At 35.3% G+C, this 72,089-nt stretch overlaps 2 protein-coding genes and 1 long non-coding RNA gene across 6 annotated transcripts; 1 reads left to right on the top strand and 2 right to left on the bottom strand.

The window, feature by feature from the left end:
- Positions 1-1,666: 1,666 nt before the first annotated feature.
- On the bottom strand, positions 1,667-2,971 carry LOC133834023 (uncharacterized). The gene is made up of 3 exons (XR_009893275.1): positions 2,882-2,971; positions 2,306-2,342; positions 1,667-1,848 (listed from the first exon to the last, which is right to left on the bottom strand). It is a non-coding gene; the product is annotated as an uncharacterized LOC133834023 (long non-coding RNA).
- A 35,743-nt stretch (positions 2,972-38,714) lies between these two features.
- On the top strand, positions 38,715-40,326 carry LOC133778280 (uncharacterized). Of its 3 annotated transcripts, none has more exons than XR_009869075.1 (5): positions 38,716-39,089; positions 39,161-39,239; positions 39,402-39,470; positions 39,743-39,910; positions 40,029-40,326. XR_009869075.1 is itself a non-coding variant. In XM_062218158.1 (4 exons), the coding sequence occupies exons 1-4, from the start codon at positions 38,773-38,775 to the stop codon at positions 39,848-39,850; spliced, it is 573 nt and encodes a 190-aa protein (XP_062074142.1). In that variant the 5' UTR covers positions 38,715-38,772; the 3' UTR covers positions 39,851-39,914. The 3 variants fall into 3 exon arrangements, 1 of the variants encoding a protein (XP_062074142.1); XR_009869076.1 differs by having other exon boundaries at positions 39,032-39,089; positions 39,161-39,234; XM_062218158.1 differs by lacking the exon at positions 40,029-40,326 and having other exon boundaries at positions 38,715-39,089; positions 39,743-39,914.
- A 699-nt stretch (positions 40,327-41,025) lies between these two features.
- On the bottom strand, positions 41,026-41,646 carry LOC133834022 (protein LITTLE ZIPPER 1-like). Of its 2 annotated transcripts, none has more exons than XM_062263552.1 (2): positions 41,427-41,646; positions 41,026-41,331 (listed from the first exon to the last, which is right to left on the bottom strand). In XM_062263552.1, the coding sequence occupies exons 1-2, from the start codon at positions 41,525-41,527 to the stop codon at positions 41,127-41,129; spliced, it is 306 nt and encodes a 101-aa protein (XP_062119536.1). In that variant the 5' UTR covers positions 41,528-41,646; the 3' UTR covers positions 41,026-41,126. The 2 variants fall into 2 exon arrangements, with proteins under 2 accessions (XP_062119536.1, XP_062119537.1); XM_062263553.1 differs by having other exon boundaries at positions 41,026-41,328.
- Positions 41,647-72,089: the final 30,443 nt, after the last annotated feature.

The following is a 72,089-nucleotide window of genomic DNA, read 5'->3' as shown; positions in this document are numbered from 1 at the left end:
GGTTTAACCCTAGTTCCTCTTTCAATCCTCGGCCGTGGTGGTCGAGCAGCCGCATATGTACACATCGTCACCTAAGCTCTCCAACTCAAGGATGGTCCAGCTTTCTTTTGCCTTTACCTGCACCACAAAGCACCCGTGAGCCGAAGCCCAGCAAGAAAACTCAATATGCTCATGATCAATAATATCGTGTCAACAAATCATAAAGTGCATGCCTAGCAATAACAGCCTTAATCACGCATGCAAATAAGTTCACGTAATAATGGGTATCCAGGATAAGGAATCCTGCCCTCCTGAGTGGATGACTATCAAGTCAATCATAATAAGATAAGTGATTTAACACTGGTGGTTCCGATAACCATGCTGGGCTTATAGCCCTAAATAGAAGAGTGACAATTGTAAAAGTCACTAAGGTGGGTTCCGTTCCCTTTACAAATAAGTGATCACGTCACTAGCTTAAACAAAATAAGTGATTGATAAGCAAGTCACCAAGCAAACCAATCAAGTGACCATAGAGCACTACTGTGGGTACCGCTCCCTTTGCCATGTGACGATAGGGTCACCTGGGATTTACAGATAAATGATCATTTCACTAGCTTAAACAAGGTAGGTATTTGATGAAATAGTCACCAACATAACCTACAGAGTGACCATAGAGTCACAACCGTGGGTACCGCTCCCTTAGCCATGTGACAAAACAGTCACCTAGGCCTTTGGCCCTGGCCCTGAGTAACTAGTCATAGACTAGACAAGCGCTTATAATTTTTATCGAACTTAAGGTCGCTCCAGCATTAATTCTCCATATGAGTCATTCAATGTCGATGTTCATCAAACTTAGGGTTGGTCCATCATTAATACTCCATATGAGTCATTCAATGCCGATATCGATTAGATCTAATCTTTTACCGGCTCTGTGTTCATGACGCTTTTGTCGTTTCTGACTCTTAGGTCAGTAACACGCAACCAATGTCGATTCTGACTAGTTAGTTAGTGCCACACACAAGTAAGCAACGCTACCAGGCATATATCATATGTTAAATATCCGAATATAGGGCATTCAACATGCTTACTTAACAGTTGCTAGCATAATTATGATCATGCACAAACACAAAGACTCAAGCTCTGATCAATCTCATATTTAACATTCATGGCATGCCCTACCACATGTTTCTCGTGCATCACATTTAAACACCTGACATGCCTCAATAATAACCATGCAAGTCATATATACAGTGTGACACCCCACGTCACTATGGCTGCTTTCTGGAATGACGACTGGCCCTACAAACCAACACGAGTCTTTTCAGCATGCTTTGTCCTCACTCACATGCTTCCTAGGAAAACTTCCCAGGAGGTCACCCATCCCTAGATTACCTGTAACGACCTCCTTTCTTAACATACATATATAGTGTAAAACAAATTTTAACCTAAATACGACAATACTGAAATTCTGAATTTACAAAAACTTTATTAAACAATACATAAATAATGTTTATAACCTCAAACCACACAATACTCACAACTAAATAAAAACTTTATCTTACATACAAATCTTAATACTTTTATAAATCATTTTCGTGGCGTTACTACACCTTAACGTAGAAATGAAAATGTATCCAACTGATAAATTGAAAAACTTTATGTAAATTACAAAGTTCATGAAATACTTTTAAAGCTTTAAGTAAATGATAAAGTTCACAAAATACTTTTAATGAAATATAATAAAACCAAGTTTCTTGTTTATTTATAAAATAGCATAGCAGAACTCCACTCCCTTCAGGTCAGCCCCATATGTACAGTCATGTTGGCTCCACGTATACTCATCAACGATTTATATTTGGGGCCTCTTACCTGCAATACAAAACATTAACTGATGAGCTAAGGCTCAGTAGGTAGAATAACTACCTCATATGCATTAAAATAAACGTGCAACATGCTATGTATTCTCTTTCTTTCTTTCACTTTCCTTTCTTTTGGGCCCTAGAGGATGCTGCTGCCGGCATTACATAGGGAATCACATTCCCACCTGAACATAAACATGATAATAGGGAATTTCCCTCATAAACATTCATCATATAGGGACGTACATCTCCCTCCTTACATTTTTGGGACTTAGGTCTCCCAAGCAGCACCTCTACTTTAACGTTTTCAATAACTTGTATGTGAACATTAAGCGTGCTTATGCATAATAAATATAACATTCTTGAAAATAACTTATGCATAAGAACATGGCAAGATAACATATAAAGCATATAAATACACATAAGACACATAAAAGACTTGTATTGTAGATGAGGATTCTACTTACCTTGCGTCTTGATAAAACAACCGAAATTGTTAGCTTCCTGGTAAAAACACAAACTATTAACTTACATAAAATCTACATGATGTAATTTTAGTTTATAATTGTTGTTATTCTATTTTTCTTTTCTTCTTATTTTATTGTTTATTTTATGTCCAGGCATATGGTCATACTATAATTGTCCATGGCAAGATCCTGGTCTAAAAGTCGTGGTCGTGGTCATACGGAAATGTCCAGGTCATAGTATCAGTCCATAATAATAGGGAATAAAGTCATATAATAAAAATCCAAATAGTCCAAAGTGTGACCATAGCCTATATAAGTTTAGTATTATAAAGATACATAACAAAAATAGTTTATATTTCAATTTTGGCATTTGTAAAATATGACGACATGGTAAAATAATCCATATATAAATTTTAGCATTTTAATGGCATAGTAAAGTAATCTATATAAATTTTTGGTATTATAACGGCATAGTAAAATAATCTACATATAACTTTTGGCATTATAACAGCATAAAATAATCTATACATATATAATAACTAAATAACTGAAAAGAAAGGCTCGGGAAGAGCTTACCTAAAAGGTTTTCGTAGGCTAGCGTTACGGACAGAACTTCGCCTAGATCTCCGAGGTTTAGAACTTTAGAAGGATGTTAAGAATATTTTTTGGTAGAGTAAGAGAAAGGAAATGAGGTTTTTGTGATTTCAAGATGAGTTTTGGAAGGGCTATTTATAGGAAAAACTTGAGATACTATTCTAATAAAATATTAAAAATAATAAGCATAGTGGAATAATAACATATTCAAAATATCAAGCATAGTAATTTGCTTAAGTCATCAATGTGTCACTACTGCATCAATATGTGGAACCCATGGGGTGGACCCCGCTGTGGGACCCATGTGGACCCTACTGTGGGACCCTTGCGGACCCCACTGTGGGACCCACTATGAATAGTACCCGGTGAATAGTAAAAAATGAAAATTTCCCAATCTTCTTATATTACTTAGTCCAGCATTTTTGACTCACAAACTTTTCTGAAAAAGTTTCTCTAACACCCATAAATTAATTATTCCCACCTGTTGGTTACTTCAACAACTTAGAATTGTTAAAATCCCATAATAGAAAACAACTACACCCCCAACGGTCATGAACACTATTCACCAACGGTCATAAACGGCTAGTTTTTGCCCTATAAATACTTGTTCCTTCAACCATTTATTTGCACAACTTCTTCATCTCTTAACCTTCTAGATAAAATTCATCATCAAAACATGAATTTCTCTTTATTTTTCATAACTTTAGTGATTGTTTGCTTGTATTTAGCATCATTCTATGGGTATTATACTAATGAAATGCCCATGAATGTTATAGTTGCATATTCATTAGTTATTCTTCCACTTTACTTAATAGCTCTAGCCTTCGGTTAGCATTGTAATGCACTTAAAAGTATGAATAAAAACATCTTCTCTTATCTTTCATAATTGTTATAATTTGTAAAAAGAAATGGGAGTTACATTACCCCAGGTCAAGCACGCTTAACTTTGGAGTTCTCAAGTGATGGGCTACCGAAAAGAAGATGCATCTTGTTGATATAGGTAGTACCCATCAATCCATTTAAGCCCTCTTCAACTGTGTAGTCCCATACCTACACAGTCTTAGAATCATCACACTTGACCTTCCCCAGGCAGTATGGGATTGCACAGCTTACCCGGTCTTTCCCCTTACGGATCACGGGATTCTGACTGTCACAATAGTTGTAACGACCCAAATTCGCTAATAAGGCTTAAGGGCCTTGATTAGTGTGCCGGGAGGGCATAAATGAGATTTGAGTGAATAGTACTATTTGAATGTGATATTATGTGATTAATAGTGCTTAAATGACATTATATGATAATTGGTGATATTATGTGATAATATGAAATAGACATGTTGTATATGTGAGAACCACATTATTATGTGGATAACTCTGCATCCGGCGACTCAAGGCGATCCTAAGGCTAGATTGCGGGAAAAGTCACAACGAGGCATTATAATTGACTTTGGACAAGTCAAGGAGTATTTTAGGTATCGGGTAGTGATTCAGACTATCGGGTGATGAAAATAAATAAATGGAGATATATTTGAGGTTAGGATGTCTAGGCGGGATTATTGGGGGATTTCACCGTTTTGCCCTTGGGGACGTTTTCGGCACCCCGAGCTTTGGGATTAGTTTAATCATCTAAGGATATACTTGGAAGACTTAGAAAATACTAGACAGAAAGTGTAAACCGACCCTATCTCTCCGTCTCTCTCTTTTCTCTCTTAGCAAAGGAAAAACTCTGAATTTTCAAGAGAATCAAGTTGAATACTTGGGAATTGAAGGGAATAATCTGGAGGATTAGCTCAGGAACTGATCAAGGTCTGAGTTAGAGCCAAGGTAAGCTTTGAATTTTTGTTTCTGAGGTTAGGAATTTGGAGAAATGGCTGAGTTTTAAATATTTGTGGTTTTGGCATTTAAGGTGGAAATTGAGGCATGAAACTTTGAAGATAGGTCAGAGGACTCTTGGAGAAACGATTCTGCAGCTGAGGTAAGGTTTAATTTAAAGTTTGATGGTTGAATTTGAGAGTTTTCATGGCTGGTTTTGAGTTTTGTGGGTTTGAAATCTCAGAAATTGGAATTGGGATTTTGGTGAGTGTTAGGCTGGATTTTTGGTGGAGTTGTGTTGTTTAAATCATTCTAATGTTGTTATTATTAATTGGTTTTGAGTTGGGGGCTTTGGGATGGCTTAAGGCGAGGTTTAGAGATTGAAAATGGTGGATTTTTCTGGGCTCGAAGGGTCGGGCCGCGGCATGGTTCTTGGTGAGCCGTGGCCCTTCGAGGTTGTTGCATGCTGAGGAAGAAGGGCGGGCCGCGGCATGGTCCAAGCAATGTCGCGACCCTTACCTGTTTTTATGCCTTAGATGGTTCTGTTTGGGGGCCATGTCGCGGCATGGATGGCCTATGCTGGGGCGCTTAAGGGATTTTGGGATTTTGAGATTTTAGGCTTGGGAATTTAACCTAGGGTGCTCGGGATTGAATCTTTTACCATATTTGGTGAAGTTCAATGTTCCGGGGACTAGAACTTGGTTTGGAAACTCATTTAAGGTTGTTAATGGTATCTTTCATCATGGTTGTGACTAGGTGCTAAGTTAGGGCTCGGGGATCGGATCGCGCTCAAGGAGTATCGCCCGTAACTGATTCATCTAGAAACTAAAAGTAAGAAAACTACACCCGGTTGAATATTTGAACAGGACTGAGGGCTCCCTGATATATATGATTGAAAGAATGGTATTATGCCATGTAAATTGTAACCAACGGCCTAACCGTGCCACGGTTAACTTGTGCAATTGGCACAGCTCGGACACTGGTATCCGAGGACAGCTTATTATGCATTGAGCTCGGTTTAAGCGGGCCGGAGTCAGTAGGTTAAACAGAGGGTGCGACCTAAGGTATCGACCCTAGTATTTGTGTTAATTGATTGTTATACTTGGCTATGAATGTGATTAATGAGATTGCTGAATAATCTGAGTATAGATGAGGTTACTTGTACCTTGAAGTGTGCTTATATGCTGTGGATTGAATATCTGAACATGCTTATTGGAATGTCTGTTTGAAAATGTGGTTTATACTGTGTATGTTGTTTTCTTGCTGGGCCTTGGCTCATGGGTGTTGCGTGGTGCAGGTAAAGGCAAGGGAAAGATCGATCAACCTTGATTGGAGAGCTCTGCAGGGTGAATGTACATGTTAGGCCGCTCAACCGCCACGGTTAAGGAGATTACAGAGACGAGAGGACCAGAACCTTGTGTTTTGCCTTAGTATGGCTAACGTTTACTATTAACTGTTGAATTTTGTAAACCAACTTTTAAACATTGTTCTGTTTGGGGATCCCTTTTGTAAATTGTTTATATTTTATAAAATGCATCTTTTGTGGCCAAAATGTCTTTTAGCCCTAGAACACTTTAACTAATGACACATTTTGATTAAACGACTTGATTAGCAAGTCTCACACCTTTATAAACACACAGTGTAGCGGTCTTGACTATCTAGGGCGTTACATACAGGGTGCAGTTTTCTTACCTTTGGTCCAAGCACAGGTTACCAATAAACAAGCCACAAGCACGATCCTGATTCCAAGCCCCTAGTGATATCCAAATAATAATAAAGCACCACACACATATCACATATATGCCAAATATGCCCGAAATGGCCAAAATATGAAAATCACCCAATTAATCATAAATTGGCTCACATGCATATTTAATACACCTAAACATGCATATCATCATTTAATAACATAATAAATAAATTATGGCCCTCCCGGACTCCTAATCAAGATCCTAAACCTTATTAGGAAATTTGAGGCATTACATAAAAACCTCTCAATTTCTACATCCAAATAGGAATCCTAATCTATTAATCAATGACATTTTCTTGCAAAACCCAAAAAATTTGCCTAATTTTCAAATACCTTATATCTAAACAAGTTTAGTATCGTTCTTTTAGCCTAAATCGAACCCTATTTAAACTCAGACATGGCCAGAACACGGAACGATACTGAACAAAAAATGTTTTTCAAAATGTTTTTCGAAGTAAAAAGCCCATTGGAAAATAAAGAAGTGAAAGAATCAAGTTGGATGATGAAATACATATAGTTTATACGTTTGTTCGATGAGAATGATTGATGCATCCACAGGCAGGAGATTGAGAGCTTAAGGGTCACAGCACGCTCAAGTCAGAGAGCAAAGCTATCTCTGCTGAAGAACATAGGTCGCAGCGTGCAATACGCTATGCCACGCTGCCTAGGCAAACTTTTAAGGCCCCCAGGCCTCAATATTCAAGTGGGTCACGGTGCCTGATGAACAGGGTCGTGGCTTGAGCCTCAAAACCCAGAAACCAACCATTTTTCCTATGTTTTCCTTGAGCATAAATCCATAATTCATACTCCAAACACGAGCCAAACTTACAATTAAGCCTAGAATCCTCATTCACATAGCCTAAACACCTCAACAATTAAAAAACAATTGCATATCCTCACCAAACACTCAAAACCAAACCAAAATCCAACTCCCATGCAAGCTTAAAGTTTATAACAGAATTAAGCAAAAACAATAATTGAAATCCTTACCTCTGTGATATCTCCAATCCCTGAGTTGATTCCCAAACATAGCAAACCTTTAATCCTTCACTTCCTTAGCCTAGGATCCTAAAAAATTCATTAGCCTCTAAGTGTCAAAGAGAGGGAGAGAAAACCAAGTGAGAGAGAGTGTTGAGAACTTAGGGAGAGTTCTAATTTGTTTTTGCTTTGGTTTCCAGAGTTGTGTAGGCTAAGTATAATCCCAAAATACCTAAAATGCCCTCAAGTTTATCCTAATCCTTTAGTGCCATTAATGGAAATCCCGTCAATAGCCACATCCCGCTAAATCCTCGAGTGTTCCTAAAAATCTCCATTTAATCCCGACATGCCCAAATAATCGCTAAATTACTACCCGCTACCTGGTAAATCCCGAACATCAACAATGTTCCCAAAATACCCCTAGGCTCCTCCCAAGCCGGGTATTCGACCCCATTGTGACTATTTAGCTAATCCGCTCCCTAGGACCATCTCGGATCGTACTGTACAAATATATCACCACACTCTTGTGGTATCAAGCACAACATACAAACATGTTGCATTTATGCCCTCAATGGGCTAAAATTACAAATATTCCCCTAATAACCAAATTGGGCCCGCATGCATATTTAATTCACCTAACACATGCATTTCTAATCATATAATCATTAAATTCACATATTAACACAATTAAATCAATGATTGCCCTCCCGGCATGCTAATTAAGGCCCTAAGCCTTATTAGCAAATTTGGGGACTCTACAACTATCCACTCTTTACAGAAATTCCGTCCTCAAAATTTACCTGAATAGCTCGGGATATCGATCTCGCATATCAGAATCAAGCTCCCAAGTTGCCTCTTACAATTTGTTGTTCCTCCACAACACTTTCACTAAGGTGAAGGTCTTATTCCGTAAGACTTTATCCTTTCGGTCTAAAATCTAAACTGGCTTCTCCTGTTAAGATAAATCTTGATCCAGCTCTAATCTCTCATAACTCAGTACGTGTGTAGAATCTAATACATACTTCCGAAGCATGGCTACATGAAGTACATTGTGAACCCCTGATAGAGCTGGAGGCATCGCCAATCAATAGGCTACCTAACCCGTTCTAGAATCTCAAAGGGGCCAACAAACCCAGGGCTCAACTTGCCCCTCACTCTAAACTGTTTCACCCCTCTCAAGGGAGAATCTCTGAGGAACACGTTGTAATGCCCCAAAATCCCTAATGAGGTTTAATGGTCGGTTTAGTAGGCTGGGAAGGCCATAATTGATTTATTATGCCATTAAATGATTATGTGCATGGTTATGTGAATTTTATTATTATATGATGATAAATGCAAGCATGTTGGTCAACATTTCATTATAAGGGTATTTTGGTAATTTGGCTCGTTGAGGGCATAATTGTATATTTTCATGCAAGTTGGTGAATTATTGATGAGGCCACATTATAATGTGGATTTGTTTGAGCTATTCAACATGAGACGGTCTTTGAATACTAGTAAGCGGTTTGGTCATAACGGGGTTAATTTCGGGGCTCGGTGTGAGTCTCGGGGTAATTTGATGATTACTAAATTATCGGTAATTAAAGGGTAATGGGATATGGTTTATTAGCATTTGAGAATATTGGGAATAACAGGAATTGGAGGGCGTTAATTATGATTAATGGGATTAGACGGGAAAGGATGATTTTGCCCTGGGTGGCAGTTAAGGAAATGAATTAGGTATGGGGGCATTTTGGAATTTTGACCTTAGGGATATATGTTAATCAAGTGGATGGCTGTAGAAACCTTAGAAGCAAAATAGAGCACTACTGTTCCTCTGCCACGATCATTTTCACCTTCTCCTTCCCTTTGAATTTTTGAAGCTCCATTTGAGGATTCAAGCTGAGGAATCAAGCCTTAAGGGTTTAGGATTGTATTCAGCCATTGAAGAGGGTTTACTCTTGAGTTTGAGGTAAGATTCAGCAATGAAATTTCTGGTTTTGACTCTATTTTGAAGCTAATTTTGAGCTAGAACTTTTTATTATAGAATTGAATAATTGTTGTGGCTTTTAGTGGTTCAAAGCTTGGGTTTTATTGTTGGAATGTTGATTGTGTTGTGGTAATGCTTGGTTTGGATTTGGAGATGTTTGAGTAAGTTTTTGGAAGGATTAAAAGAGGGGAAAAAATGAGGTTTTGATGGGAGAAAACAAGGTTTTTTGGCTGATGAGCAGGTAGGGCCGCGATGCTTGGGAGGCATGCCGCGGCATAGGATGCACGAGTTTGAGGCTGGCGCCTCTGTTTGGGAGGCGGGTCGCAGCATGGTGGAGTAGGGTCGTGACTCTTAAGAGCATTTTTGACCAGAAATGTGTTTTGGTCATGGGAACTCAAACCTTAGGCCTCAGGATTGTTCATACTACTTGGTTTAGTAGGATTCGACGTGCCGGAGGCTAGGTCTTGGTCTGGGAAACTTTTATTATTCATTTTATTGATGCAATCCCATATTTGGTTATGACTAGGTGACCGCTAAGAGACTTAAGGACTGATCATTCTCAAGGGTCGTTCTTTTGTTATTCCACGCTCGAAACAGAGGTAAGAAAACTGTAACGCCCTACTTCCTCAGAGTCGTTACTAAGTGAGTCTTAAACGTGCAATTAACTCACTAATCGAGGTTTTAGACATATAATAGTCATATAATTTGAAAATGTAGTCATTCATTGGAATTATAAAGCGTTGTGCATTTGGGATCCCAAAATTACTGTCTTAGAAAATATTTACAATTCAAAATACATTTAAAGTCGACTAAACAACAAAATTTGGTTTAATACATAACATCTCCCAAAAATATCCCTGGCCATGGCATCCAAGCAGGCCGAACATGTACACGTCGCTTCACACTCTCCGTACTCATGGTTGGTCGACCATTCTGTTGCCCTTACCTGCAACATAAAGCACCCGTGAGTTGAAGCCCAGCAAGAAAACTCAACACAAACAGTCAACATATGCATAACTATCAATCAACATATAGCAAGGCAGCCAACAGGCTAAACACATAGCGGCCATGCCATCCCAGGCGCTTTACCAGGCCCTGGGTTTGCGGTCTACACCGTGAGGATGACTCAAGCATTTGAGAAGGGTCTCACCCTAGTGACTTGCACTCTGCATGCTCAATGTCGCTCACGGCCCTTGCCGTACTCAGCCTTGCACTCCACGTGCTTAATGCCATTCCCGGCCCCTTGCTGTACTCGGCTTCCTACCGTTCTCGGCCTTCACCGTTCCCGGCCTTCGCCGTTTATTCACAAATATGCAACACATAGCATATATTCAATAAATACTTAAACAAATACAAACATAAACAATAGGGCTATGCCCTGCAACACAATCACATAGGGTCGTGCCCTACAATACAAACTATAGGGCCATGCCCTGCTCTACGGGTACAACAGTTTTCTTACCTGTGTCCTAAGCTTCCCGAGCACCGATATCCTGAGCACAATTCCTGTAACGACCCAAAATTACTAATAAGGCTTAAGGGCCTTGATTAGCGTGTCGGGAGGGCATAATTGGAGGTTTTGAGAATTAATGGTAAGAAAGCATGTTTATGGGTTTTGGATAAGCATGCAGGCCCTGTTTGGCTGGTAAGGGCATAATTGTAATTTTAGCCTGTTAAGGCATAAACATAATTATTTGTGATAAACTATTGAGACCACATTATTATGTGGATATATGTGTTTCCAGCTTTCGGCACGAGGCGATCCTAGGGAGAAAGTAACGGGAAAGTCACAACAGGACCCAATACTTGACTTAGGGCAAGTCAAGGGGAATCTCGGGTATTAGGTGGCTATTTGGATTATTGGGTTATGGAAATAAATGATTGGAGATATATTTGAGGTTAGGAAGCCTAGGTGGGAGTACCGGGGAATTTTACCATTTTTCCGTCGGGGACGTTTTTGGCACCCCGAGCTTTGAGATAACTTAACTGAAGTAAATAAGGTAAAACAAAACAAAGGAAGGCAGGGGAAACAGCTAGAACTGACCCTCCTCTCTCTTCTCTTTTCTCTCAAGGAGTTTCTTCAAGCTTACCATGGAACCAAGGGATTTTTGGGCTGGGTTCATAAAAAGTGGAGCTCTAGAATTGGAGATTAGCTCAGAAATTGATGGTGGATTCAAGCAGAGTTTGAGGTAAGATTTGGATTAAGGTTTTAATGTTTAAGTTCTGAGTTCTAAGTGTTTTTGGGTCTTTGATGTTGAGAGTTGAATTGAAGCTTTGGGTGAGGATTTGAACTGAATTCCTGTTAGGTTCTATTGCTAGGAACTTGGGGATTAGCTCTACAACTTCTAGGTGGACTTGCTCTTCAGCAAAGGTAAGCTTTTCATAATAGTTTAGCATTAGAATTCTGGGATTTCTGGTTGTTCTAAGAGGTTTTGAGTTTTTGGGATTCAAGTATTGAAGTGTGATTTTGATGAGTCCTTAGGCTAGTTTTTCTGTGGGTTTTACTACTAGAAGTATACCTGAACTGCTGTGATAACTGGAATATGTTATTGGGATGATTTTGGGTTAGTTTGGTTGAGATTGGGCGGATTAAAGTGGTGTTTTTCTGGGTTCGAAGGGGGTCGGGTCGCGGCATAGTTCTTGGTGAGTCGCGGCCTTTTAGAACAGATGGTGCTGAGGAAGGAGGGCGGGCCACGGCATGGGGTGTGTAGGGCCGCAGCCCGTGTCAGTTTCTGGGCGAGGATGAGCCTCTGTTTGGGGCCATGCTGCGGCATGAGGGGCTTGAGCCGCAGCCCTTAAGGGTGTTTTTGGCCTTTTGGAGTTTTTAAGCATGGGAATCTAACCTAGGGTGCTTAGGATCGATTCCACTACCGTGTTTGGTGGAATTCGATGTCCCGGAGGCTAGAACCCTATCCGGAAACCTTTAATCATTTATTATTGATGGAATCCTTTATCATGGTTGTGACTAGGTTTACGCTTGGGCTCGGGGCAGGATCGTGCTCGGGGATCGTCTTTCTTCATCTAAGCACTTGGAATTAAAGGTAAGAAAACTGCACCCAGTTGTGGATTTATAATGGGACTAAGGATTCCCTACTTTGCAAACTTTATAGAGGATGGTATTATGCCATGTAAATAGTAAACGAGCGGCCTAAGAGCGCCGGAGTTTACATTGGCGCACAAGGTGCGGCTCAGCCACTAGTAGCTGAGGACTGCTTATTAATCAATGAGCTCGGTTAAGCTGGCCAGAGTTAGTGGGTATATCACTGGGCTTGGCCTAAGCGAGCCATAGACAGTGGATTAAATAGAGGGTGCAGCCTACGGGCGTTAACCCTAACTGTTGCTTGACATGTATACTATTGTTTATTGTTGTGTATGATATGCTGAATATTTGGAATTAGGTCATTGATTATTGACTGATGTCTTGGATTGAATGAATGCTATGGCTTGCTGGGTAATTGATTAATGTCTGGTAAACCATTTGGTTTTGATCCGTGACTTACTTAGTTGTTGAAATTGATTGTGCTATGATATTATGTTTTCTTGCTGGGCCTTGGCTCACAGGTGCTACGTGGTGCAGGTAAAGGCAAGGGTAAGATGAGTTGACCATGAGTTGGAGAGCTCTGGGGGTGAGGTGTACATTGTCAGCTGCTCGGCCGCCACAGTTGAGGGTTTGTACAGGGACGGGAACCTAAAACATGTATTTTTCCATTAGAATGGCTTGATTATTTATATGATTTGGAAATTCTGTAATTACGTTATTTAAACCTTGATTTGGGATCCAATGTACCAAACATGTATTTTGATGAAAATTATTTGTTTATAAGCAAAATCTTTTAAACTTAACCTGTTTGTGTCGTTAGATTCACATTTTTGTTTAAATGACTTGATTAGCAAGTCTTGCACTATTTCAAACACACAATGTAACGGTCTTGGTTATCCAAGGCGTTACAATTCCCTCATCCGAGCCTCGCTGAAAACCTAGTCACAATGTATCAACAACATCCATCCATCAAGCTCTAATCCATTAAATAACTTTGGGTTATAATTCTAGTCTCTAGGACCTTGAATTCTATCAATCCGGGTGATAAAATCCATCCCAAGCCTTAAATTTTGGGTTCCCAAGCCAAAAACCTTCTTGGGGTCCAAAAACCCCCTAAGAGTCGCAGCCCCATGGCCTCGTGTCGCGGCCTACCTCAACCAGAGGCTCAGCCTCCCCAAATCCCAGACACGCACTGCGGCCTAGCCAAAGGGGCACCGCGGCCCGCCCTTCATCTTGGCCTCCCATCTATTCTAGAGGGTCGTGACTCACCAAGAACAATGTCGCGGCCCGACCCCTTCGAACCCAAAAAATCCCCCATTTTTAGCAGCCAAATCATATCCCATTTAACCCAAAACCATCCCAATAACATAGTTCAATCAGCACAACAATTCTATTATGTTCCCAACAACAATACCCAACAGAAACTAATCCCAAAACTCACCCAAATAACCAAGTGTAATTCACAATTTAGCTCACATGCATAAACTTATATTTCTAACCAAAGCTTAGCAGAATTCAATTGATCATCAGGTTTTACTGCTTACCTTTGAACCTATTTAAGTCTCTGAATTAATCCCCTGAGTTCCAAGCTACTAGCCTCCCAAACTCAAGCATTGAGTTCCTTCCTTGACCCTAAAGAAGACCAGCTCTTCTTCTCATTCTTTTCCTAGCCTCTGGTTCCTCTAGAGCTTCCAACAAAAAATTCAAGTATATGCCTAAGTGAGTAACGTGAAGGACTTCTCCTCAGCCAAGTATATCCACCCTTAAGGCCAAATTACCCTTTTGCCCATTCCTCTAATGAAATTCCTATACTAACCTCAAGGGCAATTCTGTCATTTATCGTGTCCCACTAATCCCTCGAGTGTTCCTATAAATCCCTGTTTAACCCCCAACATGTCCAAATGATTACTAAATTCCTACCTGTTACCCTATAAATTCCAAACACACATTATATACCCAAAATACCCCTAGGCTTCTCCCGAGCCGGGTATTTGACACCGTTGTGACTTTCTAGCTAAACTGCTCCCTAGGAATGTCTCAGATCGTGCATCACAAATATATCACCACTCACATGTGGTAAAGATCACAATATTCACAAATATTTCATTTATGCCCTCAACGAGCTAAAATTACAAACATGCCCCTAATAAGCAAATGGGGCCCACATGCATATTTAATTCACCTAAACATGCATTTCTAATAACATACTCATTAAATTCACATATTAATATAATAAATCACTTATTTCCCTCCAGGCACGCTAATCAAGGCCCTAAGCCTTATTAGCAAATTTTGGACGCTAGAAAAACTGCACCCAGTATGTAACATGCATGGTTATTAATGAAGCATGTTGAGTGCTCTATATGTGGACATTGATTGCGTATCAAATGCTTCGTAAATCTTGCTTACTTGTGAATGGCACTGACTCATTAGTCAGAATCGACAATGGTGTCAGTATTAACTGTGAAGCTGTGACTCATTAGTCAAGTTCGGCAATAGTACTGAGCACTGGTCGTATGGTATTGATTTATGAGTCAAGAACGGTATTAGCGTGTTTAACGCAAGCCGAAAAGATTAGATCTAATCGACATAAGCATTATCGTAACGCCCTACTTCCTTAGATCCATTACTAAGAGAGTTATAAATGTGCAATTAACTCGCTAATCGAGGTTTTATGTTAAAAGTGTAACTAAACTGTAATAAAGATCATATAACTTGAAAATGTGTCCATTCATTGAAAATTACAAGGCGTTAAACATTTGGGATCCCAAAATACTGTTTAGAAATATTTACAACTCAGAAATATGATTAAAGTCGACTAAATGAAAAAACTAGGTTTAATACAAACATCTCCCAAAAATACTCCTGGTCGTGGCAGCCAGGCAGGCTAAACATGTACACGTCGCTTCACGCTCTCCATACTCATAGTTGGTCGATTTTCCCCTTGCCCTTACCTGCACCATAGAGAACCCGTGAGCCGAAGCCTAGCAAGAAAACTCCACACAAGCAAATAACATATGCATATCTATCATTCAACACATAACAAAACTGCCAACAGGCTAAACACATAACGGCCATGCCATCCCAGGCGCTTTACCAGGCCCTGGCTTCGCGGTCTACACCGTGAGGATATCCCAGGTATCCAATAAGGTCTCACCCTAGCAACTCGCACTCCGCATGCTTAACGCTGCTCCCGGCCCCTTGCCGTACTCGGCCTTCGCCGTTCCCGGCCCTTGCCGTTCTCGGCCTTCGTCATTCCCGGCCCTTGGCGTTCATTCACAAATATGAACACATAGCATAATTAAACAAATACTTAAACACGTATAAACATAATCATATAGGGCTGTGCCCTGCAACACAAACTATAGGGCCTCACCCTACTCTACGGGTACAACAGTTTTCTTACATGTGTCCCGAGTTTTCCAAGCATCGATATCCCGAGCACAGTCCCCTAGTCCAAGCCTCACTGAGAACCTAGTCACAACGCATCAACAACATCCATCCATAAAGTTCTAGTCCATTAAATAACTTTGGGTTACAATTCTAGTCTCCGGGACCTTGAATTCTATCAATTCGGGAGATAAAATCCATCCCGAGCCTTAAATTTTGGATTCTTGAGCCTAAAACCTCCTTGGGGTCCAAAAACTCACTAAGCATCATGGCCCCAAGGTTCCATGCCGCGGCCCGCCTCAACCAGAAGCCAACCCCCCACCCTTCTTCCTGGCCTCCCAAGTGTTCTAGAGGGTCGCGGCTCAGCAAGAACAATGCTGCAGCCAGACCCTTCGAACCCAGAAAAATCCTCCATTTTCACAACTAAAACCAATCCAATTTACCCCAAAATCATTCCAACAACCCAACTTAATCACCACAGTAGCTCTACTATAGTCTCAGCAACAAAACCTAACAAGAAGCTAGCTTAAAACTTCATTAAATCCAAAACTCAATCTTCTACCTCAAAGACTTAATAAAACTAAAACCCAGCCAATAACTTACAGAATTTAATGGTTAGAATCATAGTTTAAAGCTTACCTTAGCCTCTGCTTGAAACCACAAATTGAAACTGAGCTAATCCCCAAGTTTAGAGCTCCAATTCCTAGCTTAATCTTCAATTTTTCCCCTTGGTATGGCTTAGAGAAAAAGAAAGAAAGAAAATAGGTTTGGATCAGTTTCCTAGTTTCTAAACATATCCTTAGTTTTGTTTACTTAACTTAGGTCTCTAAGGTTACCTCAAAGGCTTGGGGTACCAAAAACGTCCCCGAGCGAAAAATGCTAAATTTCCCCAATATTCCCTCCTAAACACTCAAACTTCGAATATATCTCCAAATATTTATTTTCATAGCCCGATAACCCAATAAAATGTCTAATGCTCGAAATACCCCTCGACTTGCCCCGAGTCGGGTGTTCGACCTCGTTGTGACTTTCTAGCTAAATCGCTCCCTAGGACTGTCTCGGATCGTGCAACACAGATATATCACAATATTTACAATAATCACAAATATTGCATTTATGCCCTCAACGGGCTAAAATTACAAGCATGCCCCTAACAACCAAACGGGCCCCACATGCATCTTTAATTCACTTAAACATGCATTTCTAATCACATACTCAAAAAATTCACATATTAACATAACAAATCACTTATTGCCCTCTAGGCACGCTAATCAAGGCCCTAAGCCCTATTAGCAAATTTGGGACGCTTTAACTATCCCCTCCTTACAGATATTTCAGCCTCGAAATTACCTGAACAACTCAGGATACCACTTCCACATATCTGATTCAAGTTCCCATGTCGCCTCCTCAGCCTTGTTGTTTCTCCACAACACTTTCACCAAGGCAATAGTCTTATTCCGTAAGACTTTATTCTTCCGGTCGAGAATCTGAACCGGCTTCTCCTCATATGATAAATTATGGTCTAGATCCAAGTTCTCATAACGCAGTACATGTGTAGAATCTGATACATACTTCCGGAGCATGGACACGTGAAAAACATCATGAACCCATGATAGAGCTGGAAGCATCGCCAATCTATAAGCTACCTTTCCAACCCGTTCCAGAATCTCAAAGGGGCCAACAAACCTAAGGCTCAGCTTGCCCTAAACACCAAACCATTTCACTCCTCTCAAAGGTGAAACCCTAAGGAACACATGGTCACCAACCTGAAACTCTATGCTCCTGCGTCTCAAGTCCAAGTAACTCTTTTGGCGACTATGGGAGGCGAGAATTTGAGCTCTAATCTTTTCAATCACTTCATTGGTCCTCTGAGCCATCTCAGGACCCAAGTATCTCCTCTCACCCGACTCATCCCAATGGATAGGTGATCTGCACTTCCTCCCATATAGCATCTCGTATGGAGCCACTCCAATAGTTGCCTGATAACTGTTATTGTATGAAAACTCAATCAAAGGGAGATACTTACTCCAAGATCCCCCAAAGTCCAGCACACAGGCTCGTAGCATATCTTCCAATATCTGAATCGTCCTCTCAGACTGTCCATTTGTCTGAGGATGATAAGTGGTACTAAACCGCAACTGCGTGTCCTTAGCCTTCTGTAAACTCTCCCAAAACTTGGAGGTGAAGGTGGGGTCCCTATCGGATACTATCGACCTCAGAGCCCCATGAAGTCGAACAATTTCCTTCACATACAGCTCAGCATACTACTCCACAGTATAAGTAGTCCTGACAGGTAAAAGTTGGCGGACTTGGTATACCTATCCATAATCACCCACACTAAATCATGTTGTCCCATGGTCTTTAGCAAACCAACCACAAAGTCCATGGTGATATCCTCCCACTTCCACTCTGGAATCCCTAGAGGCTGTAATAACCCTACTGGCCTTTGATGTTCAGCCTTTACCTGCTGAGAAGTTAAGCACTTGGCCACATAATCCACCACGTCCCTCTTCATTCCCGACCACCAATACAAGGTTCTCAAATCTTGGTACATCTTCGTCGTACCTGGATGTAAGGAATAGGGAGTGGTATGCAATTCATCCAAGATTTCTCACCGAATATCAGAATCCATCGGAACATAGATCCAACCCTTGTACTTCAGTAGTCCCATCTCTGATATAGAAAAGTCCTTAGTCGCTCCGACTAAGAAATTTTCTCTGTGCCCTCTCAACTGGGAATCCTTCCCCTGTGCCTCCTTGATCCTCTCAATTAGTGTAGACTGAGCTTGTGCCCACTGATGGGACCAGAAAAGAGAGATTTCTCCAGTGGCTACAGTCTAGATTAGCCCAGGATGTTCGCATCACCACTGTGGCAGGAGTTACTACTTATGCACAGGTGATGGAGACAGCGCTCACAGCTGAGAGCGCAGAGAACAAGATCTGGTGGGACAATGCAGCCAGAAGAGAGTTGAGGAGGACATGTCCTCCATTTATGGGTTCATGTAGGGGTGGAGGCCCCAGTGATCAGAAGAGGAAGGTTCGTGATACCTTCCCAGCTATAGGTCCTGATAGGCGACCACGTGGTATTTGAATCGGTCGTCAGGGTGGCAGTGAGGCCTGGAAGACTTATCCTGAATGCCATAGGTGCAAGAGGCACCATTTGGGAGAGTGTAGGGCAAATGCCTGCTTCTTATGTGGGGCAGTGGGAAATTTCAAGAAAGACTGCCCAAAAGCAAGAAAGGAAGAACCCAGAAAAGCGGACAGCTCGGCCTCAACTCGAGTGTTCGCATTGACACAAGCAGAGGCTGAGGCTTCACCCTCAGTAGTTACAGGTCAGCTTCTTAGTGTTGGAACCCCATATACTGTTTTGATTGATTCTAGTGCTACACATTCTTTTATTGCTAGTAGAATTATTGATAGACTGTGTAGACCATGTGATTATTATGTTGTGGGGTTCGAGACCTTATTACCCATTTGGGAGTTAGTGGTATCCAGGAGATGGGTCAGATCTTTGCCAGTGACAGTGGAAGGCAAAGAGTTGTCAGTGGATTTGATAGAGTTAGTTATGACTGACTTTGACATGATTCTAGGGATGGATTGGTTAGTGAAGTATGGGGCAACCATATATTGCAGAAAGAATATGGTCACCTTTGAGCCTAAAGGTGAGGATCCTTTTGTGTTTTTTGGTACTGTGCATGGACCCCGTATACCTATGATTTCTATTTTGAGAGCTAGAGATCTATTGCAAGAAGGTTGCATTGGATTCTTAGCCAGTGTGGTTGACACCACTTAGGTCATGCCAGTGAGACCAGACTAGTCTATGAGTTTCTGGATGTGTTTCCAGAAGATTTACCAGGGTTTCCACCACACAGAGAGATTGAGTTTGTGATAGAACTGGCACCAGGGACGAAGCCAATGTCTAGAGCACCTTACAGAATGGCCCCAGCTGAGTTGAAGGAATTGAAAGTACAGTTGGAAGAGTTGTTGGATTTGGGTTTTATCAGACCTAGTTTCTCACCTTGGGGTGCGCCAATTCTGTTTGTGAAGAAGAATGATGGTTCTCTGAGAATGTGCATTGGTTACAAAGAACTGAATAAGTTAACAATTAAGAACAAGTATCCTCTGCCAATGATAGATGATTTGTTTGATCAGTTGCAAGGCAAAAGAGTATTCTCAAAGATAGACCTTCGTTCTGGTTATCATCAGTTAAGGGTCAAGGAGAGAGACATACCAAAGACTTCTTTTCGCACTAGACATGGGCATTATGAATTCTTAGTCATGTCCTTTGGATTGACTAATGCCCCATCTATTTTTATGGATTTAATGAACAAAGTGTTCAAGGATTATTTAGACCAGTTTGTGATCGTCTTCATCAATGATATTCTGGTTTATTCTCAATTAGAGTCAGAGCATGAGCAACATCTGAGGTTGCTTCTATAGAGATTGAGGGAACACAAACTATTTACAAGGTTCAAGAAGTGTGAATTCTGGTTATCTCATGTATCTTTCCTTGGGCACATTGTCAGTAATGAGGGGATTAAGGTAGATCCAGCCAAGATTGAGGCAGTTAGAGATTGGCCAAGGCCAAATAATGCTTCTGAGGTTAGAAGTTTCCTTGGGTTGGCAGGTTATTACAGGCATTTCGTAGAAGGGTTCTCAATGATTGCTACTTCATTGACTGAGCTGACACGCAAGAATCAGAAGTTTGTGTGGTCAGACAGGTGTGAGGACAGCTACCAAGAACTGAAGCAGAGGTTGATTACAGCTTCATTTCTAAGTCTTCCTACAGATCAGGAGAAGTTTGGGATATACTATGATGCCTCACATCAAGGTTTGGGCTGTGTTCTGATGCAGTCAGGGAAAGTGATTGCTTATGCCTCACGTCAACTGAAGGAGTATAAACAGAGGTACCCCACTTATGATTTAGAGTTGGCGGTTGTGGTCTTTCCATTAAAGGTATGGAGGCATTACCTTTATGGGGAGAAGTGTGAGATCTACACTGACCACAAGAGCCTAAAGTACTTCTTCACATAGAAAGACTTGAATATGAGACAAAGGCGTTGGCTGGAGTTAGTAAAGGATTATGATTGTGAGTTCTTGTATCATTCAGGAAAAACCAACGTGGTAGCTGATGCTTTAAGCCGGAAGGGTCCGGGACAGATCTATAGTGTGAGGCCGATGGCCAGAGAGTTGGCAGAAGACATGACCAGAGTTGGTATAGAGTTGCTGGTGGGTCAGTTCGCCAATATTACACTGCAGTCTACACTATTGGAAAGAATCAAAGAGGGTCAGTTGTGCATGTTTTGGCTGGAGTGTCCAGAGATTATACAGTGTCTGAGATGGGCTTGTTGATATACAAAGGTCGGATATGTGTTCCGTTAGACACTGCATTGAGACGAGAGATTCTGGATGAATCTCATACTACTCCTTATTCTTTGCATCCAGACACCATGAAGATGTATCAGGACGTGAGATCATTGTATTGGTGGCCTGGGATGAAGAGGGATGTAGTAGAGTATGTGGCTAAGTGCTTGACATGTCAACAGGTCAAGGCTGAGCATCAGAGGCCAGGAGGATTGTTGCAGCCTCTAGACATCCCAGAGTGGAAATGGGAGGACATCACGATGGATTTCGTGGTGGGGTTACCCATGACTTTTGGTCAACATGATTCTATTTGGGTTATTGTGAATCGCTACACTAAGTCAGCTCACTTCTTACCAGTGAGGACTACTTATATAGTTTACCAATACGCAAATCTCTATGTGAGAGAGATCGTGCGCCTCCATGGAGCACCGAGGTCAATCGTGTCAGATCGGGACCCTACTTTTACTTCCAAGTTCTAGGGGAGTTTACAGAAGGCCATGAGAACACAGTTGAAGTTCAGTAATGCTTATCATCCTCAGACAGATGGACAATCTGAGAGAACGATCCAGATATTATAAGACATGTTGCGAGCATGTGTGCTGGACTTTGGTGGATCCCAGAGTAAGTATCTACCTTTGATAGAGTTTCCTACAACAATAGTTATCAGTCTACCATTGGGGTGGCACCTTATGAGATACTGTATGGTAGGAAATGCAGGTTTCCCATTTATTGGGATGAGACAGGGAAATGAGATACTTGGGTCCTGAGGCAGTTCAGAGGACCAATGAGGCCATTGAGAAGATTAGAGCTTGGATGCTCGCTTCTCAAAGTAGGCAGAAGAGTTATGCAGATCCCAAACACAGGAACGTGGAGTTTCAAGTGGGAGACTATGTCTTCCTTAGAGTCTCGCCATAGAAAGGGGTGAGAAGATTTGGGAAGAAGGGCAAGTTGAGCCCTAGATTTGTAGGTCCATTTGAAACCCTGGAGAGGATTGGTCAGGTGGCTTACAGGTTGACCTTACCACCGGCATTGTCATCCGTGCATAACGTGTTTCATGTTTCAGCTCTTCGGAGGTATGTATCTGATGTGACTCATGTTTTGAGCTACGAAGATCTAGAGCTTGAGGCAGATCTCTCCTATGAGGAACAACCAGTCCAGATACTTGACAGAAAGTACAAGGTCCTCAAGAATAAGATGATACCTTTGATTAAGGTATTATGGAGGAACATCAAGGTCGAGGAAGCGACCTGGGAGCTAAAGTCAGAGATGCAGAATCAGTATCCCGAATTGTTCAAGTAAATTTTGAGGACGAAATTTATGTAAGGAGGGGATAGTTGTAATGCCCCAAAATCCCTAATGAGGTTTAATGGTCGGATTAGTAGGCCGAGAAGGCCATAATTGATTTATTATGCCATTAAATGATTATGTGCATGGTTATGTGAATTTTATTATTATATGATGATAAATGCAAGCATGTTGGTCAACATTTCATTATAAGGGTATTTTGGTAATTTGGCTCGTTGAGGGCATAATTGTATATTTTCATGCAAGTTGGTGAATTATTGATGAGGCCACATTATAATGTGGATTTGTTCGAGCTATTCGATATGAGACGGTCTTTGAATACTAGTTATCGGTTTGGTCATAACGGGGTTAATTTCAGGGCTCGGAGTGAGTCTCGGGGTAATTTGATGATTACTAAATTACCGGTAATTAAAGGGTAATGGGATATGGTTTATTAACATTTGATAATATTGGGAATAACGGGAATTGGAGGGCATTAATTATGATTAACGGGATTAGACGGGAAAGGACGATTTTGCTCTTGGTGCCTATTAAGGAAATGAATTAGGTATAGGGGCCTTTTGGTCTTTTGACCTTAGGGATATATGTTAATCAAGTGGATGGCTGTAGAAACCTTAGAAGAAAAATAGAGCACTACTTTTCCTTTCCCACGATCATCTTCTCCTTCTCTTTCCCTTTGAATTTTTGAAGCTCCATTTGAGGATTCAAGCTAGGGAATCAAGCCTTGAGGGTTTAGGATTGTGTTCAATCATTGAAGAGGGTTTAATCTTGAGCTTGAGGTAAGATTCAGCCATGAAATTTCTGGTTTTTACTCTGTTTTGAAGTTAGTTTTAAGCTAGAACTTTTTATTATAGAATTGAGTAATTGGTGTGGTTTTTAGTGGTTCAAAACTTGGGTTTTGTTGTTGGAATGTTGATTGTGTTGTGGTAATGCTTGGTTTGGATTTGGAGATGTTTGAGTAAGTTATTGGAAGGATTAAAATAGGGAAAAAATGAGGTTTTGATGGGAGAAAACAGGGGTTTTTGGCTAATGGGCAGGTAGGGCCGCGACGCTTGGGAGGCATGCCGCGGAATAGGGTGCAGGAGCTTGAGGCTGGCGCCTCTGTTTGGGAGGCGGGCCGCAGCATGGTGGAGTAGGGCTGCGGCTCTTAAGAGTATTTTTGCCCAGAAATGTGTTTTTGTCTTGGGAGCACAAACCTTAGGCCTCGGGATCGTTCCTACTACCCAATTTAGTAGGATTCAACGTCCCGGAGGCTAGGTCTTGGTCCGGGAACCTTTTATTATTCATTTTATTGATGGAATCCCATATTTGGTTATGACTAGGTGACCGCTAAGAGACTTAAGGACTGATCATTCTCAAGGGTCGTTCTTTTATTATTCTACGCTCGAACCAGAGGTAAGAAAACTAGGGGTGGCAATTTAGGTCACGACACGATGACACGACACGACACAATTAAGGTAAACACAAACATGACACATTTAATAATCGTGGCGTGTTCCTGTTTGAGTATTTGACACGTTTAATAATCGTGTCGTGTTCGTGTTTACCTTAATCGTGTCGTGCCATAATCGTGTTGACCCGTTTAATAATCATGTCGTGTCAGACACAATAACACGAATAAAAGGTTTTATGATTTTTTTCATATAGTTATGATTAATCATGTCATAATCGTGTTATCGTGTCTGTGTCGTGTTGACCTGTTTAATAATCGTGTCGTGTTCGTGTTCGTATTTTTGACACGTTTAATAATTGTGTCGTGTTCGTGTTTACCTTAATCATGTCGTGTCATAATCGTGTAGACACGAATCTGACACGTTTACACGAATTGTCAGCCCTAAAGAAAACTCCACTCAGTATGTGACATGCATGGTTATTAATGAAGCATGTTGAGTGCTCTATGTGTGGACATTGATTACATATCAAATGCTTAGAAAATCTTTCTTACTTGTGAATGGCACTGACTCATTAGTCAGAATCGACAATGGTGTCAGTATTAACTGTGAAGCTGTGAATCATTAGTCAAGTTCGGCAATAGTACTGAGCACTGGTCGTATGGTATTGACTTATGAGTCAAGAACGGTATTAGCGTGTTCAACGCAAGCCGAAAAGATCAGATCTAATCGACATAAGCATTATCTTCATAAGCATGAAATGCTTGACTGACCTTAAGTTCGATTAACACAAAAGCGCTTGTCTAGTCTAATGGCTAGTTACTTAGAGCCAGGGCCAGAAGGCCCAGGTGACTGCATCGTCACATGGCTAAGGCGCGGAGCCCAAGTTAGTGACTCACTCATCTAATTCAAGTTTGTGACTCCATAGTCACTCACTTGGTTTAAGTTCATGACTTACTCATCAGTCACCATCTGATTAAGGCTACACGCCCCAGCATGATTATTAGAATCTCGATATTATCTTATTAGGGCTACAAGCCCCAGCATGGTTACTAGAATCTTGAAGTGATATTCACTTATATGTTTAGGGCTATAAGCCCAGTATGATTATCATAATCATCATTTGATATTGTATACATGCAGTAATGAGTTTTCTTGCTGAGCCTTGGCTCACGAGTGCTATGTGGTGTAGGTAAGGGGAAAGAAAAGCTCACCCAACCTTGAGTGGAGAGCTTAGGTGGCGATGTGTACATATGCGGCCGCTTGACCACCATGACCAAGGAGTTTCTCAGGGGAACTAGGGGTTAACCCTATATTTTGCCGCTTAGGTCGACAGGTTGTAATCTTTACACTATAATGACCGTTTTGGATTGTAAACAACTTGTAAACGCTTTTATAGGCCCATGTACAGTTTTATTTTTAAATAAAATATATTCTTTCCTTTTGATCGAGATTTTTCACCTTAGCCTATTAATAACACCTAGAAGCACGTTTATAACCAAATGACTCGTTTAGCGAGTTAAGCACGGTTTAAAGTTCACAGTAATGGTCTTGGAGTAACCAAGGCGTTACACACGTGATCGCCAATCTGAAACTCTACACTCCTACATCTCAAGTCTGAGTAACTCTTCTGCCAACTCTGCGAGGCGAGCATTCGAGCTCTAATCCTCTCAATCACCTCATTGGTCCTCTGAACAACCTCAAGACCTAAATATCTCCTCTCACCCGTCTCATCCCAATGGATGGGCGATCTGCACTTCCTCCCATATAACATCTCATATGGAGCCACTCCGATAGTCACCTGATAACTGTTATTGTATGAAAACTCAATCAAAGGGAGATACTTACTCCAAGATCCTCAAAAATCCAGCACGCAGGCTCGCAACATATCCTCCAATATATGAACCGTCCTCTCAGACTGTCCATCCGTCTGAGGATGATAGACGGTACTAAACTGCAACTGCGTACCCATGGCCTCCTGTAGGCTCTCCCAAAACTTGGAGGTGAAGGTGGGGTCCCTGTCAAATACTATCGACCTTGGATCCCCATGTAGTCGCACAATTTCTTTCACATACAATTCAACATACTGCTCCACTGTATAAGTTGTCCTAACAGGCAAAAAGTGGACTGAGTTGGTGTATCTATCCACAATCACCCACACCGAATCATACTGTCCCACAGTCTTCGATAATCCAACCACAAAATCCATTGTAATATCCTCCCACTTCAACTCCAGAATCCCTAAAGGTTACAGCAACCCTGTTGGCCTCTGATGTTCAACCTTTACCTGTTGGCAAGTCAAACACTTGGCCACATAATCCACCACATCCCTTTTCATTCTCGACCACCAATACAAGGTTTTCAAATCTTAGTACATCTTCATCGTACCCGGATGTAAGGAATAGGGAGTGGTATGAGATTCGTCTAAAATCTCTTGCCGGATACTGGAATCCATCAGAACATAAATCTGACCTTTGTACCTCAGTAAACCCACCTCTGAAATAGAAAAGTCCTTAGCCGCTCTGGCTAAGAGGTTCTCTGTGTGCTCCCTCAACTGGGGATCCTCCCTCTATGCTTCCTTGATCCTTTCAATGAGCGTGGACTGAAGAGTGATGTTGGCTGGCTGACCAACTACCAACTCAATTCCTGCTCTGGTCATCTCTTCAGCTAACCTATTTGATATCTATCTCGAACTGAATAACTGTCCTAGGCTCTTCCGACTCAATGTGTCGGCCACCAGATTGGCCTTCCCAAGATGGTATAGAATGTCATAGTCATAATCCTTTACCAATTCCAGCCAACGTCTCTGACGCATATTCAGATCCTTTTGAGTAAATTACGACTTCAAGCTCTTATGGTCAGTGTATATTTTGCACTTTTCTCCATACAAATAATGCCTCCATACCTTTTGTGCAAATACAACCGTTGCCAATTCCAGATCGTGAATGGGATAAATCTGCTCATACTCCTTCAGCAGTCTCAATGCGTAGGCTATCACCTTTCCAGCTTGCATCAATACACACCCCAAACACTGCCTGGAAGCATTGCAGTAGACTACAAACCTCTCATTGTCTGACGACAGACTCAATATTGGAGCGGTGATCAGTCACCGCTTCAACTCCTTGAAACTGTTCTCACACCTGTCTGTCCACACATACTTAGTCTTCTTACGTGTCAGTTTGGTCAAAGGTGTGGCTATTCTAGAGAATCCCTCAATGAACCACCGATAGTACCCTGCCAATCCTAAGAAACTCCTAACCTCTGATACACTGCTCGGCCTGGGCCAATCTCTCACTGCCTCAATCTTACTTGGGTATACCAGAATCCCTCATTGCTAACAATATGGCCTAGAAAGGTTACTTGGGGTAACCAAAACTCACATTTGTTGAACTTAGCATATAGCCTATACTCCCTCAATCGTTGTAGTACCAAATGAAGATGTTGTTCATGCTTTGTCTCTGACTGGGATTACACCGGTATATCATCGATGAATACAATCACAAACTTGTACAAATAATCCCCGAAGACCTTATTCATCAAGTCCATAAAGGTTGCTGGGGCATTGGTTAATCCAAAGGACATAACCAGGAATTAATAATGTCCATACCTCGTGTGGAATGCGGTCTTTGGTATGTCCTCCTCTCTAATCCTTAACTGGTGGTAATCGGATCGAAAGTCAATCTTGGAGAACACCGTCTTCCCCTGTAGTTGGTCAAACAAGTCGTCGATCCTGAGTAGTGGGTACTTATTCTTAATGGTCAACTTGTTCAACTCTCTGTACTGAATGCACATCCTTAAGGGTCCATCATTCTTCTTGACAAACAACACTAGAGCACCCCATGGCGAAAAACTCGGTTTGATGAATCCCAAAGTAAATCCTACAACTGAATCTTTAGTTCCTTCAACTCTGTCGGAGCCATTCTATAAGGTTTCTTAGATACTGGCTCCACCCCTGGCACCAATTTTATGACAAACTTGATCTCTGGGTGTGGTGGCAACCCTGGCAGGTCTGCTGGAAACACATCAAGAAACTCACATACTAATCTGGTCTCATTCGGTCCAACCGAAACAATCCAAGACGTATCCACGATGTTCGCTAGGAATCCTATGCAACCTTCTTACATTAGGTCTCTAGCCTTCAGTGCCGAAATCATAGGTACTCGTGATCCACTCACTGTCTCCACAAATACAAAGGGTATCTTCCCTTTCGGTTCAAAGGTCACCATCTTGTGCTTGCAGTCAATCGTCGCCTCGTACTTTGATAACCAATCCATCCCTAGGATCATATCAAAGTCATCCATCGCTCACTCAATCAGATCCATAGAAAACTCCCTACTGTCTATCTCTACTGGCAATGCTCTAACCCATCTCCTAGAGACTACCAGTTCCCCAGTTAACAACAAAGTCCTGAATCCCCTAGCATACAAATCACTAGGTCTACACAACCGATCTATTACTCTAGCAGATACAAATGAATGAGCAGCCCCTGAATCAATCAATGCTGTAAAAGAAGAGCCGACACTAGAAATTTGACTTAACACGGCTGAGGGGCTAGCCTCAGCCTTAGTCTGGGTCAAGGTAAATACTCTAGCAAGAGTGAGGCTATCTCTCTGCTTCGGTTCTTCTTTCCTGGCTTGTGGGCAGTCCTTCCTCAGATGACTAATGTTCCCACAAGTAAAGCAGGCCCTGATCCTACACTCTCCCTGATGTCGTCGCCTACACCTAGGACACACTGGGAAACTCATCCAGTTGTCTCCCCCGCCCTGACGGCCACTGAAAGCACCCCATGCCCTTCTATCTGGGCTAAGAGGAACAAAAGAGTTTGGGGCCTTTCTCTTCTGCTCACTGGGGCCACTACCTCGGCTAGATCCAGTAAAAGGAGGCACCGTCCTCCGAGCATTGCGCCTAGTGGTGCCCTCTCTTCAAATCTGATTCTCGGCCCCCTTAGCAATAAGGGCCTTCTCCATTACCTGAGTGTAGTTGGTAGTTCCCGGATCCAAAGTTATCTTGATGTCATGGGTGATCATAATGTTAAATCCCCGCACAAACTGATCCCTCCTTGCCATATCAGTAGGCACCCAGTCCGGCGCAAATTTCGCTAACTGTTCAAACTTCAAAGCATACTCTGTAACCGTCATCCAGTTCCGAGTCAAATTAACAAACTCGTCCACTTTCGCAGCTCAGACTGCAACACTGTAATATTTTTCATTGGAGATGTTTCTTAATTCTTCCCAAGTTATAACTGTCACATCCCTCATCTAGGACACAACATCCCACCAGTTGCAGGCGTCTTCTTTCAACATATAGTTGGCGCAAGCCCTTCTCTCATTCCCTTCTACCCTCATGAAATCCAGGATGGAAGAAATCAGGTTCATCCACTGCTCTGCTCGCAGTGGGTTTGGACCACCCTCAAAGGTGCGAGGATACTGCTTCCTAAACCTTTCGTACAAGGGTTCCCACCTATTTTCCATCACAGGCTGGGCTGGCACTGGTGCCACAGCCTGTGGAACCTGTAACCCAATACCCCGAGGAAGGGCTTGCTACCTTAACTCACGAAACTCCTCTTCTGTTCGATGAAGTCTACCTTCCCATTCAGAAAACAGTTGTTGCCAGTTTGGCGAGGCAGGTGGAGGGTCCTGACCCTCGTTATCATCTTCGACCCTATTGCCGGGGAGTCTGATTGATCGTGAGGCATGTAGAGTCCAAGAACTTTACTTAGCTAGTTAGATAATAGTAGTAATAGTAATAGTTAGTAGAAGTTATAGTATGTTTATTACTGTGGATTTTAGTTCAAGCCGGGACTTAGTTGGACACTCGTAGCAACACTTGTAGATTTTATAAGTTTAACCTACAGTTTAAGAATATTAATTATAACCTAAGGTTTGATTAATATGACTGATTATGAAGATGATATTTTTTATACTATAAGGTTTAGATAGACCCAATAAGATAATGACATTTGTCATGTGCATGTTTAATGAGAAATTAAGTATTTTTTAGGAATAGTTTATTAAGAGTAATATTTGAAAATCTCAGAGTCTGCCAGCAGCTTTGAAATCGTTATAGGATTCAGTCAAAGTTGTTTACTCAATTCAAATTAGGCTGAAAAAGTGTAATTACGTGTATAATATTTCAGTATATGCTGATATATCGCAGCTCTAGGGGGCGATATATCGCCACACGGGGATACGAAAAACACGTAACTTCGCACGACCATTTCGGCGAGCCTCAGGAATATGAGCACAGGTGATATATCGCCTATGGTAGGCGATATATCGGCTCTAGGGCTGCATTTTCAAATGATTTTGAAACCGAGCTCATTTTATTCCATAAACCTCTTGATAAGCCAGAATCTTTTTGACCGAGTCTTCAGCCTCTGCTGAACGATTATTCAAATGTTTTTCAATTAAAAAGCCATTATTTTTATTCAAGCTAAATAAATATCTTTTCATTCTTGAACTCTATAAATAGGACCTAGTACCCAGCCATTTCTTTCATTCTTCAAGCTGAGTTCAGAGCCTTCAAGCTGTTAGTTTACTTTAGAGTGTTAAAACACTTGGGTTGGGGTTATAAGATTTATCATTCTAAGCTTATTAAACACTTGGGAAGTAAGGTTCATAGTGTGTATTTCGGTTTCGAGGTATAGTTCGGTTATAAAGCAATCAAAGGTATTCCTATTCCTAGTTCATCTCTATATATTTCCTTAGTTTTTTTTATAGTTTTTCTCTACTCAAATCCTAACTCAGTATTCTTTATTCTTGGTTAGGCATCTAAGTTCTTTGAACTTGAGGTTCTTGTTGGTAAGTATCTTCTCGATGGTCTAGTTCATTCTTCTCATCTCTTTTCTTTTAGAATACTCACCTCTCTATTAATGGTTTTTAGGAGTGTTCCAAAATCCCGCCCTTGTTCTCACATCCTGGTTTTTGGTAAGGAAAATAGGATAGTTCATATGTGATATGTGTTATGTTTATATAATATGTTATGATTATGCTATAGTATGATTTATATGTTATGATATAGGTATGTTTTGGGGCTTATAGTTGTTATATAACAAACTCTAACACTTTTATGTTCTGGGCTTATAGTTGCTATATAGAAAACCCCAACACTTTTATGTTTTTTGGGCTTATAGTTGCTTAACTAGCAAACCTCATTGTAGTTTGAGGCTTATAGTTGCTTAGTTAGCAAACCCCAATAGTTACCATGTACATGGGTTAGAATTATGATATATGTGTCATAGTGTATGATATATGTTCATAGTTTATGTGTATGATTATGTTTCATGCTTGTAGTAGATTTTCCTTGCTGGGCATTAGGCTCATTCCTTTATGTTTTATATGTGCATGAAAATAGTTATGTCAGCGGAAAGATTTTTGGCAGCTTGGGATTGTGTATTGATGGAGGATGGATTCGGTGGACTATGCAAACAATTCGAGGGCGAAGTTGTTTAAGTCTTTTAATTATGATTTCTTTGTATTTTTTCGCACTTTGCTTTGAAACGAATTTTAAGATTTAAGTTATGTTTTATTTTAAACAGTGGGATCCCATATCCTACTCATGAATTTTTATGTATTTTAAACCTTTACTTTACAGTTTTTAAATAAAGTTATGGTTATTTATATGTATCTTTTCTTAAGATTAGTGTCTGTGTATAGTAGTTATTAATGGTCCAAAGTCTAGAATAGTTGGGCCATTCCAAGACATTACTGCAATATGCCTGCAATCAATGACATCGCACATCAGGCATGATAACAACATCCAAAACCACCTCCCAGTCTCATCAATCAGCCACAATCAACAAATCCACATATCACACTTGGCATATTGTTAGAAGTATGTCCTAAAAGCATGTAAAAGACATTTGTTATTTCGATGAATAAATAAATACAATGGTCTATTATTGTTATATTTAGATTATTAAATTATTGTTTGAATAATTTTATAAATATCAGAAAAATTCCATATTCATTATTGAGGATGTGATCTTGTATTAGTACGAGAGAATTAAGATCACATGAATGAATAAAAATAGTCAACAACAACAAATTAAAGTTATGGAATTCTTTAATTGGGGTTGTAAGTACAGTTTGCTGAGTATCATGATGATACAAATAATCTAGATTCGGATTATTGATGTGGTAAGACATCTCGGTAAAGGTGCTTTATATAATATGATTATATATGACATGGACCGATATGAATAAAAGTCTTTATCCAAAAACCATTTAATAATAAAGACTTGTAATTCATGTCATAACTGATGATCATTTATAGATCAACCTAAATCCTAAGTGTTCATGAACTCATGTTCATGTTTATTAAATCTTTTGATTCATTCATTAAGGTCTCTTCAAAGAATGAGGCTAGTGACTTTTGTTTTGGAGATTTAATATCATGGATGGCTGGGAACATGTATCAACAATACGGAATCTAATCTTTCCTAAACGGATCGTATATTAGTTCCCTTAAGGGTTAATTCTGGAACTGGATGATTTTGAGCTCAAATCTATAATTAGATTATAGATTAATTATTCACTAGTGAATTATTGGTACTTAAGGAATAAAAAGTAAATTAGAAAGGTAAAATGGTAATTCTTCTATTCTAATTTATGAACTAATTAATTAGAGGGTTGAACTATTGTAAGATGATTATATCAATGGACGACTTAGAATAAGATTTCTGTAAAAGTATATCTATAACATAACGAGTGCAATTCTGAATTTATAATGGAGAAATCATAATTAATAAATTAACTATTATAATTAAAGAGTTTAATTATTTAGTTTCAATTTATTGGAGCTTAATGTTATAGGTCCATGGTCCCCAAAATGGCCCAAACAAACACTGACAAAGGTAAATACAAATATGGGCAAAATAACTTATTTGATAAGTAAAATATTTTTCTATGCACTAAACATGATTATTGTATAATTATGTGTAATTAATTAATTATTTGATTTTAAAAATATATAATTAATTTTGAATTAATTTATTTTTGGGAATTTTAGTATTTAAATAATAATAAAAATTGGGAAAAATCACATGCCTTCTCTAGCATGTGGTACACGTGTAGCACAGTGCTCAGTCACTGTGCTACACGCATAAGAAGCTCTTGGTAGTTTCTTGATTCCACAATTTTAGTTATTTAAATATTAAATAAATAATGAGATATTGTAATATGATTAAAATATTATTATTTAATCAAAATATGATAACTGATTAGTTATTTTCAAATTGTTTAAAATAACTAATATTTTATTTTTGATATATTGGATATATTAAATATAGGATATCAGTTTTTTGAAAACGATACTTTTCAATGATAGAAAATATATCGTGAAATTTCTCTGAGAGAAAGAGAATAGTGATACAAGCATAGGTTACTGTTCTTCACAAACTTAGGTCCAAACTTTATCAGATCTCATGTATTGAGAACATCTGATAAATATTTTTTGCCTATTATTTTGTATAGCGAGCCCACACTCGTTCTTTGTGTGCTGAGAACATTTTGGAAGATCTTGGTGTGAGATCTCAAGGATTTTTGCCATACAAAAAGATAGCAGCAAGAAATGACTTGAGGTAATTTTCTATTCATATATTTGATTCAATATATATATATATGTATGTGAAGAAGTAGATCTAGAAATCTTGTGGGATTAAATTAACAATTTTGATTGTTGTTCCACTGCGTATAATCTCTTATTTGATCTATAAAAACCAACACATATAACAGTCAAGGAGGCCATGCCCTAGCATCATGCATATATCAACACATTCATCATGCTCTATCTATACATTCAGGCAAACAGGGCAACTTAACACAAGCAATTAAGCATATAGTTCATTAAATACCAACCAACCCTGAATCGAGCTTGTCACTGGCAGCGAGCGTACATGTTCAGTCGATCTCTAGGAACCATAAACCTTGGCACGCTATGATACCAAGTTGTAACGCCCTACTACCTTAGAGTCATTATCATGTGAGTTATAAATGTGTCATTAGCTCGCTAATCGAGGTTTTAGGTTAAAAGTACGACTAAATTGAAATAAAATTTGTTTAGCGACATTAATTATAAAGATTTGGACATTCATTGAAATCATAAAAAGTTCTACAGTTGGGACCCCAAAATACTATTTAGAAAATGTATTACATCTAAAAATATTAAAACGGTCGACCTAAGCGACAAAAGCAAATCATAACAGTACATTTCCTAAATAACCCTAGTCGTGGCAGCCAGGTAGGTCAAACATGTACACGTCCTTCCACGCTCTCCGTACTCATAGTTGGTCAACCTTTCCCTTGCCCTTACCTGCACCATAGAGCACTCGTGAGCTGAAGCATAGCAAGAAAACTCAATGCATACAAAGCATAATCCAATCCAATAATAACAACACAAACGGTCAACAAACAAACTCATAGTGGCCTACGCCGACCCAGGTGCTTTACCAGGCCCTGGGTTCGTGGTCTTCACTAAGCAGGTGGATACAACACCCTTGGAGGGTCTCGCCCTAGCAGCCTGCACTCAGCGTGCTCGACGCTGATCCCGACCTCTTATCGTACTCGGCTTCTTGCCGTTCTCGGCCTTCACCGTTCCCGACCTTAGCTGTCATTCACAAACATGCATAACACAGCATAACATTCATAGATATATACACGTATAATAAATACAAGTAATAGGGCCAAGCCCTGAAGCACAAACAATAGGGTCATGCCCTGCTCTACGGGTACAACAATTTTCTTACTTGTGTCCCAAGCTGATTGAGTAACGTGATCCCAAGCACAGTCCACTAATTCGAGTTTTGACGAAAACCTAGTAACAACGCATCCATAATAACAATCCATCAAGCCTTAAACCAAATAATAACTTTAGAATAATACTCTAGCCTCTGGGACCTTGGATTCTACTAAACCGGGTAGTAGAATCCTTCCCGAGCCTTAACATTTGGGTTCCCGAGCTTAAAACCCTCAAACAACCAATATTTACCATTTGAGTCACGACCCAGTCATTAAAGGCCATGGCGCGCTCAAGTCAAAGAGCAAAGCTCTCTCTGCTGAATGACACGAGTCGTGGCGCGCTATACCCTGCGCCGCAGCGCCTGGGCAAACTTCCGAGGTCCCCAGGCCTCAATATTCAAGCGGGTTGCGGTGCCTGAGGAACAGAGCCGCGACTTGAGCCTCAAAACCCAGAAACCAACAATTTTTTCCTATGTTTTCCCCGAGCCTAAATCCATAATTCATACTCCAAACACCAACCAAACTTAGAATTAAGCCTCTTCATTCACACAGCCTAAACACCTCAACAATTCAGAAACAATTGCATATCCTCACCAAACACTTAAGACCAAACCAAAATCCAACTCCCATGCAAGCTTAAAGTTTATAACAGAATTAAGCAGAAACAATAACTGAAATCCTTACCTTCATGATATCTCCAATCCCTGAGCTGATTCCCAAACACAGCAAACCTTCAATCCTTCACTTCCTTAGCCTAGGATCCTAAAAAATTCATCAGCCTCTAAGTGTCAAAGAGAAGGCAGGAAAACCGACTGAGAGAGAGTACTGAGAACTTAGGGAGAGTTCTGATTTGTTTTTGCTTTGGTTTCCAGAGTTATGTAGGCTAATTCTAATCCCAAAATACCTAAAATGCCATCAAGTCTATCATAATCCTTTAGTGCCACTAAGGGCAATTCCATCAATAGCCACATCTTGCTAAATCCTTGAGTGTTCCTACAAATCACCATTTAATCCCAACATGCCCAAATAATTGCTAAATTACTACCCATTACCTAGTAAATCCCAAACATCAACAATGTTCCCCAAATACCCCTAGGCTCCTCCCAAGCTGTGTATTCGACCTCGTTGTGACTATTTAGCTAAATCGCTCCCTAGGACCGTCTCGGATCACACTTTACAAATATATCACCACACTCTTATGGTATCAAGCACAACATACAAACATGTTGCATTTATGCCCTCAATGGGCTAAAATTACACATATGCCCCTAATAACCAAATTGGGCCCGCATGCATATTTAATTCATTTAAACATGCATTTCTAATCACATAATTATTAAATTAACATATTAGCATAATTAAATCAATTATTTCCCTCTAGACACGCTAATCAAGGCACTAAGCCTTATTAACAAATTTTGGGACACTACATTGGGGGCAAATGTTGTATCCTAAAAATTAGCACAAGTTTAATTACTCAGCTAGAGGTACAGTTGACAGATGAATATATGGAAAAAGCAGACGAGTAGAGCATCTAGCTAATGATGATGTGAGCAGCTCGAGTTAGGACTTGACAGCACGACATTCAGGTAATTGGTAGATCGCCTCTTAGGATGACGGTTCAGTTCGAGACATGTAGCGGTCAGATCCCCTTTATGGCGCTCTTAATATGTTCAGCTCGTGGAAGCCTGGTCATGATGCACACTGAAGGATCCCGAGAGAGTCAGAGGCACTCTATATGCTCATTAATGCCCAGGTTGTATTGCACATTTATTATTTATTGTCCGAGATAACAAAAGTATATTCTATTAGGCAATCATATCCCTATGTGTTGGAAATGAGGATAAATTTCCCAGTTCAAGAACCTCAGATGAATCTCGGTAAACCAGAGATGAATCTAAGAACACAAATCAGTAAGACTAATTATCAAACAATTAGAAAACGAAAAATATGAAAGCATAAATCAACACAAGTATATATACTGGTTCAGAACAAGATCAATGTGATCTTGAACCTAATCCAGTTTTAGGAACCACTATCACTTCTTTATTCAATCAACGAAATGAGTACAAGACTTCAATCGAGCTTCTTGGAACAATCTTGGATCAAACTCTCTAAACACTCAATCACACAGGTGTTTTCCTCTCAATCCCTGAGCAAGCACTTTCCCAACAGTTGTGCTTCTCAATACAGTTCCCCAAACCCAGCTCTCACAACCTTTCTCAATACCCAATCTTGATTACCACACTTGAGCTCTCTCGTCTAATCTGGCTTTTCTGTTGTTTCATCTGTGTAGTGCTCTTCACTGTGTTCTTCTCTCTTCGTTTTTCTCTTCTCTGTTTTGTGTCCCTTAACAAGTGAATCCCACAAGTCCTTTTATAGACCAAGGACTGAAAGCTAATGAGGTTGTTATGATAGTTGAGAACCAAACAACTCATTAACAGAATTAGTTTGGATTTGGAGAAACTACTCCCACACTATGTAAATGAGAATTATTTGTATTAAATGTATACCATATTTATGCACGCGGTTATCCAAATCTGTCCAGGAAATTCCACTATAAAATATCATGGATAATGGACAGGAAAAGGGGTGACCTTTTTTGTAATACTGAAACTCTGCAGAAATTGTGACAGAGCAATAATATTGTCTCGTGGACTAGGTGGATTTTAACCACTGAACCACGTAAATTCTTATGTGTAAGAAAGAGTTCATATAAGTTCATTACGGTTTGTAAATAAGAAATAATACTCTTATTAGATTTCTAAATCTACTGTTGGCGAAAAATCACGTCAACAATTCCTAACACTTTTTCTCTTTCTTTTTTTATTCTATTTTTTAATTTCTATTTGGTGTTAAATTCAATCATTTTATTTTATCTTGTTTTCATAATTTTCTAAAAAATAATGTATATTTAAAAAAAAATCAATTAATGAAAAAAGTTTTTATATATATTTTTTGTTTTAATTTTTTATGTTTAAATATTTAAATTATACTTTATTTATATGTATTTTTTAGAATATGAAAAAAAAAAAAAAGGTGAGCATAAATTAAAAAAATATGAGAAATTCTCTAGTAGTCTCCCTTCTTTTTTATTTGACTTTGTACATGGTTACAACAAGTATCCAATTAATTTTTGAGAAATTCCGAATAATTTAAGATGCTGAAAACAAAGTTAAAACATTTATGTCGTATGCATGTAACAAAATATTTGAATCATGATTTCAGCATCATAAATCATTCAAAATTTTCTAAAAACTATTGAGATGTCTACTGTACCTATAATGTACAATGTTATATAAAAAATTGAACTATAATTATTCAAGTGCCGAAAACAAAAAGGGGTACACTGGGGAAAGAGGACTACTTGAAAATTACCCTAAAAATCTATTTTATATTAAATTTTAATAGAGAGAATCTTCGGAACATCACACGTTTTGTGATGAACTTACACCCCATAGTTGTTTTCTGTGCCCGAATAGTCATAATTTAAAAAAAAAATATGATGATGTACGTTGTAGTTATTTAGAACATCTTACAAACTTTCAAAAAATTCTAAATAATTCACAGAACTGAAAACATGGTTCAAAATAATCTATTTTCACACGTATAAAAAAAATAAGTATGCATGCAACAAATATCTTGAACCATATTTTCGATACCATAAATTATTAAAAAATTCTCAAAATTTTGTATAATATTCAAAATAACTACAACGTACACCCTGATAAAAAAAATTAAAATTATAACCATTTAGAGAGAAAAGAACCATAACGCGCAGGCACATCACGTTTGATTTTCCCATTAATATAAGAGTAATGATATGTGTACCCAAAATATGCACCCAAACATTACATGACGTGTTATTGCTTTTTAAAACAGTGAGGGTCAGTTTTAATAAATGTGATTAGCTGGACTAAACTGTCACGTGTGTAATAATTGAGTTTATATTTTGGGTGCACATATCATTACTCTTAATGTAATGCCCCTTTAATAATTAATATATTTTCAACCTTATCCAACAATTTATCTTATTTTGCAAAAGTGCTCTTTTCTTTGCTCAAATATTTTTTCTACCCTCAAAGATCTAAATTTTCGTTTCTCACACTAAGCAGGCATCGAAAGTCCAAAATCCTGTCGCCATGGCAATGAATGCCTTCTTGTTCTCTATGCATTATTTCCCTCTCAAACCCACACTCAACACGTTCTCATCTCTCTCTCCTCCACCCATTCGTTCCCAACTGACTCCTCCTCCAGTTCAGCCACGAAAGCCCACTTATGGCTTCCTTCAGAATCCAAAAACCATGGTGGGTTTACTCGGAGCGGGCTTGACCCTGACCCTTATGGGGCCCGCTTCGGCTACTGAGTTACCGTTTCTGGGTTCTTTTCAACTCAGTGAACCCTCCAACGCCCTTTCTCTTCCCACTTGGGCCGTACATGTTTCCAGTGTGGTTGAATGGTGAGCATTTCTCGCATTATCTTCTTTTCTCAAATGGGTTTTTAACAAAATTGTTGAATTTGTGGTTTAAGGATTACAGCAATGGCTTTGGTGTGGCAATACGGAGAAATATCTGGGAATGAATCTTGGAAGGGCCTTTCTTGGGGTATGGTGGGTTATTCTTCTAAGTCTTTTAAAAAGCTTGGAAATTTCTATTAGACTCGGCTATTTGCTTATCTTTGGTAATATATAACATAAAGAATGAAGATTTATATGGAGCTTTCTTAGTTAGTTTCGCTAATTGTGTTACCCTTACATTATTAATTGGTTTAGGTACCCCTGCTAGGTGGAGCATTTTGTGCTTGCACATGGCATTTCTTTTATAACTCTGAGTCTCTTGAGGTAGGAGGATTCAATGATCTTTTCCGTATAAATATGCAGTTTTATTATGTGTGTGTGTGTGTGTTTTATATGCATTTACTTATCTATAGTGTGCACATGAAAACGCCTTACTTCCTTAGAACTATATATTGTGACGACACCATGATTTGGCTTTGGTTTTTGGTACCTAATTATCATGTGGTTTATCCAATTATGGCAAAAATTGGATTCAAGATAGAATGAATGATTGCCTTTGAAATGACTTTTGGTGATATCTTTCTGTGCTGTTGTAGGTATTGGTTGCTCTCCAAGCAGCCTTGACAGTTATAGGCAATGCCACAATGTGTTTAGCTGCATTTCGGATATGCAAATCATCAGAAGAGCGTTCCAAGGAGCTATGAACAAGTTCATCTATCTGTATCCTAAAACACATGATGAATTGCTTTACTTCAAATGGATTGGTAATTGATTAACTCCATGACAGGATACTAGTGTTTGAGATAAAAGAAGAAGCTTCTCAAAGTGGTTGATCGAGCAGTAATGATTTTTTGTGTGCTTCTATTTTTTTGGTTTTTGCAGGGAAAATGACACAGCAGAAGGCTTCCTTTTGAACTCTGTGAATAAGCTGATGGCTTCAAGTTGAAAGATTTAGTTTTCGTCCTCATCTAAAAGGAGACACCCTTCTTTTGTTTTGCTACTAGTGAAATGTTGAAGTAGTCTTTCAGTTATATAATTATATGAATATATATATATATAGACCTGTACATTGGAGCTTTCCCAATTCATTTAATAGTGAGAGGATTCGTGTGAAGCTTCTCGTGGTTGGATAAACATATGTATAACACTAGAATCTTATCTCACATTGGTCTTAGCTCCATCTGTGCTTTTTCCTTGGTCATGTTTGTGCTATTTTAACTGATATATTTATATATATACAGTCGTTGATTTGTCAATCAAGAAAAAAAGCTGATTACAAAAGAGCACTGCAGCATTTTTCATAAGCTGCTCAAGCTTATTGACAATTTGCAAAAGCATAATCAGATTTTCTAAAAATCATTATATATATATATATATAGATAAGTATGAGTGGAAAAAATATTATTGGGTAGATATTTACTAATTAAGGAAATCCACTGACAAATGTTATTGGACGACATATTCAGAGAACCATACATAAGTTAAAACCACCAATGCTACTGTCAGCCTATCACTTTTCTTTTCTTATGGATTTTCAGCAGTAATACTCTAAAAACGCACTAGCTTATATGGGCACCATATGCTGCATATGTTATGCTTTTATATCATCAATAGCATGATATATATTGCTTATATATGCACTGTATATGCACAGTATATGTGGTTGGGAAAACCACAACAAGAAACTCAATACATATAGAGAAGTTATAATATATATATATTTATATTAACTCTTTCTTTCATATATCCCAGTTCCTCTCCACCAAAAACTACACAATACAAGAAAAACATTCAAGCAACTAATATATATATATATATATATATATAAATAATTAAGACATATAAGCCTAGTGCATCACACATATATAACTACAGAAAGAAGGAAAACATATCTCTCAAGGTTTAATCCTATATAAATATTTGATAAATGATCGCGAAGAAGAAAAAGAAAAGGGAAAATACTGGTGGAATCAAGTAGTACTAGCGATCTAAATCATTATTATTAGGAAACTTCTTCTGCAACTCAGAGAACAAAGCCAGGTTCTCTTTGTGGAGAAGACTGGCAGTCTTTCTCAGCTTCTTGTTCTCTTCAATGATGGTTTGGTTCTCCAAATACAGCTTCAAATTCATCAGTTCCATATCCACAGATCCCAACTCTTCCTCACAACATGTTATTCTTCTCCTGCTATATATATATATATATATATAAATTCAAACGATCAATATATGTATATACATGATGACATATATGAGTTTAATTTATGTATATTTATATATTACCTGTTAAGCCTGTGGACTTGAACTTTTGATCGCTTTGATGATCTTGTAGGATAGTAAAAGGTGGCAGATGGAGATTTCTCAGATGATGAACCGAGACACATCTTTGTCTTCTGAAGTTTAAGTTGTAAGAAGAAGAAAAGAAAATTTGATGATCAGAACTATAGTACACTTTATATATATATATATATATTTATATCAGGGAGAAAGAGTGCATGGACGTAAGCGTTTGGTAATGGGCTTATATACTATATATATATATATATATATAGAGAGAGAGAGAGAGAGAGAGAGAGGGGGAAAGTTTCTCTTCTTGTAATTATAGCAGGTATATAGTCATGATTGCATAAGGGAAAACCAAGCCTTAGAGGAGATGAACATTAATTGTTCTTGGCCTGCCATGGTTTAGGATATTCAGTTAATACTTATATACTACTGTTTATTTGTAGTGTCAAGTATATAGTGGAAAAAATTGTGTACTTCTTTCAAAAATGAAAATATTAATGTTGTATATATAATATAGTACGATAAAAAAATATATATTATTAATTTTGAGATAAAATATCTCATTATTTATAATATAATTTCAATAGCTAAAATATAATATTCTATATCCATGTACTTAGGCCGACCCTTTTTTTTTTGTTAACTTTTGTGACAGTTAGTATCCGGTGATCCGTATGGGGAAAGACCAGATAAAGTTGTAGAATCTCACATTGTTTGAAAAATGTCAAATGTGATGATTCTAAGATTGTAAAGATACGAGACTACAAAGTTGAAGATGACTTAAATTGATTGATGGGTATTACCTATGTCAACAAGATATGAGATTTACATTTAAATTGAAGTTTTCGCCATAGTAACGTGGGGTGTTACAACTTTCATGTATAATTAAATAAGACTAATACATACAGAGTATCTTTCAATTTTTTCTTTTTTAACAAAATATAGTGTCACTCAATTTAATTACTTATTTTTCACAATTGTATAATTATTAATCATATTCTTTAAATTTTGCACAGCACTAATAAAATAAAATAAAAAAACTCTACTTATGGCTAAAAAAAAAATTGAAAATTTTATGACTAAAAAAATATCACCATAAGTACATTATCATTAAAACATTTATAGCTAAAAGTATATTCACAAAAAATATAAATCATGTTGTGACTAAATGTGTCATAACAAAGTTTATCATTATATGTAATAAGTTAGTTATTATATTAATGATATCTTGTAACTAAATATTGTTTTTAATCATAAACAAGTTTTTGTTGTTACAGTCACAATATATATCTATATATGCTGTTACAAAATAATAATTTTTTTGCGGTGTATGTTTGTGCGAGGACTTTGTTTCATATATCATTTCAATTGAAATATTATAGTTGGTTTCAAACTTTTTCTTCTTTCTATTTCTGGTTAGTTTTATATATAAATATATATATATAAAAATAATATTAAAATTAAAGCTTAAGATAGAATCAATCTTGAGGACATGGTTGACAAATGTGGTTGGCCAAATTTTAATTTGGATGAAAAGTGGAGAAAGACATTAGTGTCAAAGGAAAAGGTTGAAAATGAAATGGGGTATAATTACAAAGCTCTCTCTCTCTCTCTCTGTTTTTATATTAAAAATAATTCATGGCAAAATTATTAATTATATCATCATCAAATCAAATAACTAAGGACAAATAATTATAATATATATACATATAAAACTAATGAATGGGGCACGTCGAGAGTGGCATGACACCCCATATTGGACACGCATGGTCGGCATTTTGATGGCTTTATAGGCTATACACATTTCTCTTTTCTCATTTCTCACTCACACAACTCCATCAAGTGCCTCTCTTAATGCTGCCACCATCTATACATATATATATATATACGTATATATCAAAGTATATATATATAGATCTGGTGGGAGATGAGTGTTGTGTGAGTGTAGGGGTGTTCATTGGATGACATCCAATGTTTTTAAGCCCATCCGATCCGATCCAATCATCCAATTAGATGTTGGATTTTTGGAACCAATCCGATCCAATCATCTTGAACCAACCGATCCGATCCGATCCGATGGATGATTGGATCAGTTCGGTTCCATCCATTTGATGCATCCATTGGTTATCCGTTGGATCAGATCGGATCCATCCGATCTTTTAAAACCTTTATTTAGGCTGATTTTAAAAAAAAAAATATTATTTCAATTATAAAAACACTAATTACTCATCCAAATAATAAAAATATTTAATTGTAATGATTTAGAAGTTTACAACACAAATCTAATATAAAATTAAAAACATAAGTCTTAATAATTTGTAGGAATCCAACATAAAATTACAATAATACATCATAATTAAATAAAAAAGTTTAGTACATCAAATATAATATATGTAAACAGTAAATGTAATAAAATATAATATATTTTAACTTAAAAAAATATATATAATATATTTTTTATCTGAATATTAATTGGATGGTATTGGATCATTATTGGATTGGATCGGTCGGTTGGATCCATTGGATTTACATGTCATCCAAGAACCGACCAATCCAATATTGGATTTTTAAAAATGTCATCCGATCCAATCCAATCATGATTGGATATCCAATTTTTAGTGGTCGGTTGACATTGGATCGGTCGGTTTGGTATTGGATCGGATCATTTCTGCACAGCCCTATGTGAGTGCATAACAACTACTTTTTAAGTATTATATATATAGTTAATCATGTCGTTAATTAAGCAGTTGTTAAACATTTCAAAACAAGAGAAAAGACTTCTTAATCTATTTTATATATATATATATATAATTAGCTAGAAAGTGGACACACATGGCATAAAATAAAAACAATAATTTTATTTGAAATGATGGTAGCTATAGTAGTTGACAATTGGGATAAGGTTGGTCTTTCTAATAAATTTTGTATGCCTATATGTATAGATTTCGATCAATTATAAAATTTAAATATTTTGGCATTATTATTATGATCATTAATTAATTCTAGCGGCAAGTACATTATTCGAAGTGATTATAAACAGTTGCTTTATTTATGAATAAGAAAAATATAGTATCAAGAATGTGGTATGTATAGCGATTGTGTTGTAGATAAAATTAAAACGTTCTTTGTAAAAATTGGGAGAATATCTATGTAGCACAAAAAGTAACGAGAATTCTAACTTATAAAATCAATCAATACTAAACGGTAATCCTTAATCCGATACTAAGTGGAGTCAGTATGGACTCAGAATTTTAGTTAAGTGGGAAAAAATGTATACATTATATTGGTTAGGCTCAAAGGACCATAAAAATTATAAATTTGTCTACTTCAAACAAAAATTATAATTATTTTAAGTAAATTTATTTATTTTTATGAGGGCTTAATTGTTATAAAATATACTTGTGAAGACTTTTTCTAATATTTATTAAATTAAAATGAAAATATATAAATTTCCATTATATTATGTACGTCTTTGAATGAAGTATTTATTTATTTATATAATAAGAGTATTGTGTTTTCTATATTGTTATTTTCTATGACTATTTCTAATATGTACAAATAGATTGTTAAACATGATTTGAAGCGTACAAGTTAATATTCTTCCTAATTAAAATTACATTATAAAATCGTATACATGCATGATGTTAGAAAAAATATCTCACATGGAAAGTGTGTGAGTATATGCAATAATTTATAAGACTATGGGTTCCAATCATCACCAATTAGTTTTGAGATGTAACCCTATATTTCATCTTTCGGGAAATCCAGTTCAACACCAACACACTAAACACATAGAAATGGATATCCATTTTGTACGAAAAGAAAGTCAAATGTGGTGAGGTGCATGTCCTACATGTTCCTTCTCGTTGTCAAATAGCCGATATTTTCACTAAATGACTTCCGCACATATTTTTAATGATTTTCGGAACAGTCTTCGTGTCTGTGAACCTCCCGTTTCGACTGTGGGGAGTGTTAGAATATCTGTATCATAAATATATATTCGCTAGAATATATGTATAATTATTGACTTAGCCATGTAAATCTCTTTATTTTAGCAATTCCTCAAATTTAGCTAACTGATTGATAACATATGTATTCCCATTATTGTAGCCTAAAATTACGAAGACAATTCTTGTATATTAACTAAAGAGTGGAATGAAGATGATCACGGTTTCCAATTCTTTCACCTTATGTATTCTACCATTAATTTTTTGGGAAAATTACAAATAGTACGGTAATTTAAAAAAAAGTTTGATTTATACGGTAATCTAAAATAATTACTAAAATACGGTTGGTTTATTTGTAAACAGTGGTACGTTTTCCAATCAACTATAAAATTTTTATTATATTTTCTTTTATATTGTGATAGAATTAAATTATTTATATTAGATATAATAATTGAATATAAATACATCTTGATGGGGTTTTTATTGATTTTCAATATTTGAATATTAGTATATATGTATATATAAATATATAATATTCTTAATTTTTTTTTGTCTTTTTGTGTCCATTTTTAATTAAAATTCAAGCTTAACAAATAATATAATAATAAAAGTGATAGCTACTATATTCAATAAAGTAGATTAATTTATTTTTATTTGAAAAGAATGTATTTATTAATATTAAAATAAATATTTATACAAGTTACAATATGCTGTTAATTAAAATTAATATTAATAACTATATGTTACAATATATAGTTAAAGATAATCACAATATTATTATTCTTTATAAAAATATTATATATATTTTTTAAATCATAGCTAGTCAAGTTTCAACACTCAATGTTAAACCAAAATCATAATGTAATCCAAGTTTCAAGTTTTGTTACAAAAATATATTTAAAGTTAAAAAATTAGTTTTGTAAATCTTTGTAATAATCATGTTAAATAAATTTATAAATAATTATGTAAATGTGAGTTACAAAAATAAACTTTTTAGTTGTGAAATTAGTTTTGTAAATTGTTGTTACAAAAATGTAAAACTTGTTTAAAAAAAATATTGTATTTCACCACTACATTCAATAAAGTGTTTTATAAATAATGAATATCTTAAATTTGTATTTTTAAGTTGTATAGCATAAATATGATGATTCATGTAATTTTTTGGTACAATATTGTAATAATATAGAAAAATATAATATTTTCATATATATTTTGTTTATGATTTCTTAACTATAAAATATTTTCGTAAATATTAGTTACAAAAATATCTTTCTTAGTTGTACAACTAGATTTGTAAACTATTGTTACAAAAATAAAAAATTTAGTTACAAATTTGTTTGTAAGTTTTATCTACAAAAAAACAAAAAAAAAATCTACAATTATATAACGGATTTTGTAAATATTATTTACAAACACGTAACAAATATTTACAAGTTTGTAACAGGTATTTACTAGTTTGTAAACGTTGTTTACAAAAAAATGTATTTTACAGTTTTTATTTATGATTTTGTCACTCCATATTTACAATTTTGCCATTCCGTGTTTTTATCTAAAAATTCCGTATTTTTGTAATGCACCGTATTTTTCAGATTTCTTTTAACTTTTAGTGCATTTTTGTAGATTTCCCTAATTTTTTTATTTTTTTGACACTAGAGAAGGGGCTTTCGAACTTGGGAAATTCTTATTATTATTATTATTATTATTGCAAAACCTTGTGATCATTCTCGTAAATGTATTCTAATATGATGAGGTAACAAACTTAATTAATCACTTGTTGATCTAATTTAGTTTTTTATATGATGGTAAAATTGCAATCCTATTTTCATGTCTTCAGATTTTTATATGTTAACTAAAATTAACTTTGAGTGAATATGATATATATACGTCTTCTTTTTACTCTCGACCATTATTACTCAATGTGTGGTTCCTGTACACATATACACATATAATGACAGGTATACATATAAATACATAAAATTATTCATATATATATACACACTGCATATTTATTGGAGAGTATAATCATTCAAAATTGAACGAATAAAGAAGGAACCATCTGGTGATGAGGACTATAAGCACTAAAATTATTTCTCCTTTTACTTACCATGTAGCGTGTAATAATAAAGTACACCACATATATATATATATATATTATAAATGAGGGCAAATGAGTCAACAACGAAATGAAGATTGATGATATACATGGGGATCCAAGTATATATTATTAATTTTACTTATTATTTTTTTTATAAATATAATTTCTCGTTGCTGTTCGAGTGTTCCTGACTCTGGTTGACTAATATTGGTGAGCCAAATTATAGAGCGTTTGACGACGTAGCTCACATGCACATCATCATCATCATCATCATCAGTACTAATATACATATAATGATAGCTATATATGCAGCAGTAGACACATGCACATATATATGGGTCCTCATTACATCTCAAAACCCATTTCTGTTCCCTCTCTTTCTCCACAATTCTTCCAAATAATTATCAATAAGTTACAAATAAATAACTAAGTTGATAGGATATTAGTTGTTCAAAAAATGAATAATGACATTTGTTATTTTTATTATTACTATTTCTATATCATTTATATCAATTTCGATGAATTAATATATTACATATTGAGATTTATTTGGAAGGAGACAAAATCTGAACCCTATATATAAATACAGTATAATAATCGGCTAAACTGCACTCGATTATACTTGTTGGATTGCACCTTCGATCACCATCAACTTTTCCATTATGGGATCATGACACTCTCTCTCATCTCTATTCCCTTCTTCTTCTTCTTCTTCTTCTTCTTCTTCTTCATATTATTATCATTTTCTTTTGTAATAACTCTCGTTTGCCCATATATCTCTATATGTATTTATTCAACTTGAAAATGATGGATGATATCGTATTGGGTCATTGAGATTGTGTTCATTTGATTTTTTCTTCTTGGGAATCTGCATAGAATTATGACCATTTTGTAATGGCAGAAATTCAGAATACATACTTGATAGCGCATATACATATATAATGAATGTATATGTATAGATCAGTCACATTTTAATGGCTGGATTTATGGAAAATGTCTCCCTTTATATAGATTCTTTTGTGATATTTCTTAATGGGTATAATATAAGTGGATCATATAATAATACACATATATATTTATATTCATGATGATCAAATATTGCTAACATTTTCAGTCCTTGTCTTTCGTTTGGGATTATAATTACTACTAGTTAGTTTGGACACAAATTGGCTGAGAATATATTATTTTTTCTACGTACGGTACTAATTTATGAATTGTTGTGTTTATTACTAACTTATAAGTCGTCGTGCGAATTACTAAGAAATTATAGAGTCAATTGTAGAAAGTTAATTAAGTAAATGTTAAGTTAACCTGTGATAAACTAAAAATTTGTAAAAGCTCAAAAGTTAACTTTAGTACTTGATGAGCTAGAGATTCATCATCATCACGAAATAGAAGCCCTTTTCCCAAAAGAAAACCAAACACAGTAAATTGATACAATCAGCTGAGTTTGATACTCTATTCTAGCCTTTCAAAATTACTTTGCAAAAATTGTTTTAATATATGTTGCCTTTATTGTTTCATCAATATAATTCATAATTCTTCCAAGCTTGATTATATATAAGCATTGTTAGGGCCTCCATCATGAACATAAAGTTTGTCTTTCTTTTTCTAATTTGAAAATTCTTCGCCGTCAAAAGAATTACTACCTTCTAAATCTGTTTGAAATAAACAAAATGCAATTTGGAGGATAGAATTCTCTAACCGACATAAACTTATTGTCTAACTAAAGAACATACAAAGATAATTTTGGAAAATTAGACAAAGTACGTAATTTACATATAATAATAATTAAACATATCTAATCAGAATAAAGCTGCCCCGACAGCATATTTATAAAATCATGTTGGATTGAATAGTCTCGAGTTCTTTCTAGGTTGACAAGAAACCTTTTTGCATATATGCTCGTCGAACTTGATCACAAACATCTGGACCAAAAACTGAAATTAGAGTACTTAACCTAGGATCTTTTCGAAAGTTCTATTAAGCGGTGACTCTAATTTTATTTTAAAATATCTCTACATAAAGCAATCTATTAAGAAAAAGATAATATTTTTTTTTCATTCAAAGCTAGTTCTTTTAAATAATATAATAAATCAAGTCAGTATGTAAAAGTTACAATACATTTTTTTTTCTAAAGGTAGAAGATAGCAGGCTTGTCTTCAACAATACATGTGGCACTAGTAATGAGAAAAATATATATTTTTATATATTTCCAATATTTTTTAAAAGTATCACTTAGATCTCCAAATTTTATTTTGTATTATATAAGTCTCCAAATTTACTATATGTGTATTATATAGATATTTTATGTTGGAAAATAATTTTTAAAATACACAGCAGAAACTGATTTATGATCTAACAGAGAGTGAATTATGACCCGGTTAATCTTTTTGTTTTTAACAGTCATAAACCACTTTCCGTTGTGTATTCTGTAAATCATTTCACAACAAAAAAAATTTATGCCAAATACATTTAGTAAGTTTATGAACTTAAGTGATACAAAGTATAATTTAAGGAGCCGAGTGATACTTTTTAGAAAGATTGGAGATCTCTAATAATTTAAACCCATATATTTATATCAATAAAAAAATATTTATGATTAGGTTTTTATAAACTTGTTAGACTAGGTCCTTTTATTTTATTTCCTAACTTAATGAGAATTTGAGTGGGGCATAATAAATTACGTATTTTTGGCTTTATTAAAATATTATATATATATTAATAAAATGAGTTGGGTGAGCTGCCCCCACTGAGGTGGTTGTCTATCTCTCATTGGAACATAGATAAAATGGTAAGGAAGTTCGAATATTAGAAATGATTAAAGATTTGAACAAAAATATTGACAAAATTGGCTATTTTATTATTTATATATACAAATTGAGAGAAATTACAAAATAAGGGAATCTCAAATATGCCGAGCTGAAAAAAAAAACAATTATAGTATGCTAGAGATCACTATTCACTAGCCCTTCCTTCAAATAGGATAATATAATAACTTCATAAATAGTAATTTATCATTCTCCATCTCAACCATTTTTATGAAATAATTTTAAAGGATTATTATTCAATCTTCCAATTTTATTCTATGTATAAATTATAATTAGAGATTTTTTTAAAATACTATTTTGGTCTTTTTTTTTGTTAAATATTAGACTTAATCATCTGTTTTTTTTTTAAATTATAAGATTAATAACGCGTTGTTTTACAAAACTTACCAAAATTAAACTTATGCATGATTTTGGTCAAAAAATATAATATGACTATTTTATCCTCAATATGATATTATTAGTAAAAAAAATTAAACTATATTGCTATAAATTAAAAAAGTATTCTCTAAAATGTTAAAAAATGTATACAAATTTTAGTATTTTTTTTCTTTTTATTAACAAGCCTTAAGATTAGTTTTATTAAATTAAAGAATATTTACATTAGAGAAAAATTATCTTATTTCGTTTGTTATCGCCATCTTCAAAGTAAGTAAGAAAGGATTAAAAGAAAAGGTAGACCAAATTTTTTATGGAAAAATTACACCTAGTATTATAAATTTTTTAAAAAAAATTGAAAAATATGAAATTTTACAAAAAATACAAAAATACGGATATTAGTTTGTTACAATTCTATAATCGCCTGTTACAGTTTTCTATTTAGTCTGTTGTTTACAAAATTGTAACATGTGGTTACAAACTTGTAAATTTTAATTACAAATTTGTAAACTTGGGTTACAAAAAAAAACGTCGTATTTACGATTATGTCACTCTGTATTTTTATAATTTTTTACAAATTCCATATTTTTAGTATTTTTTTTAAACCTTAGGTATTTTTGTGAATTTCCCATTTATTATTAGCATGTAAAACCCACTCTATTTATATCTTTATTTAAGTATAATTTGTCCATTTCTATCATTATTTTGTTATTATATTAAAAAATATAATATATAAGAACTTAAGACTAGTATTTTGTACCACTTTGCTCCAAATCCTTTTGATTTATCCTTGAATAAAATTAACTCTGTACTAAAAAATTAACAAAAAAACTCAAAAACTTTGTTTTTCCAAAGGAATGCCTCATACGAACTAAATGGCTGGGCCTATTGTAGGGCCCAATTATGGCTCCTCAATTAAATGAGAATATAAGAGGCCCAAAGTCCATAATTCAGGCCCAAATTCTAGTAGCCTCCAAACAAACACCATGTCACGATTCTTGTGTTTTGTATAGTAACTGACGTTAGATTAAAAATGATTTTTTTTAACCCACATAAATTACATTTTATATGAGATTTTTAATAGTGTACAAAAATAGGTCTTTTTTTTTTCAAAAAAAGTTAATCTATAGCTTTTTTTAAAGAATTTTCATTTTTATGGGTTTATTTTTCCATGTTTTTGTATAAAAGTTAGTTTATGTCATAGTTTTACTTTTAATCAAGTTTTATTAATTTGAAAGGGTATGTTTGTAATTTGACTTATTTTTTTTATATTATTTTTGTATAAATAATTTTATATTAAATTTTTTTTTGGTTGTTTTGCAATTTTTTTTTTTTTTTGTAATATGAATTGTGTTTATTATTATTTTTATTTATTGTAAGCATTTTTTCCTTTTTTTTTAGATTGTACGTTTCTTTTTTCAAATTCTGGGTAAGGTAACCAGTTACTTGATTGATCTTTAACAATTATGTAAAAAAAAATATCATTGAGCTAGGTTAAATAACATGTATCAGGAGGAGTAACCAGTTACCCTGAGAGGTGTAACTTTCTGCCATAAGATGAGTAACCAGTTACCATAAGAGGGGTGGCGGGTGACTCATATTAAATATGAAAATAAACATTAAATTTGAATGAAAAATAGGAAGAACACTTCATTAAAAAAGGAAGAAGAAGTAACTATGATTTTAGTAACATAGGTAATTTGTTACCATAAAGAACCCAAAAATATACATACACATCATAACACGAAGGTAAACAGTTACCCCCAGAAATATACACACAAAGAGCGTGAATGTAACCAGTTACTTTTAGAAATATACACACAAAGAACGGGAAGGTAACCAATTACCACAGATCTAAAGATAGAAAAAAAAATCAGATCCACCCCCTTTCCCTTCTATCCCTTCTTCTTCATATAATTTTTTTTTTAGATTTGAATGTTCTCATCAGGGTAACTGGTTACCCATTCATATTTCATATTTTTATTAGTTTTCTTTCCAAATTTTGGTGTTCCTATAAAGGTTACAGTAAAAAGAAAATGCTGAAAAAATTGATTTGATTTTTTTTTTACATATAGTGGAAAAAACTACAATAATAAAAGATAATAAATAAAAAAATAGTAAAATAATTATGTAATATTAAAATATATGTGTAAAAAAAAGAAAATGGAATGCGAAAAAATAAGTACAAAAAATGAAGAAAAAAGAAGGGAAAAAAATTAGGAAAGAAAACTAAAAAAAATATGAAAAAAAAAACAAAACAAAAGAAATGATGAAGGAAAAAAAACAGATGAATGAATAAAAATGAAAAGAATAAGAAGAAGAAAAATAATAAAGAAATGGAAAGAAAAAAAATTATGAATGAAAAAATAGGTAGAAAAAATGAAAAAAAAAATCTCATATATGTGAAAAATGAAAAAAAAAATGAAAGGAGAAAATAATAAATGCAAAAATGAAGAAAAAATAGAAGGAAAAAAACTGAAAAAATGTGAACAAAAAAACAAAATAATACAAATGAAAGAAAAAAAATAGATAAATAAATAAAATTAAGAAGAAGAAGAATGGAAAAATTGAAAGAAAAAAAAAAATATGGATGAAAAAATTAGTAGAAAAGAAAAGAAGAAGGAAAAAATTGAAGAAAAAATAAGTAAGGAAAAAAGAAAGAAAAAATAATTAAAACATGAAGGAAAAAATAAAAAAATTGATAAAAATAACTACAATAAAAAAATGTGGCATTTTTATACTTTAGTTAGTTATTAAATATATTATTCATACTATAATTTATTTTTTTAATAAATTTTCCAATACAAATTAAAAAATATATTTTGGCCCATAATATTTACAATCTTTTGAAGTTTGAACCCGCTTTCCATCATGGACGTCCATTTCTCAACCATGACGTCATGATGAGACAAAGATGGATGATATAATGGAGATGATGCGAATACCATGCATGCACCTGACCTCTCTTCCAACTTTGGAAAAAAGGTGTGGTGGAAATATCCATAAACTAATGGTTGTAAAATTGAGAAACATCAATTGACATGTTCACGGGTTTTGGGTTACACGAGGTACAAAAATTGTCCTACATTTTTCATAATTTAAGTTGGTATTAAGTATTAATCATTTGTGCATTATCGATCACATGGTAATAGGGAGAGGACATAGAGTATTTTTGTTCTAAAAGGTTAAACGAGATAGGAAATGAGGGCAAAAATTCGACTGTCGCGTCTAGATATCCCTCCATCAAAAGGACTCCAAAATTTAGAAAAATACATTTTTTTTTTATATAAGTCTCTAAATTTAAAAAATTACTATTTTTTATATATTAATTAAAAAAAATACTATTTTACATTGGGTCTTGTACCCCTCTCAGGGCTGGCCCAAACAATGGCACCATAATCCCCCATCAACCACCAATTACCACAACATTCATCTCCTTGTATTGTTGGACACCAGTGGTATTTCTTAGCATTTCTCATGAAATTATCCTCTACATAGGGATTAGCTTACCAAGTTGACAAGACAAGGCAACAAACAAAACTCATTGCATCCCACCCATAATTCACCTAATCAAGATGAAAAACTACCACACATTCACTCAATATTGCTTTAACACAATGAATAATAGCATGAAGTTATGATAAGAAACACCATTATGATAAATAGTGCTTACTAAATAATAGATTTCACTTTATTTGAGACCACCAAGTGATAAGTTTTTGACTCAAAGCCACTAAAAACCATGGTGATATAAATCATTAATTTGACATAAAAGTGTGGAAGTCATACTAGGCCCAATTCATTTTGTACAATTAGGGCCTATCAATCATAATGGCCCACACAAGAGAGAGAGTAGTAGTAGTAGTAGTAGAAGGGATGTTGTTTTCAATAATGTTGTGTGTGACCTAATTAAATTTAAGTCACTTTGGGTTAGGTAAAAAAAATAAAAATAAAAAAGTTGTAGGTTGGATCATATAGTTTGCGTGTATCTAAAACAAGTCACATGTGTTTGGAAGACATATAAGGCATATGGGACACGAGGGTGTACTAACTTCCTACATTATTCACATTCACATATATATATATATATAAATAAACTTGTCACTTATTACTTGGTCACATTAGGCAATAACTTTGGTTAATTTATTATTGAATTGCCTCGGGACTAAGTTTGTATGGATACACTATTAACTACTCATCATTATATGCTCTTTATATATATAAATATATTTATAGGTGCTTCAATTGTTTCAATGATTTTATGGGAAGTACTTGATCAAGAAAATGTCTCAAATATCCCATGCACGGTGTTGTACTTTTCCATTCAATAAAATTTACTATCAACAATAGTGAGATACTATACATAAAGCACATCACTTGCAACAAAATGCATTTTGTTTTAAAAACACATAAACGTGTCACCATTTCAGCACGATAATTTTAAAATTTATTGATCCCACATACAAATAAAATTTTGGTATATGTCGCTCATCCAAGGATAAGAATCAATACTCATTTTCTTGTCATCAATATTTTTAAATTACTAAGTAATTGACTTATTATGATTTTCAATAATATTCTTAGTCTCGTATTTATATTAATTAATTAGTTGTACAATAATATGTATGATGAGAAAAAAAAATCTCCTACGTGTTCAACCTCATGCACAGAAAACTTAATAATATAACATATCACAATCAGAATATAAATGCAATAATTATTTGCCATGGTTTTCAAATTTCAAAGGAATAAGAACAAAATTGATAATTGTTAGATCACTCTCATTAAATATTGCTTCATAATAGAGAAATCTTCAAATATTTGAAGAAACAAGTTAAAAGCATCCTCCATCAAATGATGTAAATTGATTATTCATTGTAAAGATTCTCTAAAATTTATTATTTTCTCTTTAGATGTAGAAAGTATCAGAGTTTCTTAAAAAAAATGAATTAATATTTTATTACTTTTATTTTTGTTTTTGCCCTTTAAAGAACTTTTAATAAATATTTAATATTTTTTATTTAAATAAATAAATAATATTTAAATAATATAAAAAAATAAAAATAAAAACATGTACGAAATTAGGTGAATGAGATTTTGTAGAAGATGTGGCCTAAATCTCATTGCCCATTACTCTCTACATCTGCCTCTAATGAGGACAATATCCCTCCATAAAGGCTAATAATAACTGCTCTGGCAAGATTCAGGTGAAAAATATTATGGCATAATTAATTAATTAATTAATGAGAATTAAAATACTAGTTGAATTTTATTACACTAAATAAGGAATAAAAAAAATAAAAATTAATAAGATCACCCATCATTACGTAGTCGTAGAGGTTTCTTTTAAAAAAAAAAAAAGAGAAAAAGAAACTACAAGACTAGAGACTAGTCTTCATTGCCACGTGGCTTGCCTAGGCTTTAGTTGTGATTGATCAACTAATGGCTTACTATAAAAACACATTGATTCTTCCCAACAAATCACGTGAAATTAGGTAACTGGCAACATTTATATATGGGTCCTTTTCTAAAATCACTTATTTTTATTTTAGATATTTTGCATCCTAGTTTTTGATAATTTAGAGAATTGATCCAAAAATTCAGACTATTAATTTTAATTTTTAGAGACACAATTTTATAAAAAAATTATCAAAATTAGTATCCGAATATAAAATTCATTCTCACTAATTTCTTTTTATATATATTAATTAGGATTTTTTTCAAATCTCCATATTTAGAGTACTGTTCATTCTTGCCACACCCAATTCTATTTGCAACTTCCAAACTCAAAGAACTTTACATAGTAGAAACTATACTAAAATTTAAAAAATTGTAAGTTTCTTTAATATAATTCTTGTCTTGCTAGCTAGCTAGCTTTATAAGTTTCTTCAATATGAAAATTTTAAGTTACTCCAATTTATACTTATTGTTATGGGTAGGTAACTATTTAGTATCTTGTATTTTTATAAAGTATCATTTTAGTACTATGTGTTTACAATAATGCTCATTTAATACTTTGTATTTTGAAATCGTACATATTTATTACTCTAAACTTAAATTTAATTAGTAAATTTTTATCAATTTAATCAAATTGCTTTTAATTATAAAAGTTTCAAATTCAATTTTAATTATTTGATTGCATATAATATATGACAGTTTTGTTATATTGATTAAATTTTATTTATCGAATTTAAATCTAGGGTACCAAATATGTATGATTTTAAAATTCAGAATATTATATAAGCATTATTGAAAAAAAAATACTAAAAATGATACTTTTAAAAAATACAAAGTACCAAATAAAAAAATTGTCTATTTTAATATAACACATTTTCTTTTTCTTTTGAAGGACTCCTACCCAGAAGGTGGAGCTTTTAGAAGGACTTGTCTTTGTCAAAGCTTAAAGAAAGGAAACACATAAAAGATACCCTAAAAGGCCCACCCTTGTGGTGCAACCTCCCTTTTATTTATTATGATGGCTAGTTCTCTCTCCAAAATCCTAACTTTAATTTGAGATTTCTAGCTAGTTAGCATGCCTTCAAGCCTATAACTATCTATTTATATAATGCTTTAATAATCATTTTGTGATATACTAATTTATGATTATTCTCTTTATCAATTTGAGCACAAAATGAATTATTTCTTTCAATTCTTCCTTTGCAAACTAATATAATAGTACATTTAATTATATCACATTACAAATAAGAGAATAGTATACATAATCATGACAATGTGATCATGTGGTGGAAAAATTCTATACATATAGACAACTCAATATATATATAGCTATATATGTTCATTTAATTTGAGTGGACTTATTTGCTGAATATCATGTTCATCTACAATTAATGGACTGGACCATATACATTGATGAAGTGATCATATATATATATGCACGCTGGTCCCTTGCTGATGATCCAATTATTTTCCATATCACATTGTAATTAATCAGTGCCTTATCTTTATTACTTTCGTTCATTGCGTGTACTTGTCACTATAGCTTCATAATGATGATGATCATCATATAATTATATACCCATTACTCAATTGTGACATATTTGTGTATATTATTGAGTACCGTATATATATATATAATACTGCTGATCATATGTATAATATGATGTGTATACTATAACTTAATTAGGTCTGTGTTTTGTTGGTATTCCTATTGTTATTGTTGATGAGCAACATCTTTCACTTTCTATAAATATAGCTAAATTATCGGTCAATTAAGTCTCCTCATGACTTTTGCAATTAAAGCTCATCATCATCATCTTCCTATTAAGATAATATATATAAACTAATCACACTTCATATTCTTGTGAATTTTTATTTTTTAGATAGAAAACAAAACATATTCTATATATTATGTCCTGTAATCTTTATTTTTTTTTTATGCATTTAAAATAATTTTTTTCAAAATATACTTAAATTTATTTTAATAATTAATAATCGTTCGAACAATCGGTAAACATACCATATTTATATGCATGTGATTAATATAGATATAGCATTAGAAAGAATTGATTGTACAAGTCAGTTTTTTTAGTGGTACGGATCATGAAATTCATAGAATGCGGTATACAATTATCTCTTGTTGGGCAATTTGGTGGGTGCACCCTTGACTAAGCAAATGAATATATAACTCTCCTTTTTCTTTTTAGGGTTCTTGAATTTCAAAGACAATACTATATATCTATATATATATATATATATACATTCCATCTTTAACTTATGGGATACCTTTGGGCATTGTCTTTCACTGTCCCCACGACTATATATGACATATAGCAGTAAGGAGTGGCCTGCAAAAAGAAATCTCTTTATAGATTCTTCAAACTGTACATGTGTTCCATTTCAAAACGTAACACAACTTTTTAAGTAGTTTATAGGGGTCGGCATGTGGGTATCCGATTAAATCTAATCCTTTTGTACTAATTAAATTAAATGTTATATTATATTTTTTAAATCATTATCCAATCTAATTCAATTCACAATTAATAATTGGATTGATTCATTTGGATTTTGAGTTGGTACCTAATTTTTAATATTAACTTAAAAATATATAAAAAATTACTTAAAAACCAAATAACATCATTTAATTAGATTCAAACTACATAAAGTTATTAACTTTACATGTTTAATCAAACTAAAAGCTTGAAATATATATGGTATTGAACCTAAATAAATTAATTAAATTAAAGTTATGTTGTATTGAAAATGAGTTATATTAAATCAAGTAGATGTTTTTATAATTGTCTCTGTCTCACTCATTTTCAAAAATCTAAAATGAAAATGAGAGAGAATTGGAGAATAATGGATGTCTATCTTTAGTTTTCTCTTCTAATTAGGTGTGGAAGGGAAATCTAAAATGAAAATGAGAGAGAATTGGAGAATAATGGATGTCTATCTTTAGTTTTCTCTTCTAATTAGGTGTGGAAGGGTATGAGGGAAAACTAATAGTAAGCCAATAATAATGTAATAAAAGAAATATAAATATTTTTTTAATATATATAAAGAAATATAAATAATTAAATATTTTCAATAATATTATATGTAATTGGATTTGAATGATTTTTAATTGGATTTTGATATATAGTTTCATTCGCCATCCGATTTGTTGTCCGTGTTTTTACCACCAGACACGTGGTAATTAGGAGTAATTAACGACAAGACAACACATGATGTTCTCGGAGTGTGAACTCACTACTACAAAAAAGGGCAATTGTGTCAGTCAAACGCGTCAGTCAACACAGTTGACTGACGCTGTTGACCAAGAATTAGCATTTGAGGCAGTTGAACACTGCCACAAATGAGAGCTCAATTGCGTCATAACGTACACTGACGCTGTTTAATGGAACCATTTGCGTCAGTGGGGCACTGACGCAAATGGGCCGTTAACGGCGTCAGTGGCACACTGACAGTAACGGAGCGTTTGCGTCAGTGGGGCACTGACGCAACTGGGTCTCCATTATTAAAACCCTCTTCGTCCCCAGCCGAGCCCCATTTCACTCAAACCGTTTCAGACTGCGTTTTCTTCCCAAACCAGCGGCGCCCAACCGAGGTTCTCCACATTTAGGTACGTTTTTAGCCATTTTTTTCTTGTCAATTTTAATGTTAAAATAATGATTTATATATGTTTATGAAACTTATACATAGTTTTTTGAAGATTATAGTTTGAAAACCCATAATCTTTATTGGATTTTTTGAGTTTTCTACATCAAGAACCCACATTTCTCAATTACCACAAGTAAGTGTAATTTTATTAATTTTTATGATGTAAATATAATTTTTGTGATTTTTTTTTATAAATTGACTATATTTCGGATTTTTAATTTTTAGATAGTTTTATTAACTTTTTTTTAAAATTTAATTAAATTTCGAATTTACTATGTAAATGAGTATATATATAGATTAATGTATATATTTTGTATAAGCTTCATTTTATTAATTGTTTAGTTTGATTATTATTAGTAAATTTTTGTTTATATTTTGTTAACTTTTTAAAATTATTTTTAAATTTTGGGTTTAATTGGTTAAATAGGTATATATTAAAATTGTTTATTTTTTAAGTTATATTTTATTATTGATTTAGTTAGGATATTTATAGTCAATTTTTATTTATGTGAGTTGTTAACTTTTTTTTTTTAAAAAAAATTATTTCGGGTTTAAGTAAACAAATGAGTACATATAACAAATTATTTGTTTTCTTTAAGCATTTTATTGTTTATTTAGTTACAATATAGCTTTATGATATTTTTCTTTATATTTTGTTAACTTTTTTATTATTTTTTTGTATATTGTTATATTTGAATAGGTATTTTGTTGACAACTATGTTGGTGAGATCAAGCTTTGACGGATTTTATATTAGAGGTAATATTTTAAACCTTAATGTATAATTAATACATTGAACTTAGTAGCATGTACAAATTATAAAATAGTGGAGATATGATCTGGGACTGTGTGCTGCGATGATATAAGACTGTAATTGTGCATGTTGGATTGATTACTTGATTTGTTGTATATATGTGATGAATATATGTTTATTTAAATTTTGGGAAATATGATAGAAATAGGGGAAATGCTGCCCAATTTTTTGTAAGATTTAGTAATTTGAGAATTATGCATGTTTGATTGATTAATTGGTTTGTTGTGTTCATGTGATGAATATATGTTTATTTAAATTTTGGGAAATATGATAGAAATAAGGGAAATGCTGGTCAATTTTTTTTAGGATTTAGTAATTTGAGAATTATGCATGTTTGATTGATTAGTTGGATATTTTTGTGTATATCATGTGCTATATAAATGCACATTTTTAATTTGGGAAATGTGATAGAAATACTGGACATGCTGCCCAATTTTTTTTGGACATGTTGTTTCCTTTATTTACTTGTCAATTAAGTAATCCACGAACTTAATTGTTAATGTTTGTTGCTTTGTTTGTTTGTTTTTTTTTTTTGTGAAGTTTGGCAATGGATAGAGATTGGATGTCAGCGGATAGGTTATCCATGAAATATATGAATGAAGTTGAGTTTTTCTTGGAATTTTGTGCAAGAAATACTCAATCTCCTAATAGTATTCCTTGTCCATGTGTTAAGTGTGGTAACATTGTGAGGATGCCAATTTTTAAAATAAAAGACCACTTATTTAGGAATGGAATCAACAAAAGTTATAAAGTATGGTTTTTGCACGGTGAAAGAATGAAAGGGACTGATGAGGGATCATCTAAGAATAATAAGTATTTTGATGTTGATTATGAAGTTGATGATGTTGTAGAGATGATTGATGATTCACAATATGAATCACATGTGGATCCAATTAAATTTCAGTCAATCTTAGAGATGCTAAGAAACCTATTTTCCCTAACTGTACAAGGTTTACTAAATTATCAGCACTGCTTAGGTTGTATAACTTAAAAGCCAAACATGGGTGGAGTGATAAGGGAATGACAGAGTTGTTAACATTTTTAGGAGAATTATTACCCGAAGGTAATGAAATGTCGTCTTCATTTTATGAAGCGAAGAAGACATTGCGTTCGTTAAACATGCAATATGAAAAAATACATGCTTGTCCTAACGATTGCATCTTATATCGAAAGAGATTTGTTGATGCAATTGCATGTCCGACATGTAGCGAGTCTAGATGGCAAAAGAAAAAAAATTCAGATGCAGTTAGAAAATGTGTCCCTGCAAAGGTTTTATGGTATCTACCACCGATACCTCGTTTGGTTAGGTTGTACCGAAATGATGATCATGCTAAAAATTTAATTTGGCATGCTAAAGATAGAGTAAAGGATGGCAAGCTAAGACATCCAGCTGACTCGCCAGCTTGGAAAACAGTAGATGTTAAATGGCCAGAATTTGGGAATGAACTGAGGAATATTCGTTTGGGTCTTTCTGCTGACAGAATTAATCCACACAATTCCCTTAGTAGTAAATATAGTTGTTGGCCTATAATGCTAGTCATCTATAATCTACCGCCATGGTTGTGTATGAAGAGGAAGTTTACCATGTTGACCTTGTTGATATCTGGTCCTAAACAACCTGGAAATGATATTGATGTATACCTAGCTCCTTTAATTGATTATTTGAGCACATTGTGGTATGAGGGGGTTAATGCTTACGATGCTTATAAGAAATAAAATTTTAATCTTAAAGTAGTGTTGTTGTGGACTATTAATGATTTTCCAGCCTTAGGTAATCTTTCTGGATTTAGTGTGAAAGGGTACAAGGCATGTCCCATTTGTGAAGAAGGGACTCATTCTGAATATTTAAAACATTCTAGAAAGATTTGTTATATGGGACACCGAAAGTTCTTATCTGAAAAACATAAATTTCGAAGCTTGATAGATGCCTTTAATGGTAAACCTGAATTTGGAAAGGCTCCACCACCTTTACTTGGAGGACAATTGTTAACAAAGTTGAACAAAGTCCAATGCAAGTTCGGAAAACCTAGAAATTTTACAAATAAGATAAAAAATGTTAGACGTGAAAAAACAAAGGAGGTTGTAGATGGTGCGACAGGTTGTTGGAAGAAGAAATCTAATTTTTTTTAGCTTGAGTATTGGGAGCATTTGGTTTTGCGGCACAACTTGGATGTAATGCACATTGAGAAAAATGTGTCGGATAGCTTAATTAGTACATTGCTGAATATTCTTGGTCGGAGTAAGGATGAAATCAAAGCTCGGTTGGAATCAAAACTAGTTTATCTAAAAATCTAACAGATTAATTGGAATGCAACAGATTAATTTTAAGTTATGTCTTGGTTCGACACAAAATATAGTTGCAGAGGAGAAACTTATAAGTACCTGTTGCACAGAAATACATAGTGTTCAACAGCCTCCTGGAAATTATCGTGTGAGAATTGAGGTAGCCATTCAAGAGAACGCTAGTTTACCATATCCGCTTACAATGGAAGGTTATACATTGGCTGGACAAGCAGTCGAGTACGATGTTGGATGGCCACAACATTGGGTCCTTACTAATCAACAAACGAAAGAGCCACTTGCGCCCTCTACTCAACAGCCAAAACAATCAAAGAAAAGAATAGAGGCATTGACACAGGAGCCTACATAACTGCCTATGCCAAGAATTGTTAAGTGTTTGGTGAAGTTTACTGATAAATGGAAAGCTGACCACGTGGTAGAAATTCCAATTGTAGAAAGGGTATTTAGATTCCAAACTACTGCTATGTTAGGGAAAGATGAGATCTTCCACTTTTACAACTATGAGATGATCGGGCAGACTGAACTAGCATTATATATGAGGTACAATGGTGTTTATAAACTTTTAGTTTATTTAGTGTAACTTGAAATTTAATAGTTTATTGACTTTTTTAATTATATGTAGCGTGCTCGATGATTTAGTGCAATCGAAGGGGTTGAACCACATGTACACTTGCATGCATCCTGCTTTAGTGTCCACTAATGCAGGAACCAATGAAATACGTGCTAAAAATCTTTTCGATCGGTTTCTATAGATGGAGCTAGAGACACAGTTTCTAATTTGTCATTGGAACAACAAGTAAGTCAATTTAATTTTATATTTATACATTTTGTTTATTGATAAATATCTTACCCAAGTTTTTTTTTATTGTAGCTATCATTGGATGTTAATATTAATTCAGCCACATAGTCATTCGGTATCTTTTTTGGATCCTGTAAACTCACATTTTCGTACAGAAATCAAGGAGATAATTATCATGTAAGTTATACATATTACTTAATTAATTTATAATTTCATTTCAAACTCATAATTGGGTAAATATTAATATTTTGTGCAGGACATTGGATCTATATGATACTCACCGAAGACAAAAAAAGTCAATCAATCTTAAAGTTTGTGTTCTTAAGGTAAGTAAACTATATTACTTATCGTATTAAAGTTTTTGGCATATTTTTATTATAATCACTTGCTAAATATAATACTTAAATTTGTATAACTATGTTGTAATAGTGTCAAAATCAAACTGGGCCAACCGAGTGTGGCTTTTACATTATGAAGTTTGCTAGAGAGTTGATTTCACAGCCTAGACCAAAGGCCTACTTGAAAAATGAGGTATTTTTTTACCTTTTAATTTTAATTTAATCTATCATTCATGATTTTATTTGGATGATTTCTAACTTATTATTTTTAATATTTTCTAATTAGTTTACGAATACGACACCATATTTGGCTAATAAAATCAACGAGGTGCGGGATGAGTGGGCTGAATTAGTTTTGGCGTGTCTTGCTTAACAAATGAGCTAGTTGGTGAGGAAATTTTGGTTAAATGAGGTTTAATACTTAGAGATTTAGAACACAAGTTTCCCTATATACATAGATTAACATTGAAATCTGAATTACTTTTGTAGATTTGAACATAAAAGTTAACTTTAGATTAATGTTTAAAAAATTTATACAGTTGTTTTTCTGTTTCTGCTGCTGTTTTTTTAATCAGAATAGGCCAGGGAAATTGGCATAAACATTTGCAATTTCCCTGGTTAATACTTTATGTGACAGTTCCCAACTGACGCAAAAAATATCCGTTTTTAACATTTGTGGCAGTGGCCCACTGATACAAAACGCCAAGAATTTGTGACAGTTCCCAACTGACGCAAATGCTACTCTGGTTTGCGTCATGGGCAATTGCGTCACATATTAAACTGACGCAAAAACTCAATTGTGGCAGTTATAAACTTATGCAAATTGCCTTTTTTGTTGTAGTGACTCCTCCAGGTACCCCAAATCGGTCAGACGTGGGTGTCTCCAAGGGAGGCCACCCCCTGAGGTCGGTCCTCAAGGTGTGGATGTCTCCAAGTGAGGCCACACCCCGAAGACCATTTTAGAGGTCTTCGTGCCTTCTTCAGTCAGGTATCCTCCAGGTCTAGAATTTTGTCCTCGGGATCTAGAAGAGCTGTCAGGTGCCAGTCGCTGCGAATATGAGCCACCATAAGATCGTTCGACAACTTTTTGGAGAGCCTCGATTCATACACTCGACAATCAACATTTCCCACTACGCCGCCTGACATGGAGAAACGTGTAGCCACACCCTGACATTATCAGAGGCATGTTCCCCATAAAGCTGGTATACAACTTTCTGCAATGGGCCCCGTGCAATCCGCCTGGGCCGTATTCTCTATTAAGTGCAACTATTTTTTTTTTGTATTAATTCAGCATTAATACCCCAATAAGGGGGGACTTTGTATTAATAATACAAATTTGACATTAATATATATTCTAAGCCTCTATAAATAGGGTGGGGTCCTCTCGTACTACGAGGGTTTGACTACTACTAGCCACTCGTTTCCCCTTCTCGGGGTGTTGCCCAGCTTCTCTGGCCATCTGTAAAAACTCAGCATTGAAGGCGTAGAACCATTGTGTTGTGTAGTTGGTGGAGCTCATCGGACATCTAAAACAACAAACCAAGAAGTTGGCGCCTTGACTCGAATAAAGATGGGTCAAAACGAGAACCCCTACGACTACTACTCAGGGAGAAGAGAGGAAAGAATGTCTAAAGACTTAAGGTGTCCTCGGGGCCAAAGAGTCGGCACCGGAGAACACCATTGGAGATTATGAACATCGCCAAAATCTAGGAATGTTCCAGATTCCGGTCGAATGCCCGGAAATGCAAAAGTTGCATAAGGTGTGCAGTTGGCCATTTTGACCACTTCTAACATCAAAATATGCCTAAAAAGACCTATAAAATGTCAAAATAGCCTCTCAAGTGCCACAAAAAGCACGTTCCTAAGCATGCACCTAAACTCTCAAACGAAACTCAACGCAAATGCGAAGTCGAACACAAAACCAGTAAATACTTACTCAAGATATAGTGTTGATAGGTGCTGAAACGAGCATGAACTCTGAAGAATAGCTTGTCGTTCACCCAGAAATAAGATGATTCTCGCCAATTGTCCAGAATTGCAGAGAAAACTTAGAAATAGTTGAAGGTCTGGGAAGCTTGAGAAAGAAGAGAGAGTTTTGAGTTAAGAGATTTTGAAATTCGAATAGTTAAGGTGAATACTAAGATGCAGTTCTCAAGTTTTTATACTCATAGAACTTGGGGTAAAAGCAACCCCACCCCAATCGTCAGATTACCCACGACGTAGGTACTCAAGAACAATCCAATGGTCAAGATCCAAAAGGCATGGATCGTGATCATTAGCATTGGAAAACAACGCCTCGGGCACGGGGTGAAGGGACGCCTTGGGTACGAATTGAACGTTTTGGGTCGTGGAGTTGACCCCTCATCAACTGCACGGATTGATGGGCCTAGCAATAGGGAGTCAACACATGGGGTGACTTTCTAGAGTGATGTTAAGGGAAGCCCAAACGTCTCCCTCTGTAGACCTTTCAAATTACTCCCCTCAGTCTATGTAACGCCCTGGTTACTCCAGAACAGTTACGGAGAACGGTGAACCGAAAATTTGACCCGCTACCCGAGTCCTTTGGTTAAAAACGTGATCTAAGTGTTAATATCAGGTTAAGGTGAAAAACCAGCAAAAAGTAAAGGGTGCATTTCATTAAGTAAATAAACTGTTCATGAGCCTTTTTAAAATGTTTACAAGTAGTTCATGTTATAAAAGAGTTGCTACAGTTCCAAATATACAATCCCCGCCGGCCTAAGCGGCAAAAATAGGGTAAACCCCTAGTCCCTCTGAGAACTCCTTGACCGTGGCGGTCAAGCGGCCCTCTATGTACATCACACCGCCCAAGCTCTCCACACAAGGTTGGCCAAGTTTTTCCTTTCCTTTACCTGCACCACATAGCACCTATGAGCCAAGGCCCAACAAGAAAACATGACATAATATCAACGACGATCATAATAACCATTCAGGACTATCAGTCCAACAAATAGGTGACAATAGCCAAAAGTCACAATAATGAGCATCGCTCCCTCTAGCCATGTGACGATAGGGTCACCAGGGCTGAACTGGGAAATGAATCTTTCATAAGTTGTTTAGGACAGGTGTATGGTGATTAGTCACCAACATAACCTTCCTCACGACTCTGGAGTCGAAACTATGGACAACGTCCCTTAGCCATGTGACAAACAGTCACCGGGGTCATATACCTTGGCTATATTCATCTGGTTGTAAGCCAGGCAAGCGCTTATAAGTTCCTCGACCCTAGGGTCGGTCTGGCATTAATGCTATAGAGCCATTCAATGCATGATTCTCGACTTTAGAGTCGGTCCCTGACTAGTCAGTGTCTCAAACAGGTAAACAACGTTCAACAGCATTTAATATGCAATCCATGTCCACATATATCAACCAACATGCCTCAAGTATCAAACCACGCATGTCATATACCTATACAGGGTGCAACTGTACTCAAACACCGTTTTCTTACCTCTGGTTCGAGTGAGAATACTTATATGAACGACCCCTGAGAACGATCAACCTTTAAATTCATCGACGGTCACCTGGTCATAACCAAAATATAGGATTCATCAATAAAAATGATAACTGAGGGTTCCCAAACCAAAACCCAGCCCCCGAGACCTCAAATACTACCCAACCGGGTACTAGGTCCAACCCCGAGGCCTATGGTTTGAGTCCCTAAGCTAAAAACCACTTTTTAGCAAGTTTGGCCTTATGGGCCGCGGCCCCCAAAAGCTGTGCCGCGGCACGCCCCCAAACAAAGAGGCCCCCATCTGCCAGACGCGCATGGGCCGCGGCACGCAAAAGCTGTGCCGCGGCACCCAGCCCAGTTCAGCAACTAGCCCACGCACAAACCAGATTTTCCCCCTGTGCGTTTTTCTCTCAAACCAGCCTCTCAAACCATCATAAAACCTCCTCCAAACATGTAATTAAACCCCCAAATAACAACCTTAGCTCACTCACATTAAACCCCAATCAAAACAACATAAAAACTCCCTTTAATCCTCACTCCCCACATCAAAAGCCATGAACTAAAAACTATAAGCAAAACAGAGCATCAGCTGAAATTAATGGCCAAAACTCACCTTGAGACTAGCTTTAAGCCTCCCTCACAGGCTAACACAAGTGCTCCAACCCAGCCTTAAGTTCCTCTAGCTTGAATTACCACCAAGAACACAAAACTCTCAAAGAAGGCAATGGAGAAGATGAAGCTATGGGAAGGTACGGGAAGAGAAGATAGAGCCTCTGTTTTATTCTACAGCCTTCAGCCATTTAAAACAAGTATATCCACCCCTAAAATGACCAAAATGCCCTTATACCATCCAAAGCCTCCTAAACCAACCCAAGGGCAAAATTGGTACTTCTAGCTTAACCCGTTAATTATAATTAACGCTTCCCAATTCCCGCTAATCTCAATATTCTCAAATACCAATATTTCATAACCCGTTACCCTAAAATCCCCGGTAACGCTATAATCATCAAAATCACCCCGAGACTCAACCCAAGTCCCGACACTTAATCCCGTTGTGACTAAACCGCTAATCAATATTCTACGATCGTCTCATGTCGAATAACTCGAACAAACCCACATCATAATGTGGTCTCAGCATATGTCATCGATATGCATACAATTAACATTATATTATAATATAATTCCCATAAACATACATAAACACATTAAATGACATAATTAAACAATTATGGCCCTCCCAGCCTACAAATCCAGCCGTTAAACCACATTAGGGAATCCGGGGCATTACAGTCTAAGTCTCCACTGCTTGAGGACGAGTGAAGAATTGGGGGCAAATGTTGTCCGTGTTTTTTCCACTAGACACGTGGCAATTAGAAGTAATTAACTACAAGACAATACATGCTGTTCTTAGAGTGTGAACTCCCCCAGGTACCCCGAACCGGCCAGATGCAGATGTCTCCAAGGGAGGCCACCCCCCAAGGTCGGTCCTCGAGGTGTGGATGTCTACAAGTGAGGCCACGCCTCGAAGGCCATTTTAGAGGCCCACACACCTTCTTCAGTTAGCTATCCTCCAGGTCTAGGATTTTTTCCTTGGGATCTAGAAGAGCTGCTGGTGTCAATCACTACGAATATGAGCCACCAGAAGATCGTTCGACAACCTTTTAGAGAGCCACGAGTAGTGGTGTCGAGTCGTACACTCAACAATCAACATTTTCCACTACACTGTCTGACATGAAGAAACGTGCAGCCACACCTTGACACTGTCATAGGCATGTTCCCCATAAAGCTGGTAAACAACTTTCTGTAATGGCTCATGTGTAATCTGCGTGAGTCGCATCTCTATTTAGTGCAATAATTTTTTGTATTAATTTAGCATGAATACCCCAATAAAAGGGGGAATTTGTATTAATAATACAAATTTGACATTAATAACCCCAACCTCTGTAAATAAGGCTAGAGTGTCTCATTGTAAAAGGTCTCAATTTTAGAGAGAGAAACTTTGCAATGTATACTTTGCTTGAGAACTACCACTGAAACTTGCTCAAATAAGCTTCAAGCTTAATAAATACCAGAGACTTATGGACTATAATTTTTATAGCGTGAACCATGTAAAATCCTTGTACTTTTTTTTATTATTTTTATTAAACTCTCATATTAAGTTGATAGCGAAAAAGACAGTCAACACGATCCAATCAAATTGAAATCTAATTATTCAATTCTAATCCAATTGTAATTGAATATCTAATTTTTTGTAATTAGATTGGATTAGATTACTTTAATGCAATTAGATTGGTTTGGATGCTGAAATCCTTAATTTATAATATTATATTTATATGTACACGCTAAAGAGAAGTTAGCTGATCTTTGGCACCATTTAGATTCAAAATTTTATTAATATATATATATGTGGTACAAAACATAGGCCCCCATTTCTCACTTTTGATTGATAATGTTTTTTTTCCTTTTAAAAGCAGCTCTCTCGGAGCAATCAACCGCCTTTTTATCTTTCTCTTTTGTTATAATATTCCATTGCACTTAATTACTAGTCTTTATTAAGTTTCTTTCAAACTCTAATAAGCGCGCTAATTATATAATTGTCTCATATATATATATATTTATAGATAGATTGATTGGGGCCATTATGCTAGGGACTTTATTTTGTATCCCTTTCATTGGTAGATTTTTTTCGAGACATAGATGAGTTGTAGTCTTATTTTTTTTATACGAAGTTTGTACATTGTAATGGATCTCTCATAAATTTTTAAAATATTATAAATAATTTATAATGCCAAAATTAGTATTCAAATAATTTGCTGTACGTGTGTCTGTTTTATTTTTATGCGAGTGTATAAAAAAACAGTTAGAATTTTAATTTAGCTATCTTAAATTATTCTTAATTTTCTACAAATTTGTAAAAAAATTTCTATAAATATAATATATTCTGTCATATAAAAAAAAATTCATACATTTTTTTAGGATTCCTCACCATAAAAGCTCCTATATATTATATATAATTTTTAAGATTTAATTTAAATTTAAATTTAAATGGCAGTTAGAGTGAAATAAGATAATAATGATCACAACCAAATCTTGATTAATTTTGCCACCAGAAAAAAAAAAACAAAGCCAATCATATATAATTAATATAGATATAATGAATGATGATTAAGATCATATATAATAAATATTTGACCGTATTAATAATTTTTATTCAAAATAATTATATAATTAACAAAACATATATGGAGTTTCTAATCATGTGTGATATTAAGCTGGATAAAGAAGCATAATTGGCCGCGAGTGATACTTGAATCCGATTGCCTACTGGTCATCCAAGCACTTAGAAGTAACGTTTCTATGTTGTCTTATTTTGGAGATGTTATTTCAGAGTGTAAGACTATATGAAATAGTTCTAATAATGTTTCTTGTATGTTTGTTAAACGGTCTGCGAATAAAGCCGCTCATACTATTGCTAAGACGTTTTATTCCCCAGCTGATCGTATCTATAAAGAGGGGGAGTTCCCATCCTCTATCTTGAATGTAATCCTTGGTGATGCTTTTTAATAAAGATTATTTTCCTTAAAAAAAAAAAAAAATCATGTGTGATATAAACAAATGCATATGCATGTGTACTGTTCTTTTTCAATCTTCCTCATACTATATTTATTTTTACTGGAGACCAACAATAAGAAGAATTAATTAGTATATGGATTTTTTAAAATATAAATAAAAAAAAAGAAAAATAAACTCAAGCAGTGTCGCACACTATAAAAAATAACAAAAGCTAAAAATAATGTTTGCACTTTTCTTCTTTATTTTAATTGGCTATGAATCTTGCGTTGACACTTACCAATTACAGCTAATGAAATGACAATTTATTTAAAAAAAATATATATATAAAAAAATAATTGCATATATTTTGTGAGTTGTGATAGGATATCATAGAAAGAGAAACGTATATAATTGTGTAACAAAAAAACAAAAGAGAAGAAAATAACATTAAAAGTAATTAAGATTATTCGTAAAATAACATATATGGATGTCAAATCACGTAAGTTGCATGTGATAAAAATCCAAAATTCATGCATGTACATATTGCTCAAACTACGTGACCAATAATTGTTTATAACTGTTATTAATTATCACAAAAAATAAATATATATTCTTCATAATTCACCATTCACAAAAATAATATACAACCATATATTAAAAAAAAATATTTGGTAAAATTTTTTTTATAAAAAAGTCCAACTTTGAGAAAAGATTAGTAATAAATAAAAAAATAAAATACGTGCGCTCATGAATTTTGTTTATAAATAAATTAAAACGTATCACTAATTTTTTTTTTTTTGAAATGGAATTTTAATTCAATAACAAGAAAATAATAACCTGTTAAAATTCTCCCCAACAAAAAAAACAAAATGGTAAATTTGAAAATTAAATAAGGGCATTTTTGTAATTTTAGTTTCAAAACGTATTTAATTTAATAGGTTGATGAGTTGAGCAGAATCCGGGCCCCACAACTCTTCGTGTGAATTATATGAAAAATTATTTAAAATTAATAAAAACAAAAGTA

This window comes from Humulus lupulus, chromosome 5 (genome assembly GCF_963169125.1).
Source record: "Humulus lupulus chromosome 5, drHumLupu1.1, whole genome shotgun sequence".
In the NCBI taxonomy this organism is placed as follows: domain Eukaryota; kingdom Viridiplantae; phylum Streptophyta; class Magnoliopsida; order Rosales; family Cannabaceae; genus Humulus; species Humulus lupulus.
Note: the sequence above shows the minus strand (reverse complement) of the source record. Positions and strands in the feature narration are given on the sequence as shown.

Bases quoted from the DNA above. Each gene is read 5' to 3' on its own strand.
- LOC133834022 (XM_062263552.1), bottom strand. From the start codon at position 41,527: ATGTGTCTCGGTTCATCATCTGAGAAATCTCCATCTGCCACCTTTTAC. The intron at 41,332-41,426 runs GTAATATATAAA...ATATATATATAG, and splicing joins CAAGTCCACAGGCTTAACAG to CAGGAGAAGAATAACATGTT.
- LOC133778280 (XM_062218158.1), top strand. From the start codon at position 38,773: ATGGCAATGAATGCCTTCTTGTTCTCTATGCATTATTTCCCTCTCAAA. The intron at 39,240-39,401 runs GTGGGTTATTCT...TAATTGGTTTAG, and splicing joins AGGGCCTTTCTTGGGGTATG to GTACCCCTGCTAGGTGGAGC. The intron at 39,471-39,742 runs GTAGGAGGATTC...GTGCTGTTGTAG, and splicing joins ATAACTCTGAGTCTCTTGAG to GTATTGGTTGCTCTCCAAGC.